This window comes from Eleutherodactylus coqui, chromosome 13 (genome assembly GCF_035609145.1).
Source record: "Eleutherodactylus coqui strain aEleCoq1 chromosome 13, aEleCoq1.hap1, whole genome shotgun sequence".
NCBI classification, from domain to species: domain Eukaryota; kingdom Metazoa; phylum Chordata; class Amphibia; order Anura; family Eleutherodactylidae; genus Eleutherodactylus; species Eleutherodactylus coqui.
Window position 1 is genome coordinate 50,234,539 of NC_089849.1, and position 71,790 is coordinate 50,306,328.

Consider the following 71,790-nt stretch of genomic DNA (forward strand, 5'->3'; position numbering starts at 1 on the left):
AATCAATCATTGTGGATGAACCCCTCTGACCTCCATAGAAGCATCTCTGCCTGGGTACACCCAGATCCGCACTGACGAGGGCGCTGCCCATTGTAACCTATGGATATACACATCATGTATCTGGATGATGAAGACTTATTAAACAGAGCAGAAAATGACCCTCACAGGCTTTATTATTCCTGTAACTTTTCTAAAACTCTAGATATTTCTGATGAATTATGGCCACCACTGCCAACCTAAACATGAAATGCCATCCCTGCCCCATCTACTGATAAGGTGGCACTAGAAGAACCAGCCATGAATCTTTCTATTTTTCTGGGCACTAGGCCATCACTCATGATGCCAACATCACTGTATATGGCAGAGCAGTGTACTGGTAGGCACATACCAACATTAGCTTCAATTACCTGTGACCTCCACTCGGTCAGAATTGACAGTGGCATTAAAAGGGTGACCGGCCACGAGGCCGATTGCAGCTGTTGCTGCCAGGTGTCGACTTTCAACAATCGATGGCAGTATTTGGATCGACGGCTTCAGGATTGCGAAACATGGCGTCCAATGGACATAGAGGAGGCGGTGAGGAGAGGAAGAGGGTAGAGGAGAGCGTGAGCTGACTCACGGAGATAAAGAAGAAGAGCGGAGAGGATGAAGCTGAGGATGAGGAGCCCAGACCGGGCAGCAGCCAGGACCGCGTAGCATCAGACCACAGCTTTGACATCAGTCGCTTCACCGGCCTTCAGATCTTGGGCAGAGGAAGCTTCAGCAAGGCAAGTTTTATAACTGCTTATTTTCTGGTAAAGGGACAGTGACCCGAATTCTCATTTCCATTTATTGTGTAGTTGGGTGAATGACCGGAAGTCCAGAAAATGCCTGATTCCCACGATCCCTCCTACAAATGTCATATCTCCAGTACTGAGAGCCTCCAGTAACATTTATTTCCCCACGTGTGATGGGCATCAGCAGCTCCTTCTATAACGCCGCACTGTAAGAAGCCTCCACATTAGGCCCAGTCTGCTAGAAAGGGTATTCCACTGTGTAGAAGCGCTGATCTCAGGGGATGAAAACCTTAGGAAAAGTATATTCTTATTTACCTGCCCGCTCCATGTAGGCTGCAGTAAGCACACAAATCCAAAAAAGAGGAAGCAAATAGCTCAAATTCCGGTGAAGTAGTTTCTTGCTTAATTTGAATTCTTGTGCTATAAAGCAATAAGCACACAATGTATACTTTGACCCCCTATGCCTGTATACACTGACTCCTTATTCTTGTATGCAAAACTGGATCTTTCATCTCAACTGCACATTTCTTTTAATTTATTAAAAGTTAAGTTTTAAGGGTGCTTATCCGTGAAATGCACATTTCTTTAAAGCGGTCACGCTATATGTTTATTTAGATACAGAAACAGCCACCTAAACCCAGGTTTTCGCTCTTGATGCATACCTTTATCTTCCTCAGGCCTAAAATGATGTAATTACTACACACAATGTTATACTATATGTAATTATAAATACAGTTCTTACATGAGACATACATAAATTCACAATCTACAATGAAGAAGTGAGATTTTCTGGAGGCTTTTTTCCAATTTCAATGTAACTATGCCTTTAAGACCTGCAGTAGATGCTGGAGTTGACCTTGAAGCTTCCTGATGTAATACCCGTGAGGAATGTCCCTGGCAACTGGCTGTACAGATTTAGTAACCAAAGCACCAGTCAGTAGCTATTGATGGTGTGTGGTCAACTTAAGTTGTAGTAGAGATGATAACGCATGAAACCTTCTTGGTTAGACTACAGGAACACGAGCAGAGAACTGGTGCGAATATGAACGCCATTCTCTTGAATGGAGTCATATATATGAGCTTGCCCAAGTGAATATAGCCTTAATGGGAGTACGTCTTAATTAATTCTTCATTATTTTTACTCCACTTTCAGGGTTCATCCCATCGTCACACCTTAGGGTGACTTTACATGGGACATCTATTAGCAGAAAAATCAACGAGCAACGATAGCAGTGATAGTTGGGACCCTACAAGGTACTGAGCGCGAAATTGCTCAGTAGTTGCTTGTTTCGTTTTAGCTCACGGAAATAAAGCGACTAGTAACATAGTATGTTAGGCCGAATGAAGACAATGTCCATCTAGTTCAGCCTGATTCAACCTCCTTGTTGATCCAGAGGAAGGCAAAAAACCCAAGAGGCCAATTAGCCCTTCCGGGGAAAAAAATTCCTTCCCGACTCCCTAATGGCAGTCAGACTAACCCCTGGACCAACCTCTAGTAGTTCCAGTGGCGGCTCTCGCTCACTGTAAACAGGCAGTCACTCATCTTTGAATGACTACCTGTTCACAGTGAATGGAGGCGGACGGTAGAGATGCCCAGCGTGCTACGCCTCCAGTCACTGAATGATTATCGCTCCTGAGCAAAAGCACAGAAGCTACAATCATTGGAAAGACTTTTAGTGATAATCAAATTTTAGTGATAATCATGCAGTGTAAATGCCAAAAAAAGAATCGCTCACTATTCGTTATCGGTGACTTTCAGTCAGCTTAAAATCCATCGCTGGATCACGGGCTTGTCATTTTGTGTAAACGCTCCCTGCTCAGTCCCTCACATAGAAGATGAAGCACTGAGCGAGACTCCCACGATTCATTGGTGAAGTCTGCAAATGTAAACGCTCTGCATGAGCGCTAATGACCTTAGTAGTGACGTCAGCGCTCGTGACGTCATTTACCCGACTTTTGGACCATAAGATGATGCATCTATCATATAACAGATCTTCTATGTAAAGCAGTCACCTGTGAGTCTTACATATTGAGACATTCCTAATCAACTATTGAAAACAAATTAAGAATTGCTGAATTGTAACACTTAGGGCTTGTCATGCAGAGGGTTAAAAATTAATTTTCACAAATTTTTGAAATAGGGGATCTAAAAATATAGTTTTGATGCCAGGAATTCAAATCTGCTGGGTTTTTTTTCATTGCACAACATTTTGCCCAGTAAATTGGGACTTGAACAAAAGGAATATTCACTATTCTTGCAAAACAGTCTATAATGCCAAGAAACATTTATTTTCTGTTGTATAAAACAGTTACTAAGACACATATCTTTCTAAATAAAGAACAACAGAATGTAATAACACCACTTGGAAAGATTGATAAGGTTTATTGCAGGGGTTGTGTAGTTGCACACTTAAAATTTGTAAAGGCTGGGCATGAGTTAAAATAAGAAAAATGTTACCACTCACCGGCTCCCGCTGCCCAACCCTGCCCTCCGTCACTATTAGTCAAGTGACTGCTGCAGCCAATCAGAGACTTTCGAAATTCTGGCATCAGTGCTCACGTCCTGGGTGCTATGATGCCAAGAATTCGGGACAGTGACACTGTGGCCTCTGATTGGCTGCAGCAGTCACCTGACTTTTGCCAGCAAAGGATGGGGTACGGGCTGCAGGAACAGGTTAGCGGTGCCCCGGGGGACTGAAGACAGGACAGTATGCAATATTTTTTCTTTTTAAGTCATGCCCAGCCCCATCAAATTGTTTTATCATGAAACCATACAATCCCTTTAAGTCTTGTCTTCATTCTTGGACATCATCTGCTGACTTGCTTCTTGACCTCATCTATATGCTTCTGGACCACTGTAAGTCATCAATCTTCTACACACCAACCTTTCTCTTATTACTATCACTGGAGCACAAGACTGTCTGAATTATCATTTTGCTGAACGCTGAATGATTGGCAAAACAGCATCCACTAAAGCTTTCTTTTGAAGTCTGAGAAGCTGAAGCTGGAACAATACATGACGTGGGCTTTCCACCCAAGAGTGATTCACTTTGATCTGGAATCAGCAGGGAATGTACTCACCAACAATGTACTCTATTATCAATCTTAAAGGTTGTCCATTTGTATACTACTGATGGCATATCCTCAGGACAGATCATCAATAGTAAACTGGCAGGGAACAGTCACCTGGCACCCCCTGCTGATCAGCTATTCTTTGGGCTGCTGTGCTTGTGCTCGGAGCTGCTTTCGGCAGGAAGCAGACAGCTCTGTTCCCACTGTAGTGGCCAGGGTTGGTATTGCAGGCCATTCATTTCAATGCGAACTTTGCCTGCAATATCAAGGCTGCAGAAGGGTAATCATTAATTTACAGCTGAACAACCCTTTTACGTTCTGCAGGGTTTTGCTGTTAAAACCATGTTTTGAAACCCATATAGGAAAATCCTATTACATTTTGTCATAAGAAAGATATCATTTTTAAAATAAAAGAGCATACAGGTTAATCGAAAATTGCATACGAACATGGAAAAAATACATTTTTACAGGCTCATTTGCAGAGTAAAGCCAAATTACATCAATTTTAAAAAAAACATTTTTGAAAATCTCTAGTCAAGCTGCAACTTTTTAGCCCCCGTCATTTTTGAAGTTTGAAGGTCAGAAAACTGGACACGCCCCTATTGTAACGCATAATTGAAGGAGGAATCCATCTATTTATTCACATCATCACACCGGTGATTTTGCTTTAGTCTTTGTTTTATTTAAGATTATGTTTTTCTTCCAATTTCTTGTTTTCAATAATTTAAGCTATTGTCATTAGCAAACAACCCACCGCTCATAATGGGTAAAACAATCCTGTGAACTGTGAGAAATTCATTTAAGTAAAAGCGATTACTCATGAAATGGTGCAATTATCGTTATTCTCATGTAACATTCGCTAGAATAGATTTTTGAGTGGGCGATACAGAAACAACTCCTATAGATAGTATACTATAAACATATTACCTACGTATACCCTTGTGGGCCCATTTATAATGCTACTGCCAGATTCTTGAAAAACTATGGGGGAGAATAACGAAGCGGAAGATTCCAGGATTCAGGGTCTACTTGCACCAAAAAACTGGTGTATATGATTTACGCCATATTTATTATGTGATTTAGGCACTTTCTGTACCACGCTCATCAAGTTGATATGGCTTAGCAAGAGATTGCTGTGACCAGCCAGAAAGTGGTGTTGGGCGCAAAGTTTTGGTACAAGATAAGCCAAGCAATTAGGGCCTTAAGAGATCACGTTTAACCCGTTTAGGACCAGCCACAGTAAATTTACGGCGGCTGGTCCTGGGCTTAGAGCACCGCCAATAGTAAAATTACGGCAGTGCTTTAAGTCTCCTGCCTCTGCAATCAGTCAGAGCAGGAACGGGTTATCAGCTGTTAGTGACAGTTGATAACCCGGAGTAGAAGGCAGGAGGGGTTTTTAACCCTTTCTGCCTTCTGCTTCCCCGATATACAGTAAAGTGAAAGTAAGATGTACTTTCACTATGGGAGCCTCGGGGGGTCATGTGACTGCCGGTATTCCCTGCTACTGCAGAGCTGGAGGGTCAAACTAGACCATGGCAGCTTTGCAGGTGACTAATGTCTCCACAGGGGTTGCTTTCCCCTGTAACTAGGGCTCCTATGGACGCCCGAGCTACAGTGGGAAAATGTCAAATAAAGAAAAAAAAATATGTGAATGTCCCCCAGGAGGTCTTATATGACGTCATGGGGGACATAGATAGTAAAAAACACAATTACATAAATAAGTAAAACAAAACAACAGAATAAAACAACAATACATACAAAAGAAAGAATAACACAAAGCAGACGCCAACAAAAACCGTCACCGTATGCGCCCTGTAAACCAAAACCATACATACTATATATCAAAACGTCCGAAACAAATAGAGGAACCCATTCCCATACTTTTTAGTGTAAATATAAAAATAATATTTAAAAAATTATAAATGTTAAAAAAATGATTTTTTTTAGCTTCTTACCCACAATAAAACTAAAAAATGGAAGAAAAGTCATTGAAAAAGATATAAAAAAATAGTCCTATATGTCACAGAAAAAAAAATAATTTTGGTAGCTAAAGGAAAAAAAAATAGAGCAGTAAAACTGCCACATGGGTAAAATCCCTAAAAAGTGTCTGGTCCTTAAAGGGGTTGTCTCGCGCCGAAACGTTTTTTTTAAATTTCCATAGGACCCAGTTCAGCGCAGGACAACCCCAAGGGATGTGTTAAAAAAAAAATATATATATTACTTACCCGAATCCCCGCTCTGCAAAGTCTTCCTTCTTCCTTCACCAAGATGGCCGCCGGGATCTTCACCCACGATGCACCGCGGGTCTTCTCCCATGGTGCACCGTGGGCTCTGTGCGGTCCATTGCTGATTCCAGCCTCCTGATTGGCTGGAATCGGCACACGTGACAGGGCGGAGCTACGAGGACCAGCTCTCCGGCACGAGCGGCCCCATTCACCAGGCAGAAGACCGCACAGCGCAAGCGCGTCTAAAAACGCCAGAAGAAAGCGAAATTAGACGGATCCATGGCGACGGGGACGCTAGCAAAGGAGCAGGTAAGTGAATAACTTCTGTATGGCTCATATTTAATGCACGATGTACATTACAAAGTGCAATAATATGGCCATACAGAAGTGTATAGACCCACTTGCTGCCGCGAGACAACCCCTTTAAGGTACAAAACAGCTTGGTCCTTAAGGGGTTAGACAATCATTTATGGGTATTTTCAAAGTTATTTTTTGGAAATCCTATACAAAGTATACCTGTGAAAGGAAGGTTTCTAATTCTCCTGCACTGCATGCAAATTATGGGCTATTGGTCTAGTGGGTGGGCCGGACCATCCGCTGGGGCCTGTGTACCTTCCCTTTCTGTGCCAGTGACGTATAGATGTCCTCCCCGTCATCACCGCCTCGGTGTAAATCTCATGCACACGCTGTGAGTACTGGGACCAGTAGATGCACAATTCATCTGTCCCTGTTGTGGACAGATTTATGCAATCCAACTGCGCATGCGCTGATAATCCCCAGCTTCTAGTCGTAGGATCAGCAGCGCTAGAGGAGGAAATCTTCTTGGTTGCAGGAGCATGCACTGCAGTGGTGATGACTGGGAAGATGTCTCCACGTTACTGGCACAGAAAGTGGTGGTGTTTGGGGAAGTACATAGGTCACCAGAAAAGGTCCAGCTAGTCCTCCCACCAGATATATTGTCCGTAATTAAGTGCGTAAGAATTGAAAACATTCCTTTTTACAGGTGTGCTTTGTACAGTATTTCTAAAAAAAAAAAACTTTGAAATTGCTCATTGCACGAGGGTTTAACATGTCTAACACAAGGCCCGTGGCTTGAATCTGGCCCACCAGCCGTTCATGCCTAGCAGAAATTCTACGTGCACAGCCTGCAGCAGCGGTCCAGTGGCAGCATTGCAGTCTGTGGCCGCTGACCTTCCCCCTCCCAGTGTCCGTGTGCGCCGCCCTGTGCGCAGCGCAGACACCGAAGTGAAAGGTCAGTGGTCACAGACTCAACAGTAGCTGCCACCTCCAGGCCGAGGCTACAGGCTGGGTGAGTGGAAAGACTATAGGAATACTACCCAGCCAGAGGCCAATAGGGGGGTCACTATTGCTATTGGGGCCACTACTGAAGCCACTATTGGGGTCACTGTTAGGGGTCATTCCCATAGGCATAAGCGCATTTTGGTCGAATATCGCTTATGCCCACATTTTTCGTACGCTCTGCCATGTTTTTTTGTTCCCACATGCACTGTGTATTTACACATGCAAAAAAAAAAATGCAGACAGGCTCATTGACATGGTGCAAAAATACGCAGTGAATACACAGGTATTCTGCGTATCGGCGCTTGCCCATTGCCTTTGATTGCCTATTGCGGTGCGTAATAAGTAACAAAATAGGTCATGCTCCATTTTTTCACATCGCATGAAAAAATACGCATATTACTCTACGCAAAAACAGCCAAGCGAACGAGCCCTTGCTATATGATTACAATTGACCCCTTGAAGGCAACCATAAGGGCTTATTCACACGGGCATATATCTGCCGCTGTTCTCACGGCCGGACGATATACGCCACGATCTGATGTATTGGATTCCAATGCATCAGATCACACAGGCATATTCCCGCGGCTTAAAAGCGCCCGGCCGGCAAATATAGCGCCGGGTGCTTTTACGCCGAGCAGCAAAGATAGTCCTGGAACTATCTTTGTGCCCGGAATATCTTGGCCACTGCATAGGCTCCTATGGGAGCCAATGACAGCGGCCAAAGAAGGGAGGTGAGGGGTAGTTTAGCAGCATGACTACTAAACTCCCTCTTCCTTTTCCCCTCCCCTCCGACTGTTTGCAATGGGAGGGGGCAGAGCTAAGCTCCGCCCCTCCCATTGCTGGCTGCAGACAAGGAGTGGGGAAGGGGCAGTTGCATAGCTCCGCCCCTTCCCATTGCAAACAGCCAGAGGGAAGGAGAAAGGAGGTGAGCCTGCAAGGGGGAGGAAGGGGAGGCAACAGCATTGCGGCCTCGGTGTATATGTGCAGGGCCCTTGCCGTCTGAACGGGCAGACAAACGTTAGATTTGTGCAACCGTTCACGCGTTTTTATGGCGCCGGTAGGTGCACGTAAAAATGCCTACGCTCGTGGGAAAGAGCTGTAAGGCTGATGTGGTCCTCAGTGAAAATCAGTTTGACACCCGTTGTGTAGGTTTAATAGTTGATAAATTGATCCCAGGTTCACTTTAACGGCTTTGTCCCCATAAAGCTAATCAGCCGCCGTGTGTGAGTGGCAGCGAATAAACGTCAATCAACATGCTAATTACGGCAGGCCAATTCTCAGCTCGTGTAAATAGGTCCCTAGCCCTATCCACTTTCTCTCAGCTCCATGAACACAGATGAGTGGGATGCAGCTATACAATTTCCTTATGCTGCTATACTGTGCTCTGTCAGTATCTACTGAGCTATTTTATATTAGAAGCAATGTCTTAACTTTTGCTATTAGACTTCTGATTTATATATAGTGTATATTTTCTGCTAAAAAATAAAATTGACTTTGTGCAGAAATTTCTGCAATTATCCCAATCATGTGTGGGTTTTGCAGAAATCCATGCACTTGCCACAACTAGAAACTCATTAAGGCAATGGAACAAATCTGCCGCATGTCACTATACCCTCTACCCTTAGGCTAAGGCTAATGAAAGTGAATGTGGTCATATTGTGACTCACAAGTAACATGAGTCGGCAATCACAAGAAACGTAAACTTATATGCCAAATCTATGATATAGTGGCTCACACTATATAATAAATTTGGCACATCTTGCTAAAAGACATTTTTCTTTTCCTTATGCCAAAGGAAGGCCGGTTTACTTTACACTTTTATATAAACCCCCCCACCCCTTACCATAGTCGACTCAAACTGCTGGGTAGGTGGCAACACATAACATACCAACAGTGGCGGTCGTGGAACTTCCTGGTGTTCAAGCTGGATTCCGCAAGGGCAGAGGAACCTATAACCACATCGCAAACCTGATGTGGATCATGGAAAAGGCAAGAGAGTATCAGAAGGAGCTATACTTGTGTTTAATTGATTATACCAAGGCTTTGGAATGCGTTGGGCATGATAAGCTTTGGGAAACGCCAAGGGAGATAGCATTATAAGTGCACCTGATCATATTGATCAGGTCCCTCTATTGCAATCAAGAAGCCACAGTGAGAACTAGCTATGGGGATACAGAAAGGCTGAAGTATAAAAAGGGCACAAGACAAGAATGCATTATCTCTCCTTTTCTTTTCAACCTCTATGCGGAAGTGATCATGAGGCAGCTGGTCTTAAATGATCAGAGTATTGGGTTGAAAATAGGTGGAAGAACCACCACTAATCTAAGATATGCAGACGGTACGATCCTTGGAGCTGAGACAGCGAAGCATCCGAAGACGCTGATCCTGAAGCTAAAGGGAGAAAGTGAGAAGATGGAACTTCACCTGAACATCAAGAAGACAAAGATTATGACGACTGCCAAGGCAATGGTTAATTGTTTCATTTTTCTTGGGTTCCTTAATGATCATAGTGGCAGCTTGACAAGTGAGATAAAGCGACGATTAGTAGTGAAGCGTACAGCCATGGTGAGCATGGACCCAATAAAGAAGTGCAAGGATGTCTCAGACACCATCAAACAAAGGTTAATCAGAGCAATCATCTTTCCGATTGCAACATATGGATGTGAGACATGGACATTGAGAATATCAGACAGAAGAACTGACACTTTTGAGCTGTGGTGTTGGAGAAGGCTTCTGCAAAGCCCTTGGACTGCTATGGTCGCCAACAAAGCTGTCCTGGACCGTATAAACCCAGAAGTTTCCCCAGGAAGGCAAGATTACCAGACAAAGACTGAATGACTTTAGACACGTAATAAGGGCGAATGCGCTGGAAAAAGAGATGCTACTTTGAATGATCAGCGGTAAAAGGAAACAGGGAAAACAAAGGAAACGTTAGCTGGATACCATCAAAAAGGACACGGGAATGGACATCAGGCAGTTGAAACCAGCAGTGGAGAATAGAGAAGCATGGGGAGGACTGGCCTACAGAGTATCCAAGAGTCGGACATGACTGAATGGATAGAATTGGAATTAGAATCATAGACTGGTAGAGTTGGAAGGGACCTCCAGGGTCATCGGGTCCAAACCCCCTGCTCAGTGCAGGATCCCTAAATCATCCCAGATATTTGTCCAGCCTGTGTTTGAAGACTTCAATTGAAGGAGAACTCACCACCTCCCATGGTAACCTGTTTCACTCATTGATCACCCTCACTGTCAGAAAGTTTTTTCTACTATCTAATCTGTGTCTCCTCCCTTTCAGTTTCATCCCATTGCTTCTAGTCTTTCCTTGTGCAAATGAGAATAGGGCTGATCCATTTGCACTGTGATAGCCCTTCAGATATTTGTAGACCTCTATTAAGTCTCCTCTCAGCCTTCTTTTTTAGATAGTGGCTTTAGTAAATCTGCCCCTCAAGTCGATATACAGAAAAATTTGTGTCATGCACTAAATTACTGCATGTAATGCGGAGGGGGGAGGTATGTAGTTTTAATTATTATGTTTATCTTTATTAAAACTGATGTAACTTGCAGACTTTAAAGCATACCTGCGTTTTCCAAAGGTTTTTTTTATAACACGTTCTTACCCTCTAATTTGCTGCATTTTGCTCCATTTTATGTCTGTAACTTCTGATTTGCATGTGGTCTTCACTATTTTTCTGCAGGCCTGCTATTGCAATCCACTTTCAGGTAGGGGTGTGTTACAAGCCCAGCATTCCGCACCAGTTCACTGTGTTGTACTTCCTTTCCCTCACTTCCTATGCTGCATTGCTCAGTCTCTGGTCCAATCAGCAGTGAAGCAGTTTCTGAATGCACACCCCTATGCTTTCCCAGGACGACTATGTGAGTCACTCATTCAGAGACATTTTGGCCAAATGGTTAATAAATCCAAAGCAATGTGATAGCAGGAAAAGCAGAGAATGTGGAGATTGCAGACACTGTGGCTGCAGATATGTCAGCCTGTCAGTGCAGGGAAGCAACCTGTGAATATAGGGGAAAGAGGGGGCTAAGCAGACTTCCCAGCATCCCAGTTACTACAGAAGCTCAATACCTAACAACACAGTGGATTGCAGAGGTGCTGAAGGCCGAACTACTACTGTAGTTTCAAACTTGATTTGCAGTGGTCAAACAAAAACATTTTTAATAAAAGTATATTACAAGATCAGTGAGACACATGATTACATGAGCATACCTCGTCTAAAAAGTTTGTGCCCCTTTAATGTTTGCATAGAAACAAACTTGTTAACTTTAATCATGATAATATATACGCAAAGTCTAAAAACAAGAATTTCCAAGAAGTGTATAAAGACACAAAAAGCATTAGCAGAGAATAGAAGAATTAACATGACAATTCCTTCTCTAAACCTACACTTACCTAAATGATCTCCTGCCTTGCATGCTTCTTCTATTGTTGCTCTGCATAAAACATATACCAAAGTCTCTAGCATTAGATAATTCCCGTTTCTTCATTTAAATCTTATCTTTATTCTCCCATCCTCCATAAATGCTGTAAGAAAGTATTTTCATTTGTGTTTTTTGGGAAACATGACCACTGTCTGCGGACCATCTTGTGATTCGTTGACGGCTAGGACACCCAAAGCATCGTAGTACAGGATGATAGTATAGTAATTTTTCTTAATCTAGAGAAAGTATGGGATTTGACAGAAAAGAAAATCTAACCTGCCAAATTAATCTTTTTACAGCCAGCCAACCACAAGAGAGAGTCTGTCAGTCTCCAGTGACATCAGATTGTTGGCGAGATCCACCAGTAGGTGTTAGGTGACCATCTAATGTAGGGTTATAAATTGAAACGCTCTAGACTTTTGCTCTTTCTTTTAGGGCTTTTTCATGGTTGGCTGATATATGCTGTGATCGGATGCATTGGATTCTAATGCATCAGATCACATGGCCATATTCCAGCCTGGCCGGCCAATATAGCACCAGCCATTTTTATGTCGGGCCAAAAAGATAGCCCTGGAACTATCTTTTGGGTCAGAATACGTCGGCCGCTGCATGGACAATGACAGCGGCCGGAGAGGGGAGGTGGGAGGGAGTTTAGCAGCATGACTGCTAAACTCCCTCCGCTTTGCTCATTGCAATGGGAGGGGGCAGGACAGGGGAGGAGCTAAGTTCCACCCCTCCACTTGGCCGCAGCCAGCAATGGGAGAAGGCGTGGCGGTGATTAGCTCCACCCCCTCCCATTGCAATCAGCTGGAGGGGAGGAGAGAGGAGGTGATACGGTGAGGGGGAGGGAAGGGGCAATGGCATGGTGGCCTCGGTGTACATGCATCATTTCAGCTTACAAAAAAAATAGTTGGTGGTTGATCAAAAGTCATCTGGTGTAAAGTCACAGACATTTATATTTGAACAACTTGCGAATAAATATACACGACGATCCCGTGTATGAAAGACAGCTCAGTAAACAACCAGTGCTCTGTGTAAAAGCAAACGAATGAGGATTGGTTGTACGATTGATTAGTTGCATCAGGTGTGCTTGAGGCAAAATGCATCAAATACCTGGACTGGCTAGGACTTTGCTGACTGTGATGATTGATTGCTTATTAGGAATATGTCAAGAGAGCAATCTAAAAGGTTAAGAGAAGAGATCATTGCCTTCCATGAGCAAGGAAAAGGAAACAAAGAAATCAGGAAAGGCACTGAATGTTGCTAGAGATACAATTAGAGGCATATTAGAAACACTGGCTACACTACTTAGACATGGCAGAAAGAGGATGCCATCCCTTACCGGCACCAGATTCCTGAGGAGGCAGGTGGTCAAAACCCTTAAGGCCGCCTGCACAGGGGCGGAAATCCCGCGGCGGGATTATCCGCGGGATTTCCGCCACTGAAAGCCTGCAAAGGAGTGCATTACAATACGCACTCCTATGCAGACGGCCGCGCGAAATGTCGCGCGGCAAACAAACCGCGGCACGTCCTATTTCATCACTCACCCGGCCGCCGGCTCCGGTCTGCGCATGCGCCGGCTGATGAAAGAGCCGGGGCCGCTAGGCGCGGGTGAGTATGTGCTCCTCCCTGCAGGCGCTGGGGTCGGGTCCCGTGGCGAGAATTCTCGCCGCCGGATCCGACCCACTCGTCTACAGGCGGCCATAGTGACTGCAAAAGACCTGAGGAGCAAGATTTGGTGGCAGCAAGAACTGAGTCTTCCATTTGCAAAGTAAGGCCACCTGCACACGAGCGTTCCGGATTACGCCAGATTTTCACGCGCGGGAGACCTGCGTATGGCACCTAAATGTGCTTGCGGATAGGTGCGGATGCGTGAAAAATCACGCGCGGATATATGTGGGTGTGCTGCGGGAAAAACCGCGTGGAAAAACCAGCAGCTTCCTACCACACCTACTTCCTCTGTCATAGCAACCAGTGCCTTCATCTGCAGCTGCACCGCGGATGTACTGCGTGAAAAAACGCGTCCATTCACTTGTATTGGAGTCTCCATGCACAGAATCCAACCCAAATTAGGACATGCCACATTTTTTTTCTAGTGCGTGAAAATCCGCGATGCAAATCCGTCCGTCTGGAGACAACTGCGGATCCCCATAGAATAATGTTGGCTGCGGTCAGGGGCGGACAATGTGCTTAAAATACTGCGGCAGAAATTCTGCCCATGTGCAGGCACCCTAAGGCACATACTAAATATTTAGATCTCCAAGCCTATGGTATACTGCAAGACGTACACCTCTACTGACACAAAACAAGTCGGGTTCAATATGCTCAAAAAAATATAAATAAGCCACAGAAGTTTGGGGATTCAGTTCTGTAAAGCAATGAACCAAAACTGGAGCTTTTTGGGCCTATGCATCAGTGGCATATCTGGAGGAGGAAGAATGAAGAATACGCTGAAAAGAACATCCTCCCTACAGTGAAGCATGGCGGCGGCCGGGTGATGGTCTGGGGCTGCTTTGCTTCCTCCGGCATTATTAGAAGATCTAGCCGTGCGCTTCACAGAAGAGAACAAACTGGTAGTCAAGGTACTCACTCTGAAAGGGGGATGCTTGACAAGTGGCTGAAACGCGTTGCATTCATTTCCCTTCACCCCCCCCCCCCCCACACTGGGAGGAAATACCTGTGTATATTTGTGTACTCTGTCTCTGTGGATTAAAGAAGACCATACCTTCTCTGGGTGAGATTGCAACGAGAGATCTTCTAAAGATTTACAGGCCATCTGGGACTATAAGGGTGGAGGCATTCCCCCTTTCAGAGTGAGTACTTTGACTACCAGTTTGTCTTATGTGAAGCGCACCACTACATCTTCTAACAGTGGTTTACCCCCATCATCTGGTATTTTGGGAGGGGGGGATTTCTTTTTCCATACATGTGCTGCTTTCCTACGTCGGGGGATTATAAGAGGACGAAGGAACATTCTCGGTTTTGTCATCAGACCCTTTCAGGCGCTGTCCACCTCTGCACTCTCCTCTGGCATTGAAAACCTGCAGTGTATGGAGGGCAAGATGGATTAAATTAAGTATCAGGAAATCTTAGGGGAAAATGTCATATCTTCTTTGAAGAAGCTGAAACTTGGGTGTCACTAGACCTGCCAACAGGACAGTGATCCCAAACGTACCTGAAAGTCTTGGAAGAGTCTGAATTGGTCATTATAGTTGCCCGACTTGAACCCCAAAGAAAATGGGGGACACCAACCTCCATACAAACTTAGTGAATGAACTGTGGCCTAGGAGTTATATATAAATCTGTCACATTGGAAATAGTGCGTAAAGACTGAGTTTCATGCTCTTTCCACGCACAATGACATTTCTAATTCCAGAGAGACTCAAGAAAAAAAAGACAAAAAAGAAAAACAACTTTTATTGTTCAGAATTACTGAATTAATGTATATATATAAAAAAAAAGATACGGCGTAGGATTTAAATGCTGCCATCAATCAGGATGAGACATGCATATATACATACACAAGTATGTACTTTAGCTAAGACATCAACAAATCACACAGAAGCCTAAAAACATTTTTACTTTTCTTGTTTCTGGCAGGAAAATGATAAAATTTATGCAGATGGCCACAAAAATCCATGGCACCATCTTGAGCAGGAGCGGAGACTGACTGACTCCTGATCAGTGTTTTTAATCCTGCGATTGTCCAACTATTGTAAAACTACATCCGGGCATGCTGGGAGGTGTAGTTTAGCAAGAGCCAGACCTTCAGGAACACAGATCTGGTAGAACTAGGCTATAAAATAAGCAAAGATCTGAGCGTAGCAGCGTCCACGGTACGCAAGGATCCCTTTACACTGGCAGATTGTGCAATGAGCATGGAAGAACGATATAGAAAGTAGTTTGGAACTAGTTTATGTTGTATATGTTGCAATTATCAAGAGTTTTTTGGTACGGGCTTTCGCCAAATGAATGTCTGTTCAAACCAGATGAGGAAGTAAAAAAAAAGTCTGGGCAGGATTTAATTAGGTGTAATAAAGTCACAATTTGGCGCGAATCGCTCAGTGCCACTTTCATGGAAAAAGTATGTGGCTTGTTGAGAGGAGGCATGTCAGCCCCGGACCAACAATGTATGTATTATTTATGAAAATTATATCAGAAATCGACTATCAGCCAAGAAAAGCTAGAAAGAGCAAATTTAATTTTTCAGCCACAATTGGTTTCCGCTCGTGTACATGAAGAATCGCTTTTCCATTGCATGCTATTTGCTGAGGAATCTGGAGGCGGACGCCTGCTCCAGATTCCGCAATGCAAAGCCGCCCCGTGTGCATGAGTCCTAAGACCGACATGACACATCGGTCTTAACACTTTCCAATCCACTGTCTGACCTCTGAAGACATTATGATTTAAGGCTGTACAGCTTCGATGCTGGAAGATGTCCGTCGGGGTTCTCCTACTGTATATTATCAGCCTCTCTGCTGTCAGAGCCTATCCAACAAGTCACCTCATGCAGTACTGGCTTTAGCCAGCAGATAGCGCCGTTGTATAACGGCAGAAAAAGAGTAAGCCCTCTAGGAAAACCAGGATACAAATTGGATGGGAAAGGGTTAATTCACTTTCCTTTATTGTTGGCAGCGCCTTCTCTGGTTATAAGAGGGAATGTACTGCTGACAAATGATTGTTTTTATGCCCACATACAAGATGTGGCGAATGACAAATGAGTTTCATCATCTGTCATTCAATTAGTGCATAGCTTTACACTGGGCATGAAGGCCCGTACAAATATCATTTGGTCAATCATCACCTCCTATAAAAACTCCTTATAGTTTGCAGGGAAGGGGGCAACAAAGTGGCCCAATATAACCTTTAATCCATACAGTTGCTGGCATACTTGCAGTAAAGGGGACTCTGGTTGAAAGACCTTGGGTGGGGGGGGGGGGTAGCTTTAGTGAAGCTGGGAATTGGGTTGGGAGCTTTGGGGTGGGGCTTTTGTATGATGTGATTGGTGGGGCAGGAACCAGCAAGATGATGGAGCTGAGGCTGTGCTGTGTGCAGCTAAGGCAAAAGACGTGTGTGTGAAATGAAAAGGATGAGGTGGGCTTAATGGGATTGGTAGATTAGTAGTGCAATGATGTAGCTAACAGATAATATCCGACTACAGCAGCTCACATGGTTGGAATTCAGAAATAGGAGTCAACATATTAAAATATGCTGAATCACATGTTGCAGCATATCTTTCCTGCCACATGAATTCACCCAGGTAACTGGGAATCATGTCTTTTTGGGTTCCGGTCATGAGCTTGAAAACTGATTTTGCTCGTTTCCAATACTTTTCAATGTTGTTGGTATGAGCGCCCGTGAGCGGATCGACACAATGTCTGCTGTGATTGACAGTTTGAGGAGAGTTATTATTTGGCAGTTGCTCGATGTTTCGATATGCCGCCCCTTCATCAGAAATTATTATTGATTCTGGAGCGATGACTCGCTGAAGTATTGGCAGCAAAGTCGCTGCATCTCTTCATGTGACAAAAGTGACGAAACCTTTTCGATTCTCAACATCAGAGGCTCCGAAAATCCATCTGTCCTGATGTTGTGGCCGCGATGATACTTTGCTTTCACTAGACGAGACTCGTCAATTTGCACTTCTTTTCCTGGACGGCCAAGCTGAAGAGACTTCGCTAATAACTTCCAGGAGCATACATAGCTGAAGTACTGATAATAGTCCACTGCAGTATGCGCCGCAATATCCAAATGCTGCATGGTTGTTTGCTGAGGCGTTTCAGTTGCCCAACAGAACACTAAATATAGGAATTTGGCGGGCACAATTTTGGCTCCTTCAATCAAACTATCTTTCAAAACGGACTGCTTGCTTCTGCAGCCGGACATCTCCACACAGAACCACTAAGTTCACTTGAATCTCTTATTTGTGAATCTTGCCGTTGTCAAGGAATACATTCTACCTTCCTGTGTAGAATCTTGTGGCTGCCCAAGTATTCAATAGCTGATAAATCATCCTTACAAACCCGATTCATTTCAAATACATTCATTTTCACTTCTGCACACATTTTTCTGTCACTATGATACGTAGGTTCCCGCCCAAACGATTGCCTCATCCAAGCCCCGCCTCAAAGCCCCACCCACCAATCGCATCAACAAAAGCCCCGCCCCCAAAGCTCATAACCCAACCCAATTCCCAGCTATAGTAGAGCCAGCCCCGCCCCTCGCAGGTCCTTCAACCACAGTCCCCTATACTGCCAGTATGCCCAGTTGCTCCTCTAGAAGTAGAGAACCTAAAAGTAAAGTGATCACAAGATATTAAATTCCAATGCTCTGCACTTTGTCGCTCATTTCATCAGCTGAGAGTTTCTACTGATGGTGTAAACATTATAGAAGTGGTACGAGTTATTTTCTCCTAGTACCATCAGGAAATATTGTCCTAGACATGCCCTTTAGTGTCCAGTCATGTGAACAGTGACAGCAATCCACACAATGTCCCTATCATAGCACTGAATTAGCGGAATACAAAACAAGAAGGGTGGTGATCGGCATAAAGCTACGGCGAATGTCTGTTCAATCCAGACGAGGAAGGCAAAAAAAATAAAAAAGTCTAGAGTCTTTTCTTCCCTTTCATCGCTTCTTCTTTGTCTCTTTCTTTTGCTTTTTCCCCATTGTCACCGGAGCCATCTTGGGTTTTTTCAACACTTCTGTGCTTTTTGGTTCTGAAGTCTCAGAATCCTGGAGAAGCAATGAGATAAGAAATGTTAATAATCTATTTCTCTACTGCTAAAGGGGGAAAATGTGATAATGGAAGTGGAGCTGAACTCACAATGTTAAGTGTGAAAGTAAACAAGTACTTTCATGCAGAAGCAGGAAAAGGTCTCCTCTAAAATGTGCTACAAGGTCGGAAGTAAACCATCTTTAAGATTTCACTGGAACTTATCGCCCTAAACCACAAAAAGCAGCCCCATATTTAGAATAATTATTCCTCCTCTACTTAGCATCTGCCAAGCTAAGACTCATCTGTCAGGGTGCCAGATGATGAAGTGTGATTCATCACTCCGAAGAACACTTCTACTCAGAGTCCAATATTCTTATTCATTACAACCTCAGGCTCACTCAAGGATGTAGACCCCTTCTAAGAACCTCATGACGGATAATTATATTACTTCCAGATGAAGTATGTAACCTGGTAGAGGCAGCAGTAACCAATGAGCGATACTTCTGGCACACCGATGTCCTGATCTGTGAGCTGCCTCCCACTTGATCTGCTGGGTCTCCATTTCCATTTTCCATTACCAGTTGACTGGGCAGCCATGTCTTACTGGGTTGTCTGGTACTTATCTATTGATGACCTGCCCTCTGTATAGGTCATCAATATTTGATGACGGGCTCGGAGGTTGGCCACTGATCAGCTTATCACTGGGCCCAATGTCCGTATGGACAGTGCTTGAAGTACATAGTGCTGTCTGTTTTGCAGCAGCCTGGTTTGGTACTGCAAGCACAACTCTCAATGAACTCAATAGGAACTGTACCTTAGTACCAGCCTGCTTCTAGCACTGTCTGCACTGACAGTGGGCGGCGATCAGCTGATCAGTGGGGATCCCAAGCGGCACACCCCGCTGATGAAGTATTGACAAGCCATCCAGAGGGTACATTATCAAACTAGAAGTCCCGCACAACCCCTTTAAAAACTTGTATATAAGCTTCAACTTTACATATCCCAATTTTGTCCTATTTTCAGACTTATTAAATTCATACAGGCAGGTGAAAGGGCAGTAATCTCATCGGAAAACTCTGACACTGACCTGTCAAATAATCCACTGCAGAAGGCTGAATCTCAGATTAGAACCCTACATAGAACCCATGTCAAGAAGTGACATACTACATCTTTTTTCGTGTTGCGGATTTCAAGCTATAGCGCAGAATCTCAACCAAATGAATAGGACGCAGATTTGACATTGAATTTGCACAGATTCAACAACAAATTCCACATCAAATTCTGTGGTGTGAAAAATAACTAAATATGATTAAGAGGAACAGTAGATTAGGTGTTCTAAAGAAGTCATGATATATGCAGTAACCCATAGTTACATCCTGGGTGCTTGGGGTTATATGCAGCGGGACTGGAAGTAGATCCTGCTTCAAGCATGAGGGGTGTCAGCCATCTTTGACAGCCGACACTCGCCTGCAACAGTAGCGATCAGCATTCTTGCCAATCATGGCTGTTATCCCTTCAGATGCCGCCGTCAATTCTGACAGCGGCATTTAAGTGCCCCGTTTGGTGTTCGGAGGTCCCAATGAGAACGCAAAGCGCCGTTCGGTTGCCATGGCAGCCTGGGACCTACTGAAGGCGCCAGGGATACCATGACTCATTGCCTGCCACACGTCTTGATAGACTGTGTGAGAATACAGTATAATAGAAAAATAAATAAATCTTTATTTGTATAGCACCAAAAAGTATATTAGATGAAACATTAAATAGCAGCATTGAAAAATACAACTTGTCCTGCAAAAAACAAGCCCTCAGAAAGCTACACTGATGGCAATATAAAGGATTTATGATCTTCTAAGGCCGCCTGCAGACGGCGGGTCGGATCCGGTGGCGAGAAGTCTCGCCGCGGGACCCGACCCGAGCGCCTGCAGGGAGGAGCGCGTACTCACCCGCACCCGGTGGCCCTGGCTCTTTCATGTGCCAGCTGCCGGCGCATGCGCAGACCAGAGCCGACGGCCGGGTGAGTGACGTTTCCGCGAGCCCCGCACAGAAATAGGACATGCCGCGGTTTGTTTGCCGTGCGACATTTCGCGCGGCCAAACTGCGGCTGTCTACATAGGAGTGCGTATTGTAATGCACTCCTATGCAGGCTTTCAGTGGCGGAAATCCCGCCGTGGGATTTCCGCCTGTGTGCAGGCGGCCTAAAAGTGGGGAGGAGAAACCGAACATAAAAAAAAAAAGCTGCATCATTTAAGCTGGCTTCAGATGGGCAAGAAAATCGCGCAAGATTTGTGTGTTGCGACACGCAGAAATATGAGCCCTATTCTTTTGAACGGAGTCCTATACACAAGCGATGTTTTCCTGCGTGACACTTCGATGCAATGCAGGATACAAATCGCAACATGTTCGGTCTTTCTGCGTATTCTCGCATCGCAGCGCCTATTGTCTTCAATTTGGTCAGTGGCAGCATCACAACAAGAGCTTGGTGCACACAATGCAATGTCTCCTATAGAAAACAATGGGAGAAACTCCTCGATCCTCTGTGTGACTGCCAGCTGCGCCGGAGGATCCGCGACTTCCCTGAAGTGATGTGAGGCTGTTTTGACTTAAAAATGCCTCGCATCCTCAGGGAATTCACATGTTGGCGAGTGCAATATAAGAACGAAGTTCACGGCCCCATTTTGTGCCACTCCATGTGAAGTTAGCCTAAGAGTTTAAATAGCTTTTCCCACCAATACCGTAATCTTGCTGCAGAATCGTCCAACTACTACAGTGCCTTCCTAAAAATAAGACACTGTCTTATATTAATTTTGTGCCCTAAAAGAGGCACAGCACAGTGTCTTATTTTCAGGGGAAGGTGGGGGGTCCTTATACTCACCTAGCATGCGGTGTCCGAGTCCCTCGCGCTGGTCTCAGGTGCTGTGGTAAGCTGCCGTGTCCTCAGCACTGGTGACGGGGCTTTGAATACCCTGCCTTCAGCAAGTGATTGCTGTGATTGGATCATGAGCGCCGTTGCTTAGCCAATCAGAGCCGGTGCTCCATGAACCAATTACAGTGATTCAGTGATGTCATTCACTGAAAGATCGAGTTCCGGCTCCGATTGGCTAAGCCAGCAGTGCTTGTGATCCAATCACAGCACAAGCTTGCTGGAGGCAAAGTATTCAAAGCCCTGTCACCAGGAAGAGAGAGTGCTGTGTCAACGCTAAGGACACAGCAGCCTGCCGCAGCGCCAGAGACCAGCGCAAGGGACTCAGTTGCTGCTGGCTAGGTGAGTATTGCTTTTTTTTCCCCACCGCATGTAGTTTAGCTAGGACTTATTTTCAGTGGAGAGCATATATTTTAAGCCCCCAAGCAGCTACCCCATGAAAATAGGGGTAGGGCTTATTTCCGAGGGAAACATAGTAGATCAGCCAGCAAGAGCTAAATTGACTTTTGCCTCATTGGGGTGTTTTTGCCTTCCTATGGATCAACAAGGTGGGGTGGAAACAGGCTGAACTAGATGGACACTGTCTTCTTTAAGCCTAACACACTACGGCCCTTTTACACACAACAATTATAGCTCAAAATTCGCTTAAAAGCCATTTTTTGAGCGATAATCATTGTTTGTAAATGTGTGCGCATCGTGTACTTTTTGTCCATTGCCGAGTTCAGCTCAGCTTAAAATCCATCCGGACTGATAAGACAGACCGCACGCTGAATTCTCCGCGAGCAGCGCTAATAACATTCTTTCAGCAGCTGTCCTGCTGGAGAATAGTGATGTATACTGTTCTCTAAATACATGCAAATGAAGCTACAAGATCAATCTCTTGCTGGAAGGTGGGGGATTTCAATCCCCGTCACTAGCAAAAGATCCTCTGTGACTTGACAAGTGACTTGACAAGTGCCGGGAGCTCTGGAGAGCAGCGGCAGGGACCAGACAGCGTCAGCTAGGGGAGTATTGATTTTTTTTCTCAGCATCCTTGCCTGAGTTTTCAGCTGTGCCGAAAAAGCAGCCAAATCGTTGTCAAAAATGCATGACAACACTGCTGAATCCCCCCAGACTGTACATACATGATAAAATGTTATTAGTGGAATAACCCCTTTAAATTTGTTTCTGATCACTGATTGTGTCTGCATGGGGTTTAGCACTCCATATGCTAACAGCACACTTGGTTCATGTAACTCACCGTTTCCTGTGACTTGCTGCCCGGGAATATAATAGCCAAAATACAGATGAGTTGGAAGATTGCTCCACAAAAGAGTCCATAGCGAAGCAAAGTCTCTAAGAAGCTTGGTTCTGGGATGTCAGGCGGTGAGAGATCCAGAGGTTCTGGCATGGTCCAACGGACGCCACCTAACAGCATGGAGAACAATGTGTCATAGCCGCATATTTCTTCTAATCTCGCACATAACTACGGTCTTCCCTATGAGGGTTGATGGTTCATGAACAGTTCTGCTACATAAAATTCGATACATAAGATTGGGTTAGATTGGCACCTCATCAGTCAGGACCCTCATCTCCGCTGAATCTGTCAATGTGGCTGCAGCTTGAGTCCTGAACGAGTTTTAGGCTGCATTCCCACGAACGTATATCGGCTTGGTTTTCACGCCGAGCCGATATATGTCGTCCTCATCTGCGGGGGGGGGGGGGGGGGGGGGGGGATGGAAGAGCCAGGAGCAGGAACTGAGCTCCCGTCCCCTCTCTGCCTCCTCTCCGCCCCTCTGCACTGTTTGCAATAAAAGGAGGTGGGGCAGGGCTAAGTTCCGAGAATTAGCCCAGCCCCCGTTACGCTCTCCCCATTGCAAATAGTGCAGAGGGGCGGAGAGGAGGCAGAGAGGGGGCGGGAGCTCAGTTCCTGCTCCTGGCTCTTCCATCCTCCCCCCCTCTGCAGAGGAGAACGACGTATATCGGCTCGGCGTGAAAACCGAGCCGATATACGTTCGTGGGAATGCAGCCTAAAGGGGTTTTCTAGGGAATAAATACTGATGACTTATCCACAGCATAGGTTCATCAATAGTTGATTGGCAGGGGTCCGCCGCCCGGGTCCTTGGCCAATAACCTGATTGGGAACCTACTGTCAGCACTATTACACACTGGGGGTATGAAACAAAAGCTGCTGCTCCGCCCTTATAGAACCGGAGTTAGAGCTGTTTGAAGTGGGGTTGGGAATACTGAATTTATAGCTATTACTTCAGTCAGACTTTGCAAAGGAGAGAGGGAGGGGACACCAGGGAAGATCTGCAACTCTCCTGTTTAACTGCAGTGCTAGTTATCCCAAAAATAAACAGGCCTGATACAGCTCTGTCAACTGAGAAATAAAAATATTCTGGCCCTGGAATGTAGCGCCACAGAAAGTTTTTTGTTTTTTTTTAAAACCAAAATAAGGGTTTATATTGCACAGCAGTGGTAAAAACACAATAAAACCTCTGTAAATTTGATGTTGTCATAATTGTAAGGACAGGCAGAATAAAGGTAACAATTAGAGATGAGCGAGTATACTCGCTAAGGCACATTACTCGAGCGAGTAGTGCCTTAGCCGAGTATCTCCCCGCTCGTCTCTAAAGATTCGGGGGCCGGCGGGGAGATCTCTCTCTCCCTCTCTCCCCCCCGCCACAACTCACCTGTCACCGGCCCCCGAATCTTTAGAGACGAGCGGGGAGATACTCGGCTAAGGCACTAGTCGCTCGAGCAATGTGCCTTAGCGAGTATACTCGCTCATCTCTAGTAACAATAGATATACCATATGGTGAATCCCCAAAAAATAAAGAAAAACACAATGGTAAAATAGCTTTTTCCATTGCCTCAAAAAAAAAAAAAAAAAAAAAGGCATTCAATACATTATATGTACTCGAAATGGGTTCCTCTAAAAACCAGAACCCGTCCCGCAAACTACAAGTTGTCATACAGCTACATCGACAAAAAAAAAAATTTCAAAACGTTATGACAGCTGGAACACAAAAGTTCAATCGCGGCGTGGCCACAACGGCGTCTCTGCAGCGCATGTACGACATTCTTGCAAATCTCATCCACTTTGCTGCTTTTATCCCGTGATAAAAACTGCAGACGGAATTTCTATGCAGAAAGTCTGTGCAGAAATTCCGTGGCAATTCCACCACATGTGAACCCAGCCGAAGGGCTCCTGCACATGGCAGCGGAATCTGGCCCTGACAGCCATAGTGTCCTGGCTTACCTGCTGACTTTCGTTTTATCTGTACTGTGGATGGTTCACACGGCGAGTCCTCGGGCATGTGCAGTGCAGATTTTTTTTACTTTTGAACTGCTTTTTACGCGTCATTGCCTATCAATAATGTGGAATCCTCAACCTTTCCACAATGTCAATGGAAGCCGTCCGCGTGAAATCCACGAAAAAAATGGATCATTCTTGCAGAAACCGCTATGGTTTCCACAAGTTTGCGGGAAGAATCAATTTCCCATAGCATGCTATGGCCAGCACTTGGTGCAGACGCCAGCCGTGGATTCCTCAGCAAACATCCATCTGTGGGCCTTAAGCCGTGTACACGTATGATAGATGTGCGCGAGGATGGTATGGAGCAGGCACGGGAGCCACATTTTAATGCTGCTATAAATATCCTGAATGGCTTGCCCACAATGAGATCACAGGCGACTTCAGCCTTTGGGTTGCCATGGTTTTCTGCCTATTAGGTTGTTCCTGTGGCAGGGCTTATTAGAATGCCTGCAAAAATACAATATTCTGCAATACTGAAGTGTTGTGGTATATTGTATAAGTGATCAAACTACCGCAATTTCAAGTCCCCTTAGGACCTATTCACCCAGGCGGATTTTCCCGCTGTATGACATATGTAGTATGCATAGCATAAAACACCATTGATTTGCATCGATGGAATCAGATGAGCGTTTTCTTCGCGTGCCGATTGTTCGCATTACAAAAACAAAACTCGCGGCGCGTTGAATTTTTGTCTGTATTAACAGACCAAGATCCCCATTAAAGTCTATGGAGTCGCGTAAAAACGCAGCTGCCTGTGTATACGGATGCAATACGGGAATAAGACACGCACACATGCATCAGAAACACGTGCCACACGCAGATACACAATCAGCGAGAACAGTGGGCGTTGTAACGGATCAAACCTGCTTATGTCTCTTTAGGGGACTAATAAGAAGGTTATTATAAGCCGGCTGCACCCGACCGCCCTCATATTGGCCAATACCTTCCACAGCAGCTGTGTGAAACTGATTCTTCCTGCCAGCGAACGCAAACTAATTGTGGTTTTCGCGAGCGGAGGAAAAATGGCAGCATGCTCTATTTTTAGGCTGATTTTGTGCGGATAACTTCAACTGAAGTCTATGAAACCCCTCCAACCCGCTGCCTTTCTGCAATTGACACAGGGTAAAAAAATGTGAAAAATAATCTACACTGTCGCCTAGCAACAGCGCAGGGTAAAAAAAAATGTGAAAAATAATCTGCGCTGCGCATGTCTGACAGGGGCTCGCTGTGACCATCTGCAGTACAGACAAAAGCGAAAATAAAACAGGTACGCGGGGTCGCCGGCTGCTGTCAGGGCCGGATTCCGCTGCAGGCTCCCGCATGCAGAATCCGGCTCTGGCGTGGCAGCTGGCCTAAGGGAAAAGATTCTTTTCTCTTTAATTATTAACAAATAAGAAAAAACATTTTCTAAGGCTGCATTCACACGAACGTATATCAGCTCGGTTTTCACGCCCAGCCGATATACGGTGTCCTCATCTGCAGGGGGGGGGGGGGGGGATGGAAGAGCCAGGAGCAGGAACTGAGCTCCCGCCCCCGCTCCACCCCTCTGTAGTATTTGCAATGACAGGAGGCAAGACAGGGGTGAGGCTAATTAGTAGAACTTAGCCCCACCCCTGTCCCACCTCCTTTCAAATAGTGCAGAGGGGCGGAGAGGAGGCAGAGAGGGGGGCGGGAGCTCAGTTCCTGCTCCTGGCTCTTCCATCTTCCCCCCCCCCCCCCCCCCTACAACACTGCAGCAATGGAGAATAAATACGTGATGGCTGCAGAGAATAAAGTATCTTTAAAATGACATATATATATATATTTTTTTTTTTAATGCCGGTGTCAAACAGGCGTATTTGCAAAATTTGCACACACCATACGCAGAGAATAGAAAACATTGATTTTAATGGGTTCGTCTACATGCACGGATTTTCCTGCGCATTTCAGTGGCACGAAAAAAAAAAAAAAGGACATAGCGTACTCTATTGTCCTGCACATTTGCACATAGAAGTCTGCGCTAATGCGTGCAAAATACTCTAACAGATGCGCAATGGTGCAGGAAAAAGATAACATCTCATTAGACTAATTAGCCATTTCAATTAGTGCATTTTTCCTATTGCAAGCAAATGAACATACCCTGGTGCGCGGAAAAATAAAGTAAAATACACCGGTGCGCAACCAAGAAAAGCATTTTTCATTACACAAAAATGCTACGATCGTGCGAATGCACAAGCTTGTGTGACACGGAAAAAGCGCCCATGTAACGGTGGTATCATCACAATGGTCATAACCCACAGAATGCTTATGGCAGTTTTGCAGCAGCGTGTACCATATAATAAACACCCCCCCCCTCCTTAAAAATTACTCCATTGCAGTTTTTCCCCCATTTCATTCTACGGGGTCTTCAAGGGGTTAACCTCCCCCTTTCTGAGCAGCACTGGGGGCCATTGTCGGCCACACAGCTCTACAAGCACGGTACCGTGATGACACTCACAGACAAAGGCGGCTGAGCCCCACAAAACAGCAGGAAGGAACGGGACCGCTGCGCGGAAGTGACGTCATGCTACGGGCTAGCTGCACTTATTTCATGCCTGTAACGTGGATTGGACTTCATAAAAATGGCCGCCCGTCGTCTTCAGTGGTCATGTGATCATCGCTGGGCCTCTTGTAACCAAGGTTACCTCAGCGCTGCACTGTTGGTACTCTGCTTCCACAGTACCCTTGTGTGAGGAGACTTGCTGGGACTTGTAGTTCCGCTGAATCTTTGTATCACGTTCCAGTTTAAAACAAATTTTCCATGAAAATGTGTCTAATGACTAATTTTTAATAAATGATAACCTACGGCAGCCTTCTATTACAAAAACATGAAATATCGAGATTTTAACCCCTTTATGATGCGACATTCACACACGCGAATATGAACCCCTTTCTTTTCAATTGAGTCATTCACATGAGTGATTTCTTCCCTTCACAGCAATGCTGCGAGGTAAAAAAAAAATCGCTGCATGCTTTATTTTTTTTTCCGTGTCCCTCGGAACGTCCATTGTCCATTGTTGTCAAAGGGACAGTCAGACATCGCGTAACGTGTGATGCGCACGAAGTGCGATGTGATGTTTACCATTGAAAAACGCGCGTGAAACAAGTAATGGAGGATCGGAATTCCAGAGAAGTGATGCGAGGCGTTTTTGCATGAAAGACGCCTCGCATGCGCGGATAGAACGTACGTTGACAAGTGCGATATAAGGCCAGGTTTCTCGGCCTGATATTGCGCTCGCCCGTGTAAAGGTAGCCTAAGGCCGGTTTCACACGGCCGAGAATCTTTTGCGAGATTTGTACATTGCGAGATGCAGGAATATGAACCTTTTTGAATGGCGTCATACACATGAGCGATGTTTTCCTGCATCGCACTGCAATGTGATGCGTGAAAAAAACGGCGGCATGTCCCATCTTTGGGCGTGCCATCACACCGCCCAATGGAGCTGGCAGTAACATCGCATCACGTGCACACGAGCGCGATGCGATGTTTCCCATGGAAAACAACAGAAAAAACTCCGCGATCCTCTGTGTTTTTAATACAGAAACGCCTCTCATTCGCGATATTGCATGTCGGCGAACTCAATATCGGGCCGAGTATCACGGTCTGATATCGCACTCGGTGTGAAATTAACCTTAGACCTCATGTCCACAGGCGGGTCGGGTTCCGTGGGCGGTAAGCCCACCGCAGGATCCCCCCTTGCCTGCGGTATGAGGACGATCCAGACGCGTACAAGTCATCCGACGTCTCCTCCGTGCATGTGGCAGGCGCGCCGGCATTTGGGCGGGCCCGTCGGCTGGCGCAGTGGAGTTTTTTATTTATTTTTTTACTCTTCTGCTTTCCTGCGGCACCCGCAGCACACCCGGAGTGACAGTTCCGGGTGTGCCGCGGATCAGACGGCTTCCATTGATGGAAGCTGTCCCTGCGGGACCCATGGCAAAGCGCGACATGCTGCGATTTGTGGACCAGAAAACAAACCTGTATGCTTTAATTAAGCTGCGGGCACCCATTAATAGTCTATGGGCGGCTTGAACTCCGGATCATCTGCGCGGGTGCCCCATGCCGATCCCGGAGTTCAAACCCGCCAGTGGCCATGAGCCCTTATAAAGCAATTTTTTCAGTTTTTTTATTTAACTTTGTAATTTTGCATTTTATCGTCTTAATAGCGCCATTTTAATTACAATATATTGTTTAACTTTTACATATTTTTTCTTGGCAGCAGGAACAACGCCTTCGCCTTTTTTTCACGCCGTTCATCACGCGGGATAAATATCATGATCATCTTATAGTTCAGGTTGTTACGAATTCAGCGATAACAATTATCCAGTAATGGGTGCTATTTTTAATGTTTTCCGGATAAAAAGAAAAAATTTGCAAGAAAAAAATGACTTTTTTTGTTTTTCTTTCTTCTTTCAGGCACTTTACTGAGATTTTTTTAAAAACATTTTAAACATTCATTATTCCCACAAGGAGACTTGAAAATGCATCATTTGATTGCCTCCACAATACACTGTACTATTTACTGTTGTGACAGGCACTGGCGTCACATCTGATGGCTTAAAAGGATATTCCGACAATGAGATGTGGTATATCAGTAGAGGTCTGACGGCTGAGACCCCCACAATCCTGAGAATGGGGGACTCCGTGCCCTCCTCTATTTTACAGGTCAAGATACATTGTCCTATGTCTGTAGTGTAGTGGTGAATGGAGCATATGTGCTGCAGCGGCTGCATTCCTCTCAATAGCGCAGGCAGATATGGCTTCATTCATTTCAGTTGGGCACAGCACTTGGCTATCTGCCCACGCCTTTGAGAAAAATAGATCTGCTGCTGCTGCGCATGTGTAACTAGTGGCTCCATTCCCCACTAGACTACAGAAATGGGACAATGTATCGTGAACTATCAAATAGGGGGATCATTGTCCCCCATTCTCAAGATCGCAGGGGGTCCCAGCAATCGGATCTCCACCAATCTATCAATTTTCACCAATCCAGTAGTTGGGTATATTACAGCAATAATATATGTAGTCTATTATATTATTATTTTCATATGTTTCTCACATCAGCCTAGGCCAGTGATGGCGAACCTTTTAGAGACCGAGTGCCCAAACTGCAACCCAAAACACGCTTATTTATCACAAAGTGCCAATATGTCAAGGGCGAGGCTTATCATGACGTAGGATTTTACCCCCCTCGTCCTAAAAAGGACAGGGCCGCTTCAAAAAAGACAGCGTGCAAATTTTGACTGCTTTTTGGTTGTGGAAATACTGCAGTATCTTGAAACAGCCCTGCCCATTTTCACCACATCTAAACATATCCCAGCAGTAACGGTGCCCCCCTCCTCCCCTTCACAGTGACCCCAGCAATAATAGTGACCCCCCCACCCCAAGAGATAATAGTGACACCCCCACCAACACACACCCCCACAGCGGCCCCCAGTATAATAGTGACACCCCCACAGTGGCCCCCAGTGTAATAGTGACACCCTCACAGCATACCCCAGTGTAACGGTGACACCCTCACAGTGGCCCCCAGTGTAATGGTGACACCCTCACCGCGGCCCCCAGTGTAATGGTGACACCCTCACAGCAGCCCCCAGTGTAATGGTGACACCCCACAGCGGCCCCCAGTGTAATGGTGACACCCCTCAGCGGCCCCCAGTGTAATGGTGACACCCCTCAGCGGCCCCCAGTAGTAATGGTGACACCCCTCAGCGGCCCCCAGTAGTAATGGTGACACCCCTCAGCGGCCCCCAGTAGTAATGGTGACACCCCACAGCAGCTCCCAGTAGTAATGGTGACACCCCACAGCAGCCCCCCATCCTCCCCCGAGACCCACATACTTACCCCCTCCTCCTCCTCGTGTGTCACAAAAGTGGTGAGCGGCCGATGGCGGCGCGTGCCACTTCTGGCACGCGTGCCATAGGTTCGCCACCACTGGCCTAGGCTAATACACAGATAGATTAGTTAGATTAGATAGATATCTTCCTTCTTAAGAAAAAACAGTACCTAGGTGGTTAACTTGTTCAGTACTATACACTGGTGTGTATTAGATTCTTCTAGTATGGTTCTCCAGGTCTCACACTGCCCTCCCACTGATCTTTCTCACAAGAGCGCTCAGCCCCCCATCCACCCCACCTTATAATGTATACAGAATAAGTTTTGCTTCTTAGAAACCACGTGTTTTAGCAGTAGCACACACCTTAGGGACTTAACATATATAAATCATTAGGAACTAAGCTAATCATAAGTTTTTATGATTTTAGGGGTATGTATTTCTATTTGCTACGTCATTTGGGGTATAAATGTCCCATGATGCTATTAATAAAGCAGATGTGTACTGGTTTCATAGAAGTATTGTGTTAGTCTTCTCAGTAACTAATTTGGCCCACACAGTGAACTCAGAGGGGCCAATTTGGCCCTGACAACAGATAAAAATTGGAAAAAAAAAGTCCAATCACTGGTATATCCCTTTAACACACCAAAGGTTTGGTCAACACCTTATGCTATTTGTGTAGCCTACTATCTTCTATTCTCTGCTGGAGTACGCAATTAGTGTAGACGCACTACAATATCTATGTAGCACACCTTGAAGCTGAGCTAATGCTTGCTGCAGACTGCGCTATATGTTCCATTAAAAAAACTAAACCATAATGGAATGGAATCAAGTTTGAATTCTGTTTTTCTGCTCCAAAAATGGATCAGACAGATGGAGTTCAAATGGAAATCTCAAATGCAGATGAGAACGAGTCCATATAGACATACATGAGACTGGGAACGGCTACAAAAGTATTGCTGAAGACGACCTGGGTGTACATCATCTGTTTGTCACTCACAATGAAGAATGGTTAGTTGTATAATAGAACTTGTAAACTGGTACAGTTGTGTTAGTTTACCTTCCTCATTGTGCTTTGTGTTCTCACAGCAAACTGAGAAAATAAAATCAATTCATTGACACTTTATAATGAGCACCTCACATCCTGGCAGACTCTAAAGATAGGACATGTCAAGGTAAATATAGGCCAGGAGTGGTAAAGTTTCTCCTTAGGGAGACCACCTGGTAGGTGTGATGAGACTTATAAGGACACACATGTTCCTCTGGGAAATGTAAGATGGATCAATGCCTCTGCAGCGCCACCTATTAGAAGGCGGCATTCCTGCAAGTCAATGTCAGACTCTTTAACAAGCCTTGTAATAATCACTGGGAATATAAGCCAAAGCCAGAGTCTTCTCCAGAAGGAAAAGATAACCATGTACAGACAGACAATTTGGGGAGTTTTGCCTCTCATCAATGTGCAGTAGGTTGCTGGTCTGTTAAAAGGCCAGGCATTGACTTGCAGATATGCTACATTCTAATAGGGGGCGCTATAGAGCTATTGTTCCATCTTCTATCTCCATACATTTCCCAGAGGAGCATGCAAGGTTTTGTAAGTTTCCTCCCACATGTAGCTGTTCTTCCTAAACAGAAACTTAAGAACCCTTGATCCAAATTATAAGCCTGTGATACAGCTAGCAACCTACCGTACACTGATGAGGGGCAAGTCCCCCAAAACAGTCTGCCTGTGCATACTTTCTCTTTTCATTCTGGAGAAGACTCAGGCATTGGCTTATATTCCCAGCCATAGTTACAAGGCTTGTTAAAAGGTCAGTCATTGACTTGCAAGAACGCTACCTTCCAATAGGTAGGAATTGTTTTATCTGTTTACCTGCATAAATTTCCCAGAGGCCATACATGGCCTTATAAATCTCCTCACACCTTCTAGGTGTTCTCCTTAAGGAGAAACGTAAGCCATCGCGACCCAAATCATAGTCCTCTCACTCAGCCAGCAACCTACCATACATGTATGTACATGGTTATCTCTTCATGATGGAGAAGATTCTAACTTTGGCTTATATTCCCATTATCACAATGCCTGTTAAAAGATCGGACATTGGTTAGCTGGAATGCTGCCTTCTAATAGGTGGCGCTATAGAGGCACTGTTCCATCTTCCCATTATGGAAGACAGAGTCGGGAAGGGTATGGTTTCTTCTTAGTTGGAGCACTTAGTAAGGAGACTTATAAGGCCATGCATGCTTCTCTGGGAAATTTATGCAAATAGAAGATTGAACAATGCCTCTGCAGGGCCACCTATTGGAAGGCAACATTCCTGCAAGACAATGAAGGAAAAGATAACCATGTACACCCTGAGACAGTATGTCTGTGGTGCTGTAGAGGCATTGTCCCATCTTGCCATTATGGAAGACAAGAGACACAAGATATCAACTTCTCCTATACCTTCACAGACTGGCAGCAATCCTTGCAGGTAAGAGGATCCTTCAAGCATTTGGACCAGGTCCACCAGGGTTACAAGGATCAGACAGCATGGATGGAAGGAATTTGTGCAAAACATACACAGTGCAATCGTCTTTGAGAAGACCACCTCTTTAACCCCTTCAGTGGCAGGTTTACCATGTCATGCCTCACAGGGCAGGTTTTTTTAAAATAGGAGTCAACAATGCAAATTAATCTCGCAAGTTTTTATTCAGGAATGCAACAATCACATTGCAACATTTTTTTTGTAATGAAAGAATACATTATAACAATTTTGGAAAATAATTTCCAAATTTTGGAGGAAGGAGATTTTCAGGGCGTGCCACTAAAGGGGATAAATCAGATTTCTTGTGACATTTGTTCGGTTTCATCCCATCCTATACATACTGGCCATCGTCTTTGAGAGCACTCCTCTAGAAGAACATTATTCAAGCAGTTTTGGGTGGTTATCTCATTCAGGTTCTACTGCATAGTAAAATGCCTTTGTTTTAGAGAATGAGATAAAGTTTTTCAAAAAAAGAACTTGAAAATCTGCTACCATATTGGTTTTTCACTCAAGTTTAATGCTGACCAGACACTTTTGAACATAGTTCTTGAGCAGATGAATCAATATTGGCATACTGATAAGATGACTGCTGACACTTGGTGTGTTTTCTTTCTTCAGCATTAGCAAGACTTATTGATGTCAAGAATCTCTTTAATGTACTTGGAAATCGAGGTTGCACCTTTCTGTGCCCTGCATTTTGTAGAAAAGCAGTCTGGATGCTGACAGAATTTTATGTGCTATTGAAGTTGTCTACCACATTACACATATACATACTGTGTTTCCCTGATAATAAGCCCTATCCTGATTTTTTGGGGGGAGGGGACCTTGAAATATAGGACACCTCTGAAAATAAGCCCTAGCTATACTACTTGTTAAAAAAAAAACAGCTCACCTGCTGCTGCAGTCTTCCGTGTCCTTCGGCATGCTGACAGAGCAGTTCTTCCTGGTAGCGGCGCTGGAATACCCCACTTCCGGCAAGCTAATGCTCTGATTGGTTAATCGAGCGCCGCATCAGCTAATGAAAGCTGCGACTCGATTAACCAATCACAGCCATTCAATACAAGCAGGGAAGGAGAAGGAAGGGGGAGGCATTTTTGCAGCGTCCAACACTGCGAAAAGCTTACAGGTGCCTCTATATAGGTATTGGAAGGTATCTTTGGCAGAGCGAGGGTTTTCCAGGCTGCGGCATATTTTTTCGCTAAAAATGACGCTCGACGCTCGCAGTCGTGTAAATGGATGAGAAAACGCTGGCCGTGATCATGTAAAAATGCTCATTCAGGCGCTTATATGGAGCAGGCGTAAAAACACAGTCGCTGTATATCCGCTCGTGGGAATGAGCCCTTAAAGAGGAATGATAATCACTCACGGAATGAAGGTTGAACGCATCAGAGATCTCTTCCAGCTGTCTGCCTTCATTCACTGTAACCAGGCAGTTGTTCATAAATGAGCAACTGCCGGTTTACACAGTTCAATATTCACTTACTTTTTGGGTGAGCTAAAATGTAAGTGACTCTGCAACGTGAGCAATTCTTGTACTCTTTCCCTGTTTGGTCCCATGTTTACACAGGATAACGTCACCTGTAATCGCTCTGAGTGATCACTTGGGCGACTATCAACTGTCAGGATGTGCTGCTGGGATCTGTTGTACTATGTACTCCTAGCAGCACAGCTACAGGTGGTTGAGGGTTAATTGAGCTGGCTGGGTGTGGTATTGGTTGATATTTTGTTCAAAACGTGGAAGCTAGCGGGCCACTTCATGGCTCCTGGTTATACCGCTAGTCCCTACACTAACCAGGAGTCCAGCAGAATCGGACAGAGTTCACACAGAAAGCTGCAACAGGACATATAGCAGGTAACGCAGCAAACTGACATAAAACGGACAGAATTTAAACGTACAAACGGACATGAACCAGCAAGACATAGATCACTCAGCAAAGCTTGCAACAGGACAGAACAGGGCACTGGACACAGCCAGCTGCAACATATAGAAACCCAGACAGACTCCACCCAGAGCTCACATGCACACAGATGGAAGTCACTATATGTCCTCATACCAGGGGATAGACAGACAGCCAACCAGGCTGACATAGGGCACTGTGTCAGGGATCCACCAACTGACACACTGGAAGCAGAGACACAGACCTACTTGCAAACACAGATCAGAGTGGGAACAAGCTGAACATGACTGCTACAAGTTACAGAGCACAGAAGTAACATGACTGCTCACCTTGGGACCTAGCCAGACTGACCAGGAGCTGGGTTTATATGTGAGCACAGACCGAGGAGATTGGCTAGCAGGAAGTACCACACCTAGCCAGCTCAATTAACCCTCAACCACCGGTAGCTGTGCTGCTAGGCGTACATAGTACAACAGATCCCAGCAGCACATCCTGACATCAACCTGTCTAAAAGTACCATTAGTCTCAATAGGAGATCCATCAGTGTATTCGTAAGCGTAACTTGAAGCTTCTGGACCCCGGTACAAAACCTGTAATAGGACCCCCAACTATAATGCTTTATTCATAGTGCTGGGCTCCCTATATGGAGAAGAGAGGCCTTATGGACTCTTGGGCCTGGGTGCAACCGCATCCCCTATAATGGCCTAGGATCATTGTATGCTATAAATAATGTAACTTGAGGCCACTGTAACTTAGGAGACTACTGTAGTTCCAAGCACCCCTGTTATTAGCAATTAGCATTGGGCAGCAGACTTGTATAACGTACCTCAGGTCCCAGGGAATGGTCAGGGCTTGGAAAAACTTTACTTGCAATAAACACTGGGTGAAAGGCACAATTTACACAAAATTGACGTGCAGGCAGACAACAAGAGGATAGTACCTCTACACGGCGATCCAAGGCACAGGATGGCTGTGTAGGAAAAGTAGAATTGAAGAACCTCTACGCGGTGATCCCAAAACACAGGACTGCCGAGTAGGGAAAGTAGAATTAAAGTACCTCTACGCAGTGATCTTAAGGCACAGGACAGCCACGTAGGAAGAGCTGTAGGGGAGTACCTCTGCACGGGGAATTGGCCTTGACTCACCACCAACACGCTCATGCTCTCTCTCTCTTGAGACTCTTACTCCTCTCACTCTCCACAGGAGAGCAGGAACCGTTCTTTCTCCTCCATTCTTCACCACATGGGAATTGAAGGTACCACCATGTAGCTGGCACTCTCAAAAATCCAGAAGCAGAACTCTTTAGCAAAAGCCCTTTCCCACTCTCACACACTCCTATTTATATTCCCACTCATATCACATGACAGGACATAAATGATACATTGCAAGCATCTCCCAATCATTTGCAAACACTTAACTCCTCACTTGCTGCAGCTGTGCAATACACATAACAGAATAACTAGACATGTTTACCCAGCGCATCTACAAAAGACATGACATGTATGACATTATGGAGAGGGCCAGAAATAGATGTATTGGAGGACTATAGTTCCCCCCTACTTAAAAATAAGCTGACCCTGGCACCTCTAAAACAGAGTGTAAGATCTGTAGTCAGACTATCTTCAGTGTATTACTCCCAATTCACCTGTGAGGCCTCTGCACAGTCACAGAGTGTGCAAGGCAAAACCTATAAACACCCCCTGGTTACCTATGCGTAGGCCTAACCCATTCCTGGTGTACTGGCACTATCTGGCAGTGTCACTTCCTGAGTCAAGCTTGGGTTTATGACAGCATGTAAAAAATATGATTTGCGAATATATTTAAGGGTTTTCTACTAGGCTGAACAGAATTTAGAAACCACTGGTATAGCTATGGAGCACATACATAACTCTTCTCTCCACAGACAAAAGGAATGAGACAAGTGGAATGAATATCACTTTCTCGACTAAAGAACTGAAACACACCTATACTAAACTACAGAATAGAGAAGGGTGACTGGCAGGAAAAACTGAAGAGACGAGTGGAAAAATCATTAGCCTCCCTGAGAAAAGTAGTAGTCTACGGTTCAGACAGTAGCTTACGTCAATACCGCTGTCCGTGACCAGAGAAAAGGTGAAAGGAAGGCCCCGCCTACTAGGACAGACTGGACGGTGGATTAACACTGAGACGCTACATTGGGGAAACATGAAACCTCCAGTCATACACATAAATCATACATACCATGCATACAGTTTCATCTACACAGGGACATATTTGAATTGAATATTACTTTACTTTTTTTTTAAGGGCATCTATACTACTTGCTATATAAATTACTTGAGAGCAATAATATAACAGTGAGCGCACTAGACTAGACTTCTTCCTGCACATGACTTGAACGTGGCATAACAAACATTAATATTTTTTGAATATGAAAAACAGTAGTATAAAACTATGAAAAGGGAATAAAACTTTTGAGTCCTTCTTATAAAAAAGGGGCTTAACTGTGGAAAAATAAGAGTCTCTTACAAAAAGTGTCCATCTTTAGTCTGGAAAATGAAAATGGGTAGGAGGTTGAAGCAGGTCACCGATCGCCACCTCTTGGATCTCATCACTCTCCGAATCAGTGATGGTGATGACGAATAACGGTCTGCTACTCACAGGCACCTCCACAACCGAGCTCTCCGAAGAACTGCTCCGCAGGACTTGGCTGACCTCTTCGTCGCTCTTGGATAGAGCAGAACCAGTAGTAGAAGGAGAGGCTTGCATGGAATCTCCTTCAGAAGAGGAAGTGTCTAGAATTGTGATGGGAGACGTAGCAGGTCCTCTCTGAGGTGGCCGCAGAGGCGAGTTAGGAACAACTTGATGTCTCCCAGCGAAATGATAAGCAAAATTATAATCCTCAAATTCAATAACGAAGGACCTCAGAAGTTCTGGAATATAGTCCCTCACTACGGCATTTCGGCGGTGGACAAGTATCCAAGTATCTCTGGACTCTGCCTTTCTGATGGCCGTATCAGGTGACAGAGTAATGGGGAAGCTGCAGGGTAGTCGCAGAAGCTGTGGGTTATCCTCCCAGAAGTAAGGCTGACTTCTGGGAGATGCTCAAGGGGCAGCATCTCTGGTCGGGCATAGCCATAGTTGTCTACATACTGGATCCATCCCACCAGGGCAAAAGGTGCAAGCGTTCTGGCTGTAGGAGTCTGCAGCCATAGGTAACTCCTCCCCTTGGCGGCTGTCTCGGAGGTTGGCGCCAAGTACTGCTGGTGGGGGTAGTTCTCCCCCCTACTTTGTGCATAGCCAGGGCATGGTCGTCTTGGCGCCAAACGTCTGGCAGGAAGTTTTCGGCGGGAACAATTGAGAGAGATGAGAGCATTGGCAATTGAGCACCATTTTGAGCGATTTTGGCGAGTAGAGGTGGTGCAGATATTTTTTATTTGCTGAATTTTTTCATGATTTTTCTTTTTAAGTACCTCTGCTGTATTGCAGGTAGGCTGGTGCGGCACAAAGGCTCCTATCCTGTTAGTGATGCCAAGAAGAAGTAGGGCATTACAGCATCCCATAGGGTGATCCCGGACACAGGCGTACGTTGAGGAGCTGGGAGGGTAAGATGGTTTCTTGTCACGCTCCCTCCCAGAGGGACGCACATAGCCTCGGCAAGGGCAGTGCTGGGCCTCTCCCGGACACCCCTCGGAGAGAGATGCCCAATAAACTTGAAAACAGGTATAGGGGTTTCATGGGTGATGCCACCGTTCCGTTACCCACCAGAAAGACCCTGGACGGTAAATAAATGAGCTGCAGACTTGTATAACATACCTCAGGTCCCTGGGAATGGTCAGGGCCTGGCAAAACTTTACTTGCAATAAACACTGGGTGGAAGGAACAATTTACACAAAATTGACGTGCAGGCAGACAACAAGAGGATACCTCTACACGGTGATCCAAGACAGAGGACGTCCGTGTAAGAAAAGTAGAATTGAAGTACGTCTACACAGTGATCCCAAGGCACAGGACGGCCGCGTAGGAAAAGCAGTAGGGGAGTACCTCTGCACGGGGAATTGGCCTTGACTCACCACCAACACACTCACACGCTCTCTCTCTCTCTTGGAACTCTCACTCCTCCACGGTCACTGGCACACAGGAGATCAGGAACTGCTCTTTCTCCTCCATTCTTCACCACATGGGAGTTAAAGGTACCCCCATGTGGCTGGCACTCTTAAAAAAAACAGAAGCAGAACTCTTTAGCAAAAACCCTTTCCCGCTCTCACGCACTCCTATTTATATTCTCACTCATACTACATGAAAGGACATAAATGATACATTGCAAGCATCTCCCAGTCTCAAACACTTAACTCCTCACTTGCTGCCGCTGTGCAATACACATAACAAAATGACTAGACAATTTGCACAGCGCACCTACAAAAGACATGACATGTATGACATTATGGAAAGGACCAGAAATAGATGTACTGGGCCACTACACAATATTCTCCTTTTGATTTCAATGGGGTCAGCGCTGCTGCTGCCCCATTACAAGCAATGGGATGAAGGGAACCCCCGCTGTGATGCGAGGCTGTTTTCACATAAAAACTCCTCGTATCCAAGAGTTTTTAGAAGGCTTGCGAGAGCGATATTGGGCTGTGAGCCCTAAGGGGAAGGGGACCAAAGAGGTGAGTAAATGTGTTCTTTATTTTAACTAGTTTATAAAGTGGTAAGCCAGTGAACATCTCAATCTTACAGGTCTATGCCCCAACAATGAATGCCAATGAGGAAGCCATTGAAGATTTTTATGCCGACGTCCAGAAAACTCTAAACAAAGTGCCAAAGAAGGACCTCATTTACATTATAGGTGACTTTAATTCCAAAGTTGGCAGACAGCCAGAAGTAACCATCACAGGACAATTTGGGCCTGGTGAAAACACAGTATAGGGACACAGATTGGTTTGGGATCGGCAAAGGTGTCCGACAGGGCTGCATCCTCTCACCCTTCTTGTTTAACCTATATACGGAAGTGATCATGCAGAAAATGGACCTAGATGAATTGGAAATCGGGGTGAAAAATAGGGGCAGAGTATAATTTGTCCTTTATCACTCTGAGGATCTGACTGTAACTTGTTATCCGTTAGTCCTATATGTCTGTTTGTCTTATGTAGACCATTATTTTAAATTATTCTAATAAAATTTTGGTTTGGTTCACCCCCATCTGTGAAAGGGCTTATTTGATTTGATTTGGGACCCCTCTGTCTCGGTGATTAGTCTTGCCACCTGAAGCCCTAAAAGTGGTTCCACCCTTAGGCTGGGTTCACATAGGACGAATTTGCCGTGGAATTTCAGTCCGGAATTTCGCCGCGGCAATTCCGCCTGCGGCTGCCAGCCATTTAGACGAGATTTCTTAGAAATCTCGTTCACGCGGGATGGCGAATCCGCCGCACCAAAGCCAGCAGAAGCCGGCATTGTGGTGCCGATTCGCTGGCCGCAGCATGTTCATTTGTTTGGCATTGCGACTGCGCTCTCCTCTATGGGAGCGCCAGTTGCAACAGAAAAGCGCACAGCCGAGCCGCTTCAAAACCCGCGGCTAAGTACCGTGAGTTTTGAAGCAGCGTTTTCCTGGTGGAAATCTTGCGGTTTTTCCCTGCGGCCAAACAGCGAGATTTCCGATGGGATTCCGAGATGTGAGAACCCTGCCTAAGTCTATAAAAAGGCTCTCAGAGGCTCCTTGTGTGTAGTGACCTCTTTTTCCGCTTGTGTAGAGCTCGTTGACCACTGGACACCTCTATGACCCAATCTAAGATATTTCACCCAGTTTACAGAGTTTGAGAGGGCGCATTATTGAAATGCGAGAAGCTGTGTGGGCATATAGACAAATTGCTCATCACTAGGGCTGTTCTGACTAGGCTCTTAGGAGTTCTTGGAACCAGTGGATGCTTGTAGGCAGTGAGATTGGCCTATCTTCCAAAACCATGTCAGGAACCCATTCAACAATTGCAGCTGTTGACACTGTGATGAGTCTCCCAGATCTTTCAGCATCTTGCGTGGAAAAATCACCCCACTGAAAGCTGGCCAACCATTTCTTTCCAGTTGAGTATGATGGGCACTGGTCACCCAATGTTTCCATCATGCACTCATGAATTTCCTTTGGTATTATATTTTGCACAGACAGGAACTAAGCGCTGTGGAATAAGTTGGCGCTATACAAATAAAGATTATTATTATAAGATTATTAACTTCATGATGTCTCGCAGCTCAATGCTGAAGAATTCCACATTTTCTCTGCCATGTTCCTTTAATTTTTGTAAAAAAAAAAAATAGTGCTATTGTCCTGAAAATTGGGAGTTAAGACCATAAAAGAACATACTTCATAACAACAATGACACAGTTTTGCATACATTTCAGGAAGGGGGTTGGGCTGAGAACTACCCCCCCCCCCCATCATAGAGTATCTCAAGCACAGAGTTAGCACATTGCCTTTCTGTACATTGAAAATGAATGCAGTGTGTATAGAGTAATATCTCTCCATGTAACTCTGCTGTGGGTAGATATACTGTAAGTGCTCAGACTGTATGGTTATTATACTTGGAGCCTTTACGAACATAATGCAAAATAAGTGCAAATTAAAATGAAACAGTATTTTTTACCCTGATCTTGATTATAGTGTGTAATATAATGATTCTCTTGGTGGGTATTGATCACAATGAACTGTATTATCACCTTTCACTGTCTCGACTCATGTGACCAAGGTTTGTACAAGTGGATAATAACACTGTAGACGTCAAACCCCCCCCCTGTGTTTCACCTCCTTCTTCTAAGCACCCCATTCTCCTCCTACCCGGGGACTCCAGGTATATAAGAATGTGGTTTTAACTTGAATATACTCAAGCACATCTGCTATCACATATTCCTGGTGCGGTGAATAACTAAACAGCCTAAGTACCCAGAGAAGAAGAAAAATTAGAGAGCAAATCACTGCTGCTGAGAATGTAAGTAACTACAACACTTCGGATGTATCTGTCATTTAGATGAAATCCTTAATTCTTGCATTATCATTTCTTTCGGAAAAGCTGTTAGAATTCTAGAACCTGATTTAAGGTAATATTTGCAGCTACAGCCTTACGATTCATGGCGTAGCTCACTTACCTGGCGTAGATCACTTTCTGGTAATGTAACAATTAACAACCCTTCATCCTTGTGAGATATTAAAGATACGGGACCAATGGGAATGTCTGAATGCAACACCTAAATGTGAATTTAATGGACTATGCTCATTGTCAACTAGCTAATCTATATTGGGCTTAGTGAATTTGTAATCATTTTGGATCACTACTACTAAGCAGACCTATAGAGGAGTATTAGGATACACAGTCCATATCTATAGAACATATGTTCCTGTTTTTCAAAAATAACTCTATTCTTCTGTTTATGCTTAAAAATAAGTTTCTATGTCTATAATTGTCAGATATCAATTATTTTTAAGTAAACCACCAATTTCTTATATGTCGCTCTGAGATCTCAGAAGGTATCAAGCATGAGGATATTAGTTTACCAACCCACTAGAGATTTCCATATTTCCAAGACTGTCAACTAATTTTCATTGAGATCTAATGGAGCGTTACTTGTATCTGCTTTATCATACAACTAGCTCCTAAAGACGTCTTGACAACTGATGTACCTGTGGAACCACTCTTAAAGGAGCGTCTAATCCATAGTCCATCATACCGAATCTCTCTAATCAACAGTTATATAGTTAATTGTTCTCTGTTATTAGCCCCGAGGTCTTCCTAAGATATTAATATTCAAATATCGAATTATATGTGCAATTGCACTTTTGTAAGCTGCTAATTTCAGATTTCATATAGATGTACAATGCTCCTGACACATGTAACCATCCAGAAAAGAAAAAGTGCTCAAGATATTAAATGTCGGGTTGTAGGGTAGAGCTCACATTCATGGTTACAAATGACTTCCCTAGTGTTCAGATACGAATAATAGCAATAGCAAGGGTTAATAGTGGTGGTATTTGTTAGACGATTCCACAATCACGTTCTGTTGACTGGAGCATCTTGGTATCTTTCCTGTTCGGCATAGCTTGTTGATATCACTCACTGAATATTAGTCACTTATAGATAGGAGCTTTTGCAATTATTTAGTAATTATTCAAACAATCTCCCACACATCTACTTTTGTTTCTCAGGGTGATGCACAGATTCCTGTATCTTGTATTGCTGCAATTTGGGTTGTATGTTCAGTGCTATTTGATGCATCCAAACTACAGGTAGGTAAATTATCTGTCTTTGAGGACTGATATCACTCGTGTGACATTCTCTGAATTGATATACCTCCTTCTCAAAGTTGTGTTGGAGAACTTGAAATTCTAAAGCTGATCAGATGCTCCTCTGTCGTGATGTGGTAGGATCAAATCATATTTCTTTAGTGCAATTAATTATGTTTAACCGGCAAGAATCGGAGTTATACTGTACCTAGGTGTTCTCTCACCTGGGTAAAAATTCTGTTCATTGCCCTACCCTTATATTTAAATACCCTAACCAAGGCAAAGTGGTTCATTGGCATAGTCTCTAGCACTTAGACAACTCTGCAGCCTCCCAAGCCAATCCTTCACAAGAGTCTAAATTGACTGCATGGTACACAAAATCATAACCTTCTAGGATAAAAAAAATGCCAAAAAATCAGGCACCCAGAAAGAGTTGTTGGAATCAAATGAAATGTTATATATCAGACCAAAAGGGTATTATTGTGAATAACTGAACACTTGAAGGAAGGCTCTAGTACCCTGTTGTTCTGCCTCTAGCTTGGATACAAGATGTGATATGGGCGGGCATGGAGGCTTTAGTACCCTGTTGTACTGCCTCTAGCTTGGATACAAGATGTGATATGGACAGGCATGGAGGCTCTAGTACCCTGCTGTACTGCCTCTAGCTTGGATACAAGATGTGATATGGGCAGGCATGGAGGCTCTAGTACCCTGTTGTACCCCCTCTAGCTTGGATACAAGACGTGATATGGGCAGGCATGGAGGCTCTAGTACCCTGTTTTACCCCCTCTAGCTTGGATACAAGATGTGATATGGGCAGGCATGGAGGCTTTAGTACCCTGTTGTACTGCCTCTAGCTTGGATACAAGATGTGATATGGGTGGGCATGGAGGCTCTAGTACCCTGTTGTACTGCCTCTAGCTTGGATACAAGATGTGATACAGGTGGGCATGGAGGCTCTAATACCGTGTTGTACATCCTCTAGCTTGGATACAAGATGTGATACAGGTGGGCATGGAGGCTCTAATACCGTGTTGTACATCCTCTAGCATGGATACAAGATGTGATACGGGCGAGCATGGAGGTGTTTGAGTAATCACTTAATTTAGGTGATACTCAAAGGGTATCGTAGGCTTATCAGTCAGGTATGCCTAGTTGTATGTATGATGCATCGGAAAAGAATATACATGAAACAGACAAGATGGTGTCTCAAGCTTATCATCTACTGAAGCATATTTATTAAGTACATCCTATATGATAAGCTAGGTACTCGCAGGAGCTAATCACGAGCTTGCCTCATCCCATCATCATCCAATCAAAATATAATAGCCATTTCACAGCAAATCATAGAAAGGTTCTGGTGTGTGTACAATGATAAGCATTTCATAGAGAATTATTTTCAGCAATGTAACATAAAATAATTAAAGTGAGAAGATGAAGCCCTGAAAGGGTACATTTAGTACATAAACTAGGATTAATTCCAGTACATCTGGAGTACATGATTACAAATACAAGGACATTTGTCTAGTTCAAAAGAACAGTTCAGTATAAGGTGTTAATTTGTGAACTGTGATGAGAAGGAATGATGTAATACAACCTTATTCTGGGTTAAGGCCCTTTTACACGCAAAGATAATCGCTTAAACTTCTGAAAGATTGAACAAAATTCAAGCGAGCTGCAGACATTTTTGAATAACAAATTAATTGCTGTAATCATCTCTGTTATCCTCCATGAATTGTTTGCTCAGCTGGGTGTGTGTTTAGTTGATTGTTATTGCATAAGCACTTCCTCTAGCTGAGCAAACATCTGGTCAGCACATTCCATTGTTCTCCTGGAGGATTCTCTTGGCTGAGTAAACATTGTATTCATTGAATATGCAAAGCAAAACAGAGCCATCCCTTAGCCCCTGAAAACACTGAACAAACTACATTCAAAGTGAAAGACTTTCCAGCGAACAAAGGATGGATTTTTTGCCAGCCTAAAAACTTTGGCTAATGATATTTGAACGAATAGTGCACAATTGCAAGCGTTTAATGTAATGATTATCGCTCACTTTGGGCCGTTTGAACGAATTTTGAGCAATAATCGTTGCATGTAAAAGGGCCTTTACTTGCACATTTTCCCCTCTTTTGCTTATATATACCATTACTGACCCAGGTATGTCCCTCTGAACTAGTCTCAGAGAGGAGGACTTTTATTCGTCACCGCACAAGGCTATTCCCTAGTCCGGACTTCACCTCATTTCCCAGTCCAGTAATCCTGAAGGATGTGAAAAGCTTTTGCAGGTGTGGAGTGCATGTGATTGATTGGTCATTAGATAAGCATCATCATATGGGTGTTTTCTATGGTTCACTACCCTGGTAACCACCTAAGTTCCTGTTTTGCAAGCTTTAAACATATAAGGTATGCAACACATTAGCAACCTAAATATCAAGTAAGCAGCTACACACAATATTTGAAATATGGCTTGTATGACTCCCATGATCCTTTTCGCAATAGATTTAAGCCAATTGGCAGCCTTGAACATGGAGAATGTATCGTTCCATCAGGAGTCTTGTTTCTATTCATGTTCTTTCAACTTTGTTTTCTCATTTCCTCAATTACCTATATATTTGCTTTGATCAGCATATTATTTTTGGGGTCTACATAGTGGCAGCAGGTGGGTCCAATTATTTGACTTCACCCTGGGCAGCTGTAAGGTAATCAAGTTGTACTATTGTATGTTAGTTAGTGACCTTAATTATCTGAAACCATACTGCAATTATCTGATTTACTAGTCCTAATACAAAGAATATCTGATCATCTAAATAATCTCTTGCCAGCACCTAATTCTGGCACATCTGTATAGGTATGGAATAGATGAAGAAAAAAAACCCTAAAAATCTTATTAATTATAAATACCACATGGGGCTTACCATTGGCTTTGGGACTTGATTTGCCAATCTCCTAAAAAGGCTGTGTTCAAGATTACTACAATGTGATAGCAATGTTGCTGATCCGTGAGGATTCCGCGGCAAATGGAGCATGCCGCGTTTTTTCTCCCGCGCATGAAAAACGCAATTGTTTTAAAATGCCATCCGCGGGTGCAAAAATCAATTTAATGGACCCGCGGATGGCAATGATTCCCTATGGGCAAAATCTGCTACGGATTCTGCGGCGGAAATCCGCCGCGGAATCCGTAATTCCATTTACCCAGTGGACATGAGGCCTTAGGGGCTTGGTCCTTCAAAAGGGACAGCAAAGAGAAATTCACACCTGATCCAGTTGCAACTAGATGGATAGTTGACATGCTCAGTGGGAGTTTGACTGCTGCCTTGGCTGCGGCACCTGCCCTTTGATTCCCTAAGTCATGCGGAGTAGTTTCCTTGGTATGAGCCTGCCTGTTTAGGAAGACTAAATCTTGGTACAACAAAGATATTGTCTCTGCATCCCGGACTGGTTTACCTGATTATCCAACAAAATTTCTACTGCACCACAAAGGTGTGAAATTGAACGCGATTCCAAAAGCATACCTGGAGTCAGTGTAGACCCCTTACCTTTAGCTAGTTTACATGCTCAGTGAGTGCCATTAGCTCAGTCTCATGAGCAGATGTCCCAGGAAGGAGTGCTTTCTATACAATTACCTTGTTGTTCATTACCACTCCATAGCCTGTTTTGCTCATCCATTTTCATGGTACTTGGAGCCATCTACGAAAAACTCAAACTCTGCATTAGCAATGGGAATTTCAACAACATTTTCAAGACCCCCTGATCTCGTTTTCCATTAGTTCTAAACAGTCATGCATTTGAGTGTAGACATCATACTTGGAAGAGATGACATAGGTCCTTATTTGTCATCAGACATTTAATCCAAGCAAGCAGTGTTAGTTAATTACACCTAATGTGATGGTTCCGTACATGTAAATAACCCTATTGGCACATATTCAATATAAAAATTTTAAACACTCATGTTTGTTATTTAGATTGAAAATATAATATGCTATAAATAAACCCTTGTTACTAATTTGATTCTGTATTGTAATGTACTTATCAGGCTTGTCAAGTACACAATTGCATCATTGTAGTTTTAGTATGATAATCCAATAGTACTCAAGTAAAACCCAACATATTGAATATACAATGTACTTGTGTTGTGCATGCATCAAGTATATATCTATAACATCCGAAAACTTTTACTTATTTTCTCTCCCCTTGCTTTACCTAGCTGCACTCCTTGTGGTCTGGCTAACTGTTCGGAGTATCTTTCTCTGTGCATGTTCAGCAGTGCACATTATCTTACAGATAAGACACAACTATGCATATACCGGCCCTTTACACTCACACAAACATTCACAAAAAATAACAGATACAGATTATTTATGATCAAACAACAAGATTACATCCAACAAAAATGACATCCTAGTTCTCTTGTGCAGCAATAACACAGTCATAACCACTCACACATCTCACACAGCCCCCACCTCTATTATGCCATGGAAAAGAAAATTTAACTCCTTGTTAAATGACAGAACTGTATATCGGATTTCACTGTTTTCCTTTCTAACTTCTACATGCTCTGACCATAATCTCACATCTTTCCAAGCAAGGACTTCGATACAAAGCAATTTATTCTCTGGTTTCCCCACACCACATTTAGCTCAATACAGTTCTAGTGCAAGCTTCATCGTCACATCCTGGGAAGGAGTCAGTGGAAGACATAAAGGCAGGGCCGAGGCCATACCCACTGAAGCTGCCCAGATCTCCTCTTTTGTCTCAGACTGTCATTGTACATAAAACATTCTTTTAATTCAACTTTTTTTGTAAACTCCAGGACTCACTTTTTGTGACCCTTTGAATCACTTTATCCACGTCTTTCTTTTCATCATGATCTGCTATCCAGGGTCCACACTCACTCTCAAATGTGCTTCATTTCTCTACATTGAGACTACCAATTTTGGACATACCCACCTTTTGGCCTTTACCAGAGTGATTACTCATGACCTCCACTGCGGTCATTTCTCTCTGTCTCCAGGACCATTACTGTCCCAACATCAATGTCTTGATTGCTCATCCTAGACGGGTGGTACACTAATCTAACACAGACTTTCCAGATAAGACCTTAACCTGTTAAGGCCCATTTACACGCAAAGATTATCGCTCAAAATTTGTTAAAACAATGGCATATGAGCCATAATCATTGTGTGTAAATGCTACCATTGTGCACTTTTCATCTGAATGATGATTTTTAGGTAAGCTTAAAAACCATTATTCAGACCGCACGCTGTGTTCTCCATGGGAGCAGGAGATAACACTGTATTCTCTCTGTGCAGCACATGAGAGAAAACAGGCCACAGGCTGTTAACACCCTGGGAGATAGAGATAACATTGTTTTGTCTTAGCAGGCCATGCCAGAACAATGGAGTTAATTGCAGAGCTCAGACCACCTGCTGAGTTCTGCAAGCAGCCCCGGGAGGCTCATTTGCACCCAAATGAAGCTGATAAAGTACTAATAGGCATTAGTGCCCATTAGTACTTTATGCAAAACCATCACTTAACCTTTGTTTGAAACAATTTTTTTGCGCATAATGGGCCTTTAGTCTGGAATCCCAGATTCAAATTAATTGTTCAATGTATATTTTATTAAAAAGTAGCATCAAGAATACAGAAAGCTTCAAAATCAAATTAAAGAAATCCCTTTAATCGGGAAAGAACACACATGAACTCAACAGGGTACCCTTGGTTGCCCGCTAATCCTCGCCATCCCCTCGCTTGGTAGTCAGCTAATCTCCTCTCTGGGAAGTCCCAAATCAGATGCAAGCGACGAATAGCGTAGGATTTGATAACAAATTGTAACTAAGTAGTAATAACTTATATATGCCTCAGATACATAGGGGAGAGAGGGAAATCCGCCTGATTCCTGCAATATGTATCATGTCGGTACTATTGAATCAAGTAGTAAGAGAAGAATAAGAAAAAAAAAGCAAAAGGAAGAGAAAGGGGGAGACGAAGACAGAGAAGAAAAGGAAGAAGGGGGGTAGATTGGGGAGGAATAGAGGAAAGGAGGGAGAGCCACTAGCGGCCCTAGGAGGAAGAGGGCAAGGGTAGGGCTTATCAGCCCAGCGGCAGCAATCCGCATGTGGGCACCATCACAAATAGTGCCCCATAATGGTTGTATTTAGGGTGGTAATACACCGTTAGTTATCCATGAATTGAATTTAGCAGAGGAGCGAAAATTTATCCAAGTCGCCCACGTAGCGTAGTATATAGAGAATTTAGTGTCGTCTCTAGCCCTTAATTCTCCCATGTACCTAATGTCGTCCATGGCTTTTACCCACATTAAACGTGTAGGAGTTGCCGTAGAGTTCCATAGCTGTGGTATTACCTGTCTCGCTGCCAGGAGAAAAAAATCTAAGTCCTTTCTTGAGGCCATAGGGCCTGGAATGATGGAGAGGAAAAAGGAACCTCCACCATGGTAAGGTTATTGTATAGTGTATTTACCTCTCTCCACAAGGGGGACACCAGAGGGCAAGACCACCAGATGTGGATCATCAACCCTAGGCTATTCAGGCACCTCCAGCAATTGCTGCTAACATTGGGATACATCTTGGCCAAGCGTAACGGGGTGCAATACCACCTAGATAAGATTTTGTAATTCAATTCATGATACTTGCCTGAGACAGACATCTTGTGGGTCATGATAAGAGATTTGGCCCAGTCGCTTTTTTTTGAGATGCTGGCTCAGTTCTCTCTCCCAACTTCTTCTGAAACTCACCCCATCGTCTAGCACATCCCCAGCTACCAATATGCCATAGACTGCGGAAATCTCCCCCTTCCGTTCAGGGGACGCAGCGCACATCTCCTCAAAGGGGGTGGACTGACGCAATACCTCCGAGACCTGGTCTTGAGTTTGGATAAAGTGGCTTAACTGTAGGTGTTGGAACCACGCACTGGCCAATGGCCACCCCTCCCCTAACAGTGCTTCAATTGGTTTAATTCCACCCATTGTGGTTACATCCCGAATTCTAGGGACGGGGATTCCCATCCTACCCAGGAAGGGTAGACCTCGCGTACCCAACGGAAAGTCCGGATTACCCACCAGAGTTGTCCAGGGCCCATCCCATTGCTTCAAAATAGACCCTAGGAGCGGAAAGACCGCAATCCCTCCGCGCCCGACGCCTCCCCTTAGCCAGAACACGCCTTGACCTTTAAAAGGGGCAGAATCCTGCTCTAGCTCAACCCACCATTTTGAAGATCTTCTGAGCAGTAGATCAAGTATGCACTTGCTCAATGCCGCTTTATGATACTTTGCGAGGTCCGGGAGCCCCACTCCTCCCATCACCTTTTTTGCGTTAAGATTTTGTAACTCAGTCTGGGTCTAGTTTCATTCCATACAAATTTCACCAAAGCTCTTCTAAGCCGTGTAAAAAAGCTTTTTGGTACCTGAATCGGTAAGGACTGGAACAGGTAATGGAGAGGGCATTCATTTTTCTCGCATTGATTCTGCCAAACCACGACAAGGTCAAAGATCGCCACCTCTCCAGGTCTCTCTCCAGCAAGGAGCAGAGGGGCCCGTGGTTAAGATTAAACAAGTCATCCAACTTGGCGGAAATATGGACACCCAGATACTTGATATGGTCCTCTCTCCATTTCAACGGGAATCAAGGTTTTAGGCGGGCGACTTCCGAGGGGAGGAGGGTTATATTTAGGATTTTGGATTTGTTGATGTTTATTTTAAAGTTGCTAAATTGACTATATCTTTTGAATTCCTGTAATATAGCTGGGAGGCTAGTTTGAGGGTAAACGAGCAGGTCATCCGCGAATGATGCAAGCTTGTGGTCAGATTGTGGGGTTGGGAAGCCTGGGTTCCGTCTTATAGCATTTGCAAGGGACTCCATGACTAAGACGTAATGGGTGGGTGACAGGGGGCAATCCTGTCTTGTGCCATTGCTGATGTCTACCGGAGATGAAAGTCTACCATTGACTCATGTCCGTGCGGTGGGACCATTATATAAAGCCATGATCCAGCTCTGCAGCCTAGGCCCAAACCCTATTTTTTGAAGAGTGACTTCCAAGAAGCCTCATTCCACCCGGTCAAACGCCTTTTCGGCATCCACCGAAAGAAGGCACAGGGGTGTTCCTTCCTGCTGGGCCCTTCCAATCTGAGATAGGGTCCGTATGGTGTTGTCTCGCGTCTCACGGCCCGAGACAAACCCCACCGGGTCTTCATGAGTCAGCCCTGGCACGAAGGGCTGCAATCAGGAGGTGATAATTTTAACAAAGATTTTAGCGTCCACGTTTAAAAGGGAAATTGGCCGATAACTCCCACACTGCAGTGGGTTTTTACCAGGCTTTGGAATAACCATTATAATTGCCTGCAACGCCTGGGGAAAATGGGAAAGACTCAGAAATAGCGTTGAAGGAGCGAAAGAGTAGAGGAGCCAGTAGATCCCTGCAAGTCTTTAAAAAACTACCGTGTTTCCCCCAAAATAAGACACTGTCTTATATTAATTTTTGCCCCAAAAAGGGCACAGTCTTATTTTCAGGGGGGAGGTCTTATACGCACCTGGTCCGCAGCGTCCCAATGCCTCCTGATGGTCTCCCGTGGCAGTGCTGCGGTAAACTTCGTCCTTCTCGTCTCACAGCTGAGCTTCTGCTGGTGACAGGGCTTTAAATACCCTGCCTCCAACAAAGCGAGCGCTGTGATTGGCTCATCGAGCGCCAGCAGCCAATCACAGCTGGCGCTCGTTGAGCCAATCACAGCCATTCAGTGATGAGACGAGAAGGACGAAGTTTACTGCAGTGCCGCCGGAAACCATTGGGAGGCATTGGGACGCCACGGACCAGGTGAGTATTTTTGGGGGGGGGGGGGAGAGGGAGAGGGGGGGGGGGCACTTTAACTTGGTCCTATTTTTGGGGGAGGCCTTATATTTCAAGCCTCCCCCGAAAACCCGGTAGGTGTAAAGCTGTCTGGGCCTGGGCTTTTACTGTTTTAAAGCTTCTGGATTCCCTCTAGGATCTCCTGCTCCGAGATGTCAACCTCAAGTGCCGCAGACTCCCCACTGAAGATTGGATCCGGGCCATGGTCATCCAAGTAGGACACCATTCCTGTGTCCCCTAACCCCCCAAGATCTAAGTTGCCACGGCGAATATTGTAGAGTTCCTTATAATATTTATGGAAACATTCCACTATCTCCGTGGTGGCATGTACTCTCTCCCCTCCAGAGGAATTTAGTGCAAATATGTATGAGTGCGATTCTCGCGGGTTAAGTGACCTAGCTAGCCAGGCGCTACATTTGTTTCCGTACTCGTAGTATCCTTCTCTCATTTTATCTCTAGCACATAGGGTAGCTTGGTCCATGATTGCCAGGATCTTCTGACATAATAGAGAAATTTCTGCACTCAGGGTTGGGGTGGCTTGCTCTGTGATATCTAATTTTGTCAACAGGTCCAGTAGTCTACCCGCCCTCTCTCTCTTGAGCCTAGCACCGTGGGATATAAACACTCCTCCTCGCAGAATACATTTCAGGGCCTCCCATTTTATAGGTGGAGCCGTTTAGTCTGTTCTGTGAATTTCTACGAAGTTTTCGATAGCCTGGCGTATCTCGTTCAGGCAGCACGGGTCTCCCAAGAGGTTATTGTTCAGATGTCGGTTGCGTTGCCCGAACCCCATTTCTCTCCTCGTTAGTGCCCTGTAGACCAGTGCGTGGTCCGACCAGACAATCCTACCAGTCGAACTTTTAGGTGCTAAATCTAAGAGGCTATGCGATATAAATAGGTAATCCAACCTACTATAGCTGCTGTGAGCCAAGGAGTAATAGCTAAAGTGCTTGACCTCAGGATGCAAGATCCCAGATTCCAATTTAATTAGTCTGGCTCTAGGGCACACATGTCAAACACAAGGCCCGCAAGCTGAATCAGGCTTGCCACCTCATTTTATGTGGCTCGCCGGCCATGTATTAAACCTTAAAGGGGTTATCCAGACAGCGCCTGCTGGGATACACCGGGTTTAGAGCGGAAACGCTGCTCCAACCTCTGTATCCTGGCTGGATAATTCCAGGCACAACTCTTATTGAAATTCATGGGAGCTGAGCTTGTAATTGCTGGCTGGAAACCCATTGATTTCAATGAGAGCTGTACCAGCAATTATGAGTGCCAGTCGCTACACAGGGCAGCACTTCAGTGTTGACCCTGGTGCATCCCACTGGGCGCTGCCTGGATAACCCCCTTAATGGAATTCTGTTCAGCTGCAGCTCCGATCTGGTGGCATAGTGTAGAATCTGTGACCTCTTATCTCTTCTGACCACTGAAGTCTGCACTGAGGTGAGAGGTCAGCAGTCACAGACTCAACAGTGGCTGCCGCCAGACACTGGAGTTGCAGGTGGGGTGAGTTTAAAGCCTGTAGGGATACTGCCTTGCCAAAGGCCAATAGGGGAGGTTGCTATTGGTCTCTGGCCAGGTAGCATCCACAGGATTACTATGGGGGTCACTATTACTACTGGGGCCAATATAGAGAACATTGTTACTACTGGGGCCACAAGGGGGGTCACTTACTACTGGAGCCACTATGAGGGACACTGTTACTACTGGGGCCACTAAGGGGGTCATTTACTACTTTGGCTGCTATGGTGGTCACTTTTACTACTGGAACCACTATGGGAGCCACTGTTACTATTGGGACTACTATGGGGGTCACTATCACTATGGGGGCACTGTTACTACTACAGCCACTATGGGGGTCACTGTTACTACTGGGACCAGTATGGGGGTCACTGTTACTACTGCGGCTACTATGGTGGTCACTATTAGGACTCATTAACACAGGTATAAGGGCATTTCAGTCATGCAAATACGCTGCATATCTGCGCCACCAAAAATCACTTACTCTCGCATTTTCCAGCCACTCCGGTGTGTTAGGTTTCTGTTTGTACATGTGAGAGTTTCTACCTTAATGGATATAATCTAATAAATCTGGGGCGATATACATCGTTTTTTTTCACAGTAAATACTGACACCTACCTTGATTCTTGGTAAGCTCAGAGACGTCACAGAAGATGTTGAAAGTGCCAACCAACTACCTCTAAACACTTCTGAAGCCAGTTATTCAGTTTTGATAAATGAGCCCCGCCTTTTCCAAAGAAGTGAGCTGCATGTCAGCAAGTGCTGCTCCCTGACGAACAATACACCCATGGTAGGAAATAGGACATGAGTCATCGGAAAACACAGGATTCCTGAAAATGACAACACAAAACTTTTGCCTTGTCAAGAGGCCTATACATTTTATAGCCTGCCATCACTCATCTAGATATTCGATGGAATTATCTTGACACTGTATAACACTGTACAGATGTTGTACACTGTGTATTTGTTGCTGTATTGCTAATTATTTGTGCACTACATGGCAATATTTATCTTTTACATGGTAATATTTATCATTTAGGGATTGCCCTTTATCAAAGGATAAAGGTCCCTAAATGACCTACTGACTAGTGTTAGAGGGAACATTTGTAACAACTACTATGGGTTCTCTAATGCCTGGTAGAGATTGTCACCTTTTGTTTCCTCTTCTGATCAGAAGCATCATTTACCATGATGGCTATTTTTGAACATGTTGAAAAGTTATTGTAAATGGTGGAATGAGACAGATGTTAAGAATGCAAATCTTTTCTGTGATTTCTATGCATTCAGGCTTCAGTGCAGAAATCTCCCTGCTTGTTCAGTATCTGCTATGGTGATTTGCATTCTTAGGTCGGTCACACTGCATGCATGATTTTTCTGTATTGCGGATGACCACAGCGGGTCACCGTTGGACATGCACAGTACTGTTTATTTTTTTCAATGTTTGTATTTCCTGCACCGTTGCTAAGCAATGACACAAGTATGGGCTGTGGGTGAGATGACCTTCATTGATTTGAATGGAGGCTGTCCACCAGAGTCCGTGGCAAAGTAGAGCATGCTGCGATTTTTCTTCCACTCACGGAATATAAATTTGTATCTGCGAGTCTGAAGAAAATCAAAAGCTCATTCCTTCCAATACCCGCGTTTTGCCGCGGATCCTCCACACAGATGCCGGTCACGGTTTCTGCAATTAGAATCCATTCGTGTGAGACCCCCCTTAGAAGTATAGTCTATACACTTGGCACTGTTTAGTAATTTGACACAGACTCCCATACTGCATTATAGAAGCTCTGCTGGTCAACGGTCTCCTTAACGAACCACCAGAATCGGGAACACAACCAGTACGCTATAAGTGATGTCATGTATTTACAAAGTAAGGGCCCTTTTACACAAATGAGTGTAGTTCAAATAATGGCCGAAGCATGCAAAAATGAATGATAACACAGGTCTGCAAAAAAAACTTTAAAAATTGTTTTGATTTTGTTAAATCATCTTTATGTAGTTTTTTGCACAGATTTAAAAAATGACATGGGTTTTTTTCTATCATGCGTAAGGCTTGCCTACAAAATAAAGTTGAAGTATTTGAAAAAAATACAAAAAACGGAAATGTTTTTATTTGTTTTTATTATTTTAACATGAAGTAAAAGCAAAAAAACCCAACAAAACCTAGCTAAAATAAGCATATAGTGATACACATGTGTTGCAAAGTTATTATAAGTCTTTGTAAAAACGTTTTCTTTTTCCATCAAAGCTTCTTTTGGTACTTGTTCGGCTGTGTTCTTGTGAATTTTCCCTTTTTAACATCCAACAGTAGTCTGCCATCATGTTGACATTCCATCGACCTTGGTATCTGCGCTCCATTTCTTTTAGATCTTGATGGAGACGTTCTCCTTGTTCCTCACTTACAGCCCCAAGATTTTCTGGAAAGTAGTCCAGATGTGAGTGAAGGAAATGGACTTTGACACTCATGTTGTAGCCCAAGATTTTGTAGTTTTGTAACAATTCAGCAACCAAAGTTTTGTAGTTTGGGTCTTTTTTATTTCCAACAAAGCCTGTTACAACCAGTTTAAATGAATTCCAGGCATTTTTTTCTTCCATTTCCATTTTAGTGACAAAGATTTCATCTTTTAAAAGTTTTCTTATGTCAGGCCCAACAAAGACTCCCTCTTTCAGCTTAGCATCTGATAGACCAGGAAACTGTTCACAAAGATACTTGAAACACTCTCCTTCTTTGTGTAATGCTTTCACAAACTGTTTCATTAGTCCCAATTTGATATGAAGTGGAAGTAAGATCTTTTTAGGATCCACTAAACTTTGTCTTTCAACATTTTTAACTCCAGGAATAAGAGCCTTTCTGATTGGCCAGGTCTGCTTGACATAGTGTTGTTTCCTGTCACGGCTATCCCATTCACAGAGGAAACATGGAAACTTTGTGTAACCACTTTGTTGACCTAGTAACATGGAAATAACTTTCAAATCCCCACAAATGGTCCATTTATGGTCAGAGTAGCTGAGCTTATTAAGAACAAACCCAAGATTTTCGTAGCATTCTTTCAAATGGACTGAGTGTCCAACAGGCACAGAAGCATATTGGTTACCATTGTGAAGAAGTACGGCTTTCAAACTCCTTTTTGACGAATCTATGAAAAGTCTCCATTCCTCTGGGTCATACGTTATGTTGAACATTTCCATGATTCCAGGTACATTGTTGCAGAAAACTAGTTCACCCTCTTGTGTAAAAAAAGGGACAAATTCCTTTTCTCTAAGTCGGTACCATGAAAATGAAACACCGGAGGCTAACATATGTCTTTCTTTAAGTCTAGACCCTAACACTTCTGCTGAATCCTTTGGTAGGCCCAGATCTCGTACTAAATCGTTCAAGTCTGATTGAGAGAAAAGTTCAGGGTCATTGGTACCTGGATCATAGCTGTCATCATTATCGCTGCTACTATGTGACATTTGGTCTAAATCGTCTAAAATATTGTCCAGGGTATCTGGAGGTGAAGGAATAGGCAAGTCAGGTCCATGAGGAACAGGGCGAATAACCGAACGTATGTTGGTTGGGTATGAAATGTCCTTCCTGTTTTTTACATTGAAACCTTGCACTGAACAAGAACAAAAATAACAGTCATCACTGTGATTTTTAGGCTCTCTCCAAACCATGGGTTCTCCAAAACGAAATGATTTCTTCTTACCTTGAAACCATTGTCTCAGTTCTTCAACACACACAGAACACACTATATGGGGAGCCCAAGATTTATCTTGGTCCCCTAATTTCATACCAAAGTATGCAAAATACACCTTCTGAACAAAATTAGAAATGTTCCTTTGTTGCTTCTTGACGGTATAAGACCCACAAATATAACAGAAACAGTTAGGAGAGTTGACACATCTTCTAGTAGCCATTTCTTCTAAATACCGTATCACAAAACTGTTTGATGCGTCCACCACAGTGGCTGGCTCCACACTGAGTCACTGACTGCAGTCAAGGTCACGCCTAGCAGACAGTTTAGATTCGTTGTCGTACCGAACCTGAAAAACCCTGAAAATAAGAAAATTTTAGGTGAAATTTGTGACTTATCTAGGGGGGATGAAATTTTTTCACTATTTTTACCGTAATCAGCACAACAAATACTGTTAAACCCACTAATTAAATATGCTACAATTTTTTCATCGCAGACCTGTGTAATCGTTCAGTATAAACATGAACATTGATTGGGTAACGAACGACAATTCATTCGCTTTTCATTCGTCGTTCATTTCATCATCATTCCTCATTTGCCAGGTGTTGCTTGTAAGAGGAGATTCTTTTGATGTTCGCAAACCATTCCCAGGCATTGCCATAGTAACCTACCGGAACAATGATCAACAGAACAAGCAAATAACGAAAAATGAAAACTTTTATCTACGCGTGTAAATCTACATCGTTTGAACGCAAATAACTCGTTCACTTGTTCCAACGATTAATTTCTCCTTGTAAGAGGATCCTTACTCAAATTTTTCAACTAGATTGATTGTATATGTGAACTGGAAATTAGCATACGTAGGTACAGCGGGAAACAGGTTTATCTGCACTCCAAGTAGATCTCTGCTGCATCACATCATGGACATAGACGGTTGTTACTAGACATAAGAATGTTACATATTGCGCTAACAACTAATTTATTCTAGTTTGTTCTGAGATTGTTTGTATTGAGGTGCTTTTAGACGGAGCGATTATTGGTCAAAAAAATTGGTCAAATGAGCGAAAGTGAGCGATAATGGTTCAGCCTCCCCCTTTCCACTCCCTCGCCGGCTTTTGGCAAGGGAAGGAGGCAGGACGAGGTGGGAGCTATTGTGCTAAGCTCCCACCCCTCATTGCTTCTTTTTGGCTTCCAGCAATGGGAGGGTGTGAGACGGGGAGGGAGCTTAGCAACTAGCTCCTGCCCCTCCGATTGCAAACGGCCAGGCAGGGCTGCAGAGGAAAAGGGGAGGGGGAGGGAGTTTAGCGGACATGCTGCTAAACTCCTTTCCACCTCCTTTCTCCGGCAGCTGTCATAGGCTCCTATAGGAGTCTATGGCAGCGTCCAACGTATTCCGGCCAGAAGATAGTTCATGAACTATCTTTCTTGGGCGGGGTAAAAGCACCCAGCCAAAATGCGCACTGTATATGCTATCTTGGCCAGCTGGATGCTTTTATGCCACAGCTATACGCCCATCTGAACTGATGCATTGTAAACCAATGCATAAGATGGGCAGCGTACATCGGCAGGCCATAAAAGTGCGTCCGATATACGTTTATGTGAATGAAGCCTGAGGAGCAGGAAAAAAAGGTTCCATTTCACTTCCCATGGATCTCAGTGGGATTTTCTGAACTTCAGTTATGCTCAGTTTAGTTCTGTTCCGTTTGTTCTCCATCATTTTTTTTTTTAACTGAAGGACCTGAACGGAAAGGTTAACATTTGGTTCCATTTTTTTGTCAGTTTCATGAATCCATTGTTAAATGAGCATGCATAGAAAGGAAGAATTAAGAGAAGAAAATAACGGATCTGTTAGAAGGATGTAAATAGAACAAAAAGGAAACAAACTGATAGAAATGGTCTTTTTTGACAGATCTGTCTACTGGATCTATTTACAAAAATGGAAACTGTGGTTTCTCTTTGGTTCTGTTTTAAATCAGTTTTGCTATCAGTTTCATTTTTTTTAAATAGGTCCATTAAAAACTGAAAGCAAAATGTTAATGCGAACGAGCATAGACATTTATGGCGCTTGTACATGTCAGTGGCGAACAATGTGTTGTCTGAACGGCCATTGCTTTAAGTTGGCACTAAAGTTATTTTTTCTAATAGCCTATGAATACTTTAAATGAGCTTTTTAAATTGTAAGAAGTAAGACTTTGTTCCCAGTCTCAGTTTGATGATCATGTCAGAATAGATACCGTAAAGGCGAAATGAGGATTATTGTAAAGCACTTGTACAACTCTCCAGGCTTTGTCTTTGACACGGTGAGTTAAGTGCATCCTCATGACACGGGGCTCAGTGTTCTCTGCTGCTCTCTGTCTTATGATCACTCTCTGTTCCTTTCATCATCTGTGTTGCGCCACAAAATGGGCAAACTAATTTAATATTATTATGTAAAGTTGGCAATAGGTGACGGTACTGCTGGTGTGAGAGGTATACAGTTACAATTACAATTATTCCATCCCCATTGCATATTCAGTTTATTTTGCACATTTACAAACATTAAGCTGTTTGCAAACAAAAACAGTCAATCAAGAACAATTTAGGCCTCCTGTCCATGGGCGATATTTCACTGCACCACCCATGGTGACAAAGTGTGCTCTTGCAGCGGAATTACATCATTGAATCATCTCTTCAGTGAATGCCATTATTAAATGGCTATGATTGGTTCATCGAGCGCTGGCTTTGATTGGCTGAGGCAGCACTTGTGAACCAATCACAGCAATCGTTCGCTGGAGGTAGGGTATTCAAGCCCTGTCACCAGCAAGAGATGCTTTGTTGGCATTGGGGGCTACACAGAAGTCTGCAGGAGCGCCGGAGGCCAGCAGGACGGACCCAGATAGCGCCTGCTAGGTGAGTATAAGACACCCAACCCCAAAAAATAAGACCTAGTGCCTCTTTTGGGGGGAAAAATAATATAAGATAGGGTTTTATTTTGGGGGAATCTACACGGAATCTATAAAGTATCTACTTTATAAGAAGTTTGGTTAGATTGTCAGAAGTTCAGCCTTGCTGATGTTGTAGAACACGTGTTAAACTCAAGCCTTGTAGACCAAATCTGGCCCACCACATCATTTTATGCGGCCCGCAACAAAGTATGGATGCAGAAGGACCGGCTCTCTACTTTCCCCAGTGCTTGGCAGAGGGGGCAGCATCAGCAAAGGATTGGGTGCCATCTTGGATTCTGAGCTTTGGCACGCACCTCCATACTGCTCTATTCAGCAACTCACAGGTGGTGGCACAGCTCTACCCGAGCATCCTAGCCATCCTCCAATGTAGGAAGCTAAAGAGGTGGAAGGGGAGAAACCCCATCATAGTGCATACAGCTCCATGGCCATGTTAATGAGTAGTTATACTTAAAGCTCATTCACACGGCGTATACAGTTGCAGTCCATGAAATACGCAGCGTTTTCACTGACCGCAATTGTGCACACAGCGCATTTAGACTTTCTTGTGCTTTTCATGTGCCAAAAACCGCAAGAAGTCTGATAGATTTCTCATGCCTTCTTGTATAAATATACAGTGACTACGCATGTATCATGCATATCCACTGCATATTTACGCAATTCCATTGACTTTAATGGTCAATTTTGGTCTGCAATACAGACCAATTTAGGAAATGTTGCAATATTTTTTCATGCACGCAGAATAAACCTGTGAAAAACACATGTCTGAATACCCCAATGCAAATTAATGGGAATTAAGCTAAGTTTGACACCCCTGTTGTAAGACCAATGTGGAAATGCTCAAAAGCCAACTGTGGTTTCCAAGGGGGAAAGTCCTGACTCCTGAACATTTACTAAGGACTAATGATGAGCAAGCATACTCGCTAAGGGCAATTGCTCGAGCGAGCATTGCCCTTAGCGAGTACCTGCCCGCTCGAGAGAAAATTTTCGGGTGCCGGCAGCAGGCAGGGAGCTGCGGGGGAGAGCAGGGAGGAACGGAGGGGAGATCTCTCTCTCCCTCTCTCCCCCCCCCCCGCTCCCCTCTGCTGACTGCCGCAACTCACCTCTCCCCTGCAACGGCACCCGAATCTTTTCTCTCGAGCGGGCAGGTACTCGCTAAGGGCAATGCTCGCTCGGGCAATTGCCCTTACCGAGTATGCTCGCTCATCTCTACTAATGACCTTCCTATACTCAACACACACAGCGATAAGCCTTTTATGCTTTCTTTGCAGTTATGATCAATCATCTAAATCCAGCAGAAATATAAATCTACCAGTGATGGAGAGAGGCCCCGTGCAAGACTGGTCGCTTGATGAGGCGCAGGGATTTGTTCGAGGTCTTTCAGAGAAAAGGTGACTTAATTGCACCACGTACAAGGGGTGCATGCACTACATCTTCCATGTATTATATATGCACAATGTTTGCAGTTTGGTGTCTTACCCTTAGGATGGAGAGACATGTAGATGCTATATTCACCAACACCTATAGAAAGTTCCTGGGACAAATTTCAGCCAGACGATACCTGCAGAACATGATAGGGAAACGACTAGGGTAAGTATTCTAGAAGGCTGGGAAACCTTAGATTAACTTTTCAATGGCATGATCATCCTTTTGTCTCCATATTGTACAGACAAGATGATTCAGGGGCACAGTACCCAAGTGATGGTGAGCTAAACGAGAGGACCCTGAGGAACACACTGGCATCATTGTTGGTGAACCTGTAAGTACATACTACTTTATCATTGTTGGACATCGCATATTGTTTATGGCAGTTGTCCCATCAAAAGTAGTTAATCCCTATCTACAGGATAGGGCATAACTATCTGGCGGTCCACCAATTCCAAGAACAGGGGCTCCGAATGAATGGAGCGATTTCAAGCACTTGGATATCTCTAGCAGCCCCACTGAAATTAATGGATTTATGATGCATAAGCATGGATATCACTCCATTCATTCGGGGACACCAGAGCCTCTCATTCTTGGAGTCAATGGAGAAAACCCAGCGCTGGACCCTCACTGCTCATATAGTTAATCTCTTGCTGGAATAACCTCTTTAATAAGTGGCTTATGGATTTACTAGGAAACACTGATTTACGTTCTCGGTCTGTTAGGGCCAAATCATTTTGAGATCTTTACATGGCGATGAATTTCTGTAAATACAGTTTATTAATTTTATTGTTGTTTTCAGGATCTCTGTTTGCTGTCAGTGAATTTTCAGGAAAAATTGTTCAAGGATTTGTTCGAGAATTTAACAAGTTAAAGCTTACTCACCTGTTAAACCTGCAGTGCTAGAACCGATGCTCTGGTGGTCCCTATTGTCCTCTATTTATCTTCCTGGAGAGGTGACATACAGTAGTATATCACTGGCCGCAGCATGTGACTCCTAAGGCCAGGGATTGGCTACGGCAGTCTTGTTGCTCAGCTCATTGAATTAATGAATCGCTGAGCGCTGCCTGTGATTGACTGAGCGCTGTGACCAATCACAGGCAGCGCTCAGCTGTCATTCAATTGCTGAGCGCTGACTGTGATTGGCTGAGCGCTCAGCCAATGAGACCAGCGCTTTCTGGGGAGTGGGGATTTTTCAATCTCCGGCCTCCAGAACACAGAAAAGCCGGACGGCTCTTCTAGGTGAGTATAATTTTTTTTTTACTCTTTTTTTTTACAGCTAGGGATGATTTTCAAGGAAGGGCTTAAATTTCAAGCCCTTTCCTGAAAATCATCGCTGTGGGGGTTGCCTGCAATTCACTGCTTTCAATGGGGCTGCAGCAGTGCCTATCCCATTAAAAGCAATGGGATTGCATCACAGACTTCTGCCATAGCTGTGACAGAGGATTCCTTTATCCTCGCAGGGATTAAGGAACGCTCTGCCATAGTTGTCACAGCTGTGGGAGAAGTCAGTGATGTACTCCCTATGTTTTCAATGGGGCTGGCGCTGTTGCTGCCGGCCCCATTGAAAACACTGAGTGATATCGCAGATTTTTTGTCTGTGCTGCGAGGCTTGAGAGTAAAAATCGCAAATGAGTATAAAACCATTGAAAATCATTGGTTTCATAATCATCGCTCTCGCATCGTAAGAAAAAATATCGCTAGTGGGCAGGCACCCTTAGGGTGCATTCAGACAACCATATATCGGCTGGGTCTTCACGCCCAGCCGATATACGGTGTCTCTCTCTGCAGGGGGAGGAGGCTGGAAAAGCCGGGAGCAGTGCTCTGAGCTCCCGCCCCCTCTCTGCCTCCTCTCCACCTCCTCTCCACCACCCTGCACTATTTTTAATTAGGAGAGGCGGGGGCGGAGGTAATTCCCAGAACTTAGCCCTGCCCCGCCTCCTCTCATTGCAAATAGTGCAGAGGGGCGGAGAGGGGGTGGAGAGGAGGCAGACAGGGGGCGGGAGTTCAGAGCACTGCTGCCAGCTCTTCCAGCCTCCTCCCCCTGCAGAGAGAGACACCGTATATCAGCCGGCGTGAATACCCGGCCGATATACGGTCGTCTGAATGCTTCCTTAAATGCATAATACTAACATTAAAGGGGTTTTCTGGGGAAAATACTATTGATGACCTATCCTCAGAATAGGACATCAATAATTGATCGTCCGGCACACAGGACCCAAACCGATCAGCTGATTGCGCAGCTGCTGACAGTGCAGCAAATACACAAGGGTCGGAGCTGAAGCAGATACTCCGACGCTGGTGTAGTGGCCAGCACTTGTAATTGCAAGCACAGCTCTCATTTATGTATCTGTAATACAAATGAGTGTTCCGGCTTAACTATGGGTCTCCTGACCAAAACTTTGCGTATCATAGATTGCTATGATGCTCAGAGTTTGGGTCAGGGGACCTGCGGTCAGCCCAGGAGGCTAGTTTCTATTATGGATGCATTAGTATGTATGAAATACACTCATCTGTTATCAGCATCATTAGGACCCTTGAATATAGCAGCCATGAAATACTACATTTACAAGAACTGCATGGCTGGATGCAATTTTCATCAGGTGATTGCCAGGCCAGCTTCATTTAAAGAAGGCGTAGTCCTGGTGTGATCCTCTAACTTCTAAAAAGATAATCTGCCAATAGGGAATGCCACCAAATTGAATAGGCTATCCCATACATCAACTTCATACTAAAGACCCTGAAAGGCTGCACTTCTTTTGCTTCCATGAGACCCCCTTTGTTTCGCTGCTAATTTGTGCTACTAGGGTTGGACTTTGAACAAAATCTCTGTCCTTCCCCATCAGGCAGCTAATAATATAATCCTTTCATACTTTACAATCCCAACAAGCTAAGGAGTCTTGCAGTTATACTCCCATGCTACTGTACTTCGCAGGCTATGCTCTTCCCCAACTTGTTAGGCTTGTAAAGTTCGATTGGGAAAGTAAGAAGCCACTATATTGTAAGCTTCTAGAGGGGGAAGGAGACTGATTCTGTCCTGAATCCACCCAAGCAGCGTAGATTATCAGTAGCTACAAATGTTTCAAGTCTTCACTGGAACATTTTTGACATCATGTATTTGGAAAACCGTGTCCATTTTTTATTGTGTATACAAACATTATTTAATAGTGGGACAACCCCTTTAAATGTGTCAGCAATAGGAAAAAAATAGATTATACCTACCCGATAATCGGGTTTCCAGTAGTCTCCACGACAGCACCAATTGAGATTGCCTCCTCCTGGTAGGACAGGAACACACTGAGAGGTTAAAAGCTCCCCCCCTTCCCCACTTTTTTCAGTGGATTCTAACGAATTGCCGGGGCAGGAGCTCAACTTAAAATTCTTCCCTTAACCGGGTTTTTTTTGGAAATTATATACTATACTACTTTCTTAGGGGGGGAAGGTACGGGTGCTTGGAGTAGGCTAGGACTGCTCTCCTAACGTCCAGGCAGCTTAGGGTCTTTTCTTCCTCGTTCTTTGAATTACTGAAAAATGAGGGGATTATTATATCCTGGGACCTATGAAACTCTGATACTACCTTTGGCAAAAAAGCAGGGACCATTTTAAATACTAGTTTGGTGTCTGCGATTTTCATGAACGGGTGGCGGATGGACAAGGCCTGTAGCTCGCTAACCCGTCTTGCGGAAGTGATGGCTACTAAAAAAATGGTTTTGATTGTAAGCATTTTTATGGGTAGTGCCTCGATCGGTTCGAACGGTGCCGCTGTCATGGCCCTTAGAGCCCAATTAAGGTTCCAGTCCGGAAAAAGATTTATGGGCCTGGGCCGTAATCTAGCTGCTGCTGTTAGGAACCTGTGGACCCATCTGTCGTCTGCGAACTTTATGTCACAAATGGCGCTAAGGGCTGAGACCTGGACCTTTAGGGTGCTTGGAGAGAGGCCTATCTCTAGGCCCTCCTGCAAGAACTCTAAGATTAGCGGAGTGTCAGGGATAGAATCCCCGCGATCCCTTCCCTGTCTCCATGAGGAAAACCTTCTCCAAAGCTTCTGGTAGATCCGGTGAGTCGTCTTTTTTCTACTGGACATTACGGTTTCTACTACTCTCTCTGAGAATCCCTTCTCTCTTAGTGAGGATTCCTCAAGAGCCATGCCGTTAAATGGAGTTTGTCTAGGCCTGAGTGGTTCAGTGGCCCCTGCGATAGAAGATCTGTCCAGGTAGGAAAGGTGACTGGGTCCTGGACGCTCAATGTTGCTAGAGGACCGAACCAGCTTCTTTTCAGCCAGAAGGGGGTCACCAGGACTAGCGTGCATACCTGGGTTCTGAAATGCTGTAGAACCCTGGGGATCAGTGGTATAGGAAGAAAGGCGTACACCAGCCCTTGTCCCCAGTCCTGGCCTAGGGCGTCTACTGCTGTCGGACGATCTCCTGGCCGGAGGGAGAAGAAGTTGCCTACTTTGGCGTTCTCCCTGGTTGCGAAGAGGTCCAACTGTGGGGTCCCCCACCGGTTGGTCAGGATTCTGAATGCCTCTAGGGAGAGGGACCATTCTCCTGGGTCTATTTGCCTCCTGCTGAGTAAGTCCGCTTTTTGGTTTAACGTCCCCTTCAGGTGGGTTGCCGTAATCGAAAGGATCCGGCCCTCTGCCCAGTGAAAAATTTTCTGAGTGATGCTTTGCAGGGCAGGAGATCTTGTGCCCGCTTGGTGTCGTATATGGGCGACCGCGGTGATATTGTCTGACAGTATCTTTATATGCCGGTTCTGTAGCGAGTTCCCCAACTGCTGTAGAACCTGCCATACTGCCTGTAGTTCTCTGTAATTTGAGGACTGTTCTTTTGTCCTCTGAGGCCAGGGGCCCTGAAAGAACTGGTTCCCCACATGCGCTCCCCATCCCCAGGCGCTTGCGTACGTTGTGATGTGGGTGGCTGGGTTTTGTAGCCAGTGAACCCCTCTCCGCAGGTTCTTTGGGGATGCCCACCAACGCAGGGATGTTTTCACCCCGCCTGGGATGTACATTCTTGCTCCTAGGGAGGACTGCCTTTTGTCCCACGAGGATAGGACTAAGGCCTGCAGGGCTCAGGTGTGGGCCTGGGCCCATGCCACTCCTGGAATGCATGATGTCAATATTCCCAGGAGAGACATTGCTTCCCGAATTGTGCAGAATCGTCTTCGTAAGAAGGTTTTGACTATTCTTCGGATTTTTTGTATTTTTTCCCCGGGTAGGTAGGAGCATTGCGATTCTGAGTTGAGCGTTATTCCCAGAAACGTCTTCTGCTTGTCGGGATCTAGGCTGTATTTTTCCCAGTTTATGATCCATCCTAATGATTGGAGAAGCTCTAGCACTATCTCCAGGTGTTTTGTTAGGAGTTCTCTGGACTCTGCTATTATTAAAATATCGTCCGGGTAGGGTACTATTAGGACCGATTTTTTCCTCAGGTAGGCGGCTACCTCTGCCATAATTTTGGTAAAGATTCTGGGGGCTGAGGATATCCCGAAGGGCAGGCATCTGAATTGGTGGTGCTCTATTCCTTTGCCCATGTCCACTGCGAACCTTAGGTATTTCTGGGACCCCTTGTGGATCGGTACGTGGAAATAAGCGTCCTTTAAATTGATGGATGCCATGTAGGCTCCTCTGGGAATCAACTTTATCGTTGAGGAGATGGTTTCCATTTTGAATTTTCTGTATCGGACGCAGGTGTTCAGGGGTTTCAGATTTACTATCAACCGATGTTTCCCGCAGGGTTTTCTTACTAGGAAGAGCCTGGAATAATGGCCCTGGGTTTCCTCGTTTTGCGGTACGGGGGATATTGCATTTAGTTGTTGCAAGTCGCGCACGCTTTGCCTTAGTAGGTGTAACTGTCTTTTTGAGCCTCCCGTGATGACGAATTTTCTTCTGGGGAGGGACACCAGCTCTATCTGGTATCCCTGCTGTAAGATCTTTGGGATCCATGGGCCCTCGCAGATTGCGGCCCATTGATCCACAAAGTTCCCCAGCCTTGCCCCTACGGGGATGGCGTCAGGGTCTCTGCTTCAGCTCTCCCTGGTGGGGGTTGAAGAGGATATTCCTTGGGGTAACTCCAGCGGCCTGTCTTGCCCTTGCCTCGGTAGGCCTCGGGCTGTTGCATTGGAGCCCGGAAAAAGGTCTTCCCTCTCTGTGGTTTTTCTTCGGGGAACCCCTTCTTTCTGTCGGCTGCTTTCTCTAGAATTTTGTCTAGGTCCGGTCCGAACAAGAACTGGCCGTAGAACGGGAGGGCGCATAACTTATTTTTTGAGGCTAGGTCGCCTGACCATGATTTCAGCCATAACACCCTTCTGGCTGAGTTAGAGCGGGCTGTGGCCTTCGCCGAAAGTTTGACGGTTTCGGCCGCGGCGTCCGCTAGGAAGTTAGTTGCCATGCGCAGGATCGGAAGGGAGTTTAGGATCTGCTCCCTCAGCGTCTTATTGGTTAGGTGTAGCTCTAGCTGTTCTAACCATACCCCCAGAGTCCGTGCCACACAAGTGGCTGCGATCCCTGGCCTAAATATGTTTGCCGCTGCCTCCCATGATTTCTTTAGAAGGCCCTCTGCTTTGCGATCCATGGGGTCTTTTAATTGTGCGGCGTCTTCAAAGGGAAGAGTCGTCCTCTTGGCTACTTTGGCCACCGGGACGTCTACCTTAGGTACCTCTTCCCAGCTTGCGCAAACTTCCTCTTCGAGTGGGTATCTTCTTTTTACGCCTCTAGCGGAGAAGGAGCCTGCGTCTGGTTTCATCCACTCTTTCTGAATTATTTTGGTGATATTCTTGTGGACCGGGAAGGTATGCTTGCGCCTCTCCCCTAGTCCACCGAATATCTCATCTTGTAGAGTACATGGCTCTGTGGGCTGTTCCATTTTTAGTGTAGCCCTGACTGACTTAATTAATTCCGTTAGGTCGTCTTGACCTTTTTTGGCCCTCATCGTCTGAGGACTCCTCGGCCGCCTGTTCCTCTTGCTCCGATCCGATCGAACTCTCGGAATCGGAAGGCTCGTCGGGAACATACGCCTTTTTCTGGCGTTTCGCTGGCGGCGCCGGCTGTGACGTTAGGGCTGATCTAACCTCCTCTTTCACCAGCTTCCTAACGTCCTCCAGGAATCCCCCCGATTCCTCTCTGACTAGCCTAGCCACGCATGCCTTGCATAGAGGCCTCTGGTACGTGGCTGGCAGTCTCGTCCCGCATTCCACGCATTTTCGCAGTTTTGTTCTGGGGGGGATGTCTTTTTTATGCCCCTGACAAACAAAGCATTTTTTGCGGGTAAATATGCAATTTTTCCATACACAACATACTGGATATTTGCATTGTATTTTTTCCGCACTGGCTACTTACGGCCGCTGAGGCTGAAGTTTCAGCTGTCTCTGGGGCTGGAGCACTCATTTCTGTACCGGTGCTGCAGACACCCTGCGACCTGTAGTGCTGGTTTGTTCTGGCTTCTCTCAGGTTCCTATTTTTAAAATTTTTGCGCTCCTGCGCTAAGCCCCGCCCCCTCCACTCCTGATGCAGACGCGATGACGTCATCGCGCTTGGACACGTGACGCGGCGCCCCGCCCCCCTCCGACAAAGGGCTTCCTGGAGCACCGCGCTGTAACTTCTGCCTGGAGGACGAGGGGGACTGAGGCTCCCGCTTTGTACCCCCAATGGGCCGCCGTGGGAGGAACCTGGCCCGGGGGTTACCACCCCATGTGGCGTCCCGGGAGTCGTCTGGCTTGGAAGGGAGGACAGGCTGAGCCACTGCCCTCCGATCCGCCGGTAAGTAGTTCTGGCTGGCTTCTCCACCAGCTCCTCTCAGCGATCCTGCCTCCTGGTAGGACAGGAAGACACTGAGGAAAGTGGGGAAGGGGGGGGAGCTTTTAACCTCTCAGTATGTTCCTGTCCTACCAGGAGGAGGCAATCTCAATTGGTGCTGTCGTGGAGACGACTGGGGAAAACTGGATTGATTCATAACATATAGTTTTTTTCAGTGGGGTCCTTACAGTATTTCAGGTTGACTGCTTGGGCTATGTTCACACGGGGCAGAATTTGCTATGAGTTTTCCGCACCACACATTCCTTACCATTTGGTGCGGACTTCACTTCATTAGTAGAGGTGGGATGCGAACCAAAATCCGGTGCCATAATTGACACTTAATATCTGCACTGCCTGTCAATTTCACACAGGTCTTTGTAGATTTGCATGTGGACGGGATTTTGAAAAGCTCATGCATTTCGTTGTTACTGTAAATGCCAGAACATTTCTCTACAGAGGGTCCACATAGAAAATCCACCCCCATGTGAACATAGTCTAACAGTTGTCATGTGCCTAAAATCCTGTGGATAATGTATAATAAATGATATTTATACCCTATATTATCATATCAACAGAAAAAACCCAGAATGGAGGGCAGATCAGCCTCAGCCATTATAGTGGTCAGTGCGAATTGTGTTCGTTCAACACCAAGGCCACGTTCAGAAGATAACTTGGTCATTAATGTGGCAAAGTCCGATACAACGCTTGTCCAAAGAGTTCCGTTTCCTGTGCAGCTCTCACCCTTCACATTTTTCCACTGGGTTATGTTTCATGTGTAAATTATTTGCTAAATAAAAGAAAATGCTTTATGAAGGTCTCCGTTTTTGTCCTCTGTGGGTAAAATTAGAGATGTAATATTAGCGTAAATCACCATGTACAATGACAGAAGAGCACCAAAGAGAGATGTCCTGTACTACCTGCTATGGGGGACATTTACAAAGCGCTTAATGCCAGACCTTTGATGCAGAAAAGTCACAACTTTTAGTACAAGTTCAGATTACTCAAAATTTTTGTAACTTTTTTGCTAGTCTTGCCCCTTTCATGAAAGGTAGCTGGGGCTTGCCAGAGGGGCATGACCACCCCGGGCAAACACATTTATGTATAATTCATACCAGAAACTGACAAATTATACCAGAAATCTACTCTAGCTACATTTCTGTGTCAGCGTATGGAGAAGCTGAGATGTGACTATTATATGAAGAGCTGTGAGCTAGTGGAAAGTATGCGAGGCCGACACTGGAAATGCCGGTCTTTGTAAATTTCCCCTTGTCCTCTTCTTCCCTGGAATCTCCCTTTGGGGTTTGTTCTCACGTGGCAGTTTGGTATGAAAAACCCACATAAAGGCCGGAGTCACACAGGCGTATATGTGAGCGCAAAATTTACACGTGCAATACATAGAGAATAGAACCACTGATTTCAATGGGTTCATTCACATTTACGTATTTTGCACACGATTTTCATTTGGGGGAAAAAAAACAGAACGTACCAGCACCATGCTCTACTTTTCTACGCATTTGTGCACTAAACGTCTCCATAGAAGTTCATGGGGGAGGGGGGGGGGGGGGGTGCAAATGCATAATGCTGAATAATTCCGCTGGTACGAGAACACATTAGTCAATTAGATCAGTGCGTCTTTGTTTGGCGGGCGCAAATGAACATGCCTTGTGGGTTGAAAAAAATACAGTAAAATATGCCGATACATGTGCAAAAAAGCCTTGTTTCGGGCACGGAGGCGCGTGCAAATATGCATACGCCTGTGCAACACCAGTCTAAATACACAGATTTCACCCCTTCAGCTGAACTGAACGGGGCAATCTGCTGTGAAGCCACACCAACCGTGCGTATTTACTGCGGATGTTCCCATTATACAGTCCACTGTAAATCTGCCATGTGGTAACATACCCCTACATTAAATTTCAGTATGAATAACCAGATTCTTGAAGCAAAGCTTTGTATAAGCAACTACTTATGAAAAGATGCCTATTAAAGCTAAGGCCCAATGCCCACGGCCGTATTTGTACTGCGGGATCCGGAGCGAGCATCCGCCTCCGGATCCCGCAGCATATACTCCCCATTGGACATGTAAGGAAAACGCCATTTCTGTTCGCGGGGGAAAATCGCAGCATGTCCTATTCTAGTGCGAGGCTCGCACTGACGGCTTCCATTGCAGTCAATGGAAACAGTCTGTCCCGCTGTGAGTAGTGGCGAATCCGCATCATCGCCACTTTCTGCGCTGCGCCTGTGTGGCAGCATGCCAGCCGGCACATCCACAGAGCAGAGAAAGAAGTCAGTTGACAGATACGCGGGGG

The 71,790-nt window shown here is 44.9% G+C and overlaps 1 protein-coding gene across 1 annotated transcript; it reads right to left on the reverse strand.

Moving 5' to 3' along the window:
- Positions 1 to 15,211: 15,211 nt before the first annotated feature.
- On the reverse strand, positions 15,212 to 27,308 carry MANBAL (mannosidase beta like). Its single transcript, XM_066586162.1, has 3 exons — positions 27,228 to 27,308; positions 22,691 to 22,857; positions 15,212 to 18,547 (listed from the first exon to the last, which is right to left on the reverse strand). The coding sequence occupies exons 2-3, from the start codon at positions 22,838 to 22,840 to the stop codon at positions 18,440 to 18,442; spliced, it is 258 nt and encodes an 85-aa protein (XP_066442259.1). The 5' UTR covers positions 22,841 to 22,857; positions 27,228 to 27,308; the 3' UTR covers positions 15,212 to 18,439.
- Positions 27,309 to 71,790: the final 44,482 nt, after the last annotated feature.

Bases quoted from the DNA above. Each gene is read 5' to 3' on its own strand.
- MANBAL (XM_066586162.1), bottom strand. From the start codon at position 22,840: ATGCCAGAACCTCTGGATCTCTCACCGCCTGACATCCCAGAACCAAGC. The intron at 18,548-22,690 runs GTGAGTTACATG...TTGCTTCTCCAG, and splicing joins GCAGCAAGTCACAGGAAACG to GATTCTGAGACTTCAGAACC.